The 72,089-nt window shown below is 33.3% G+C and overlaps 1 long non-coding RNA gene across 7 annotated transcripts; it reads right to left on the bottom strand.

Moving 5' to 3' along the window:
- Positions 1-15,213: 15,213 nt before the first annotated feature.
- LOC107014492 lies at positions 15,214-40,572 on the bottom strand. 7 transcript variants are annotated; one of them, XR_003576787.1, is made up of 6 exons: positions 40,314-40,572; positions 39,724-39,830; positions 33,778-33,886; positions 30,221-30,292; positions 18,493-19,599; positions 15,214-15,403 (listed from the first exon to the last, which is right to left on the bottom strand). It is a non-coding gene; the product is annotated as an uncharacterized LOC107014492 (long non-coding RNA). The 7 variants fall into 7 exon arrangements; XR_003576763.1 differs by lacking the exon at positions 33,778-33,886 and adding an exon at positions 19,736-19,919; XR_003576765.1 differs by lacking the exon at positions 33,778-33,886 and having other exon boundaries at positions 30,211-30,292.
- Positions 40,573-72,089: the final 31,517 nt, after the last annotated feature.

Here is a 72,089-nt window from a genome sequence, read left to right as displayed (position 1 = left end):
AAGATTTGTTAACTAGATTATTTAATGTGTAAATAAGTTTATAGGCCAGTCTGGTTGAGTTTGAAGTCAAACATCAAGGAAGGACAGAGATGTTCGAAGACTAGTCGTGTATGTGCTTGTGTGCCTTTTCTTGTATTATGAGTTATTTGGTGTCTAGATTGATAGGAGGGGACACTAAGACCTAGACGAGATTGTTTAGGGTTTTATAGTCCTGGTACAACTACACCATGTGCCTACGAAGGTCCCTAGAAGAGGACCCCACTCTTAGCCAAGATGCCACACATTGTCAAACGACGCCCACAAGGGATGGGCCGTCGTTCAATCAACGGCCACTCAACCTTGGGCGTCAATTGGACCTTCAGGCCCTGAAACCTGGTGAATATTTGACCCAAATTAAGGACCCCAATTATGGGGCTTCATTCCATCTACAACCACTGGATGATAGGGCATCGTTTAGGCTTGCATATTCTATTGCAACTCGGCCGAGTTAGAGGTGGTATGGTAAATTCACCCCAGTCCTTTAAAATGTATGAATGGTAGTTCTAGGTTTATTTAGGTAGTTTAAGAGTATTAAAGTGATCAAACCCTTTTTTAGACCCTAATACTTAAATCAGAACCGTTCCCTCCCAAAGTTATCTCCAAAAAAAACCCATGGAAGTTCAAGGTGAAGATGGAGCTAGAATTGTTGATTCAAATGGAGTGCTTATTAAAATATCTTTGGATATCTTCTAATAAGGTATGGTATTTCTTAATCTAAGTCTTTCTATAACTTTAGATCCAATTTCAAAGTGATTTCAAAGTTGATGAAAAAGTCCAATTTTACTCTAAGTCATGGGTTCTTACATGAAACGTTTTCAAATGATTAGAAATGATACAATTGATGTTCTACAACGAAAATCTCATTTTTACCTTGATCTTCTCAAATCTATAAATTTGGATTATGGGTGCATTAATTGCTTATGATCTAATGATGATAGAATTGAGTTTAGGTTATGTTGTAATGTTGATTTTTACGGTTTATTATTGTCACGACCCTAATTTTGGAATCCGAATCGCAACCGGAATCGTTGACCTCCAGAGGTCTAAGACAAGCCTCATGTTGCATTCATCACATTCATATATTTAATTTTAGTGGAAAATTTAAAATTTTTGAACGTATAATGTATATATAGACTTCATATAGTTATTTCATGAATTTATCATATACTAAGCTCAACATAAATAAAAAAAACAATCTAGCATAACAATCAATTTTAAATAGAATAATAATATATCAAAATATGTTTGCCAAGCACGACCTTATTACAAATCTTCAAAATGAAAGTACGAAAGGAACACAAGGATAGACTAAAACTGTAGCATCCTCGATATCAAGAGGACCTACAAAATGGTTTGGAGAAACGCTGATGTCCAAACCGTTACGAGAGTCGTCAATCTGTCCCTTAACCTACATCTATAAAATAGTAAATAGTAGGGGGTTAGTACACCACTTGTACTAAGTGTGGGTGTATTCACAGATACACATAAAGCTATGAATGATCAATGTAAGCTCTTCCTAACTAACATGCCATTTCTGGAAAGTCTAGTCATTAGACTTTCCTAGTTCATTAGTTGTGAATTGTGGTATGAATATGATGTATTTTAAATCATTCAAAGCACACAACTGATTTTTTATATTATTAGAAGACATTAGTATCATCAACATAATGATAGAACCTCTTGGGCGAATATTTAAATTTTTTATTCTCCAAACCCGAGTGCTACTCTTTGTACACTTAGATTATTTTTCAGTCTTTTGCTTTTTGTTTTTGTGTAGTTCAATAACTCCTTTGGTCCTATGTTTTACTTAAAAATGCAATGATTCATTGTAGTCTCATAGCCACAATGAATCAAGTAAGTAATTCAAGAGATTAAGGAAATGACTTAACTACAATCTGGGCATGAATATATTTATAAGTCAATACTTATTGACTATATCATTCTTAAGTTGATTGAATAATGTGCATAGATATTTGGGAATATTGTTAAAGCTTACGATCTTGCTTACTCTAGGCATTAATTCTTTATAAACCAATCTTTAGTGACTATTCCTATTATTGTATTATTGGCCTAATATAAAAAGTCATTATAAGTCAATCTTATTTGGCTATAATCTCTTACAAATTATGTAAACTCATTACAAGCATATTTATTTGGCTTTATCATTTTCATAACATGAGGATTCATTATTAGTTATTCCCTTTACTTATTGCAAACTTTATTAGACACGATTTGACTATCCTTACAACAAGTTATTCATTACATCAAGCATTCATTACATTTCCTAAGCCATTATCTGTTGATTATGTCATTGATTTCATTACTTTCATGAATTATATATTATAAATTTCACATACACGAGACCTTGAAATTGTTAATATAGAATTAAGCCAACTCAAGTGAGTTCCCAACATATGGGACCTCAACCCGAGGGCCTTCTTTAGCAAACGCAGATTCTGCTTCATTCTTTCATTCGTACTTCACATTATTCATTTATTTCATTCGTAGGCTGATGTAAACACCATCTATACCTAGGATAAAGTTTAAGACTCTCATCGGGATCATGAAGTGCAATGACCCAGAATGACCTAATGCCAATACTTGAACCTGATTTTACCTTCTGATTGTCTTGCACAAATACCTTCGGTATCGTTCAATTCAATTTCTTTCATACTTTGAGGAACTTCAACCTTACACGACATAGATCATGTGAGCATCATGAAATCCAATGTCTACCCCACACCGAAAAGAGGTGGAATAACCGACCAAAGTGACAAAACATGCTAGCATACATGGGAATTTAACCCCGCCAGATCCCTATATTCGAAGTATAGGTTCGAAGACTAGGAGATATAAGGAGACCCATACCTGGCATGCCAGACAGTCTCATCTCATGAGAGTTACTTAAACGTCCACCCTTCCTGAAAGAAGGCATCACTGCTCATAGCTAGCCTATTGGTTCTCAGTATAAAGTTCCATTTCATTCAACTCATACTTCATGGTAGTTGTCTTCTAGTATGAGGACATCATAGCTCAAAAATATGATTTCTCATCTCATCATTAGTATTAAGTATACATCAGTCTCAATACTTTAGTTAGAGTGTACATAGAGATTGGTCTCTTCATTAGGGTTACACTCTCATAGGTGAGTACGTTCTGGTTACATTTACTTAGACTCATTTGAGATTGCTCGTATCTTTCACATTAGCGTCTTATCATAGTGTCACCACATTCATTAGCATTAGCACATATGCTTTTCATAATTACTCATCCCTTTTACGTTAATGTTCATTTCATCATATGCCAATGCAGTTGGCCATTAGTGTGTTTCACACTCTTACTTAACCCTTCTAGGGTTTCATAATTTCATTACATACATCTTAGTTACTCATCCCTTTTTACGTAAATGTTCAATTTATCATCTTTTAGTGTTGACTCAAGCATTATGGAGGCTTGCTTCTAGATTGAGATTTATTTACTCTATTAATGACTGGTCATCCTTAATTTGCATTGATGAAAAAATGAATTTTTCTTTCATATCATCCTTAATTTACAATGAATAATGTGAATTGTCCTTACATATCATCCTTAGGTGTAAATGAGACTAGTTTCACACATTCTAACACCTTCATTCGTGAGTATTTTTTTAAGAAATTAGCTTTGGTGTAAGTAAGACTTGTCTGACTTCCTTTAACACCACATTCTGGTCACTTACTTAATTTAGACCCCTTTAATTATGTTATAACTCACGTTACTTACTTACTTTAATGTAGTACTTTATAGCACCATTTATGGACGATGAACACTTCAGTCAATGAGTTTTATGTGTTCATTGTTCATTCTTGTGGAGTATGTTGGGAGTTGTCCCAATGAATGTCATTCCCTTTGTTATGGATTCGTTGATATTACTTTTGAAGTGCTTAATATATATTTGATACTCTTACTACATAAGAATTGACATATGATTAGTATTGGCTAAATTGGGATGTTATACTAGAAAATTCATTTTTTTGGCATAAGACATTTTAGGTATGTTTATTTTTAAATTGCCATATGTATGAACACTTATCAAACCTTTTAATCAATTGGCCGAGGTTGAGCATCTTCCTTGGCCTGTTTGATTTGAACCTCGTCTTTCTCATTTTCGCCCAACTTATTTTGAAACTGAAGCCTTACTAACCAGTTTCTATAGTCTATTATAGAGTACACTTATGAAGCAAATACATGTTAAAGACATATTCTTGAGTTGGTATGCAGTCAACTTAGCCTTCGCCTCCACATCAATACTCATAGCAGGTTTTTATACATTACCATGCATTCAGATCCATGCGAACAACCACACTGACCATACGTTTTTCGTCCACGTTGGGCATTTCCATTGTGGCCCCTTCCTGGGAAGGCCAGATCTTAAGTCTGGCGCCTTAGACCACTTGGTCATGCTAATTCTTATGTGTATTGTTCTATGCGTTCACAAAAGAAGGAAGTTAGATACATATAATGACACAAAGTGTCAATCATCTTGATAGCACGATAAAGAGTAGAAGAAGGAAGAATTTCATATCATCCCGTGCTCTCTATTTCATGATTGTGGCGCGCTTAACAGTCCTAAGTTAGAAACTACGTAATGTGGTTGTGTTGAGCTTTAGATCCTAGGTAATTTAAACTCATCCTCTGATACCAACTTTTTTACGACCCAGATTTTGGAATTCGAATCACAACCTGCGTTGTTGACCTCTCAAAGGTCGCAGACAACCCTCATCTTGAATTCATCACATTCATATGTTTAATTTTAGCGAAAAATTTAAAAGTTTTAAACGTATGAACTATACATAGACTTCATATAGTTATTTCATGAATTCATCATATACTAAGCTCAACATAAATATAACAACCATCTATCATAAGAATCAACTTGAAATAGAATAAGAATATATAATAAATATGTTTGCCCAACACGACCTTATTACAAATGCTTCTAAATGAAAGTACGAAAGAAACGCTAGGGAAAACATCCACAAGGTTTTTCTAAAACTAAGGCTAGACTAAAACTGTAGCATCCTCAAAATAAAGAGGACCTACGAAAGGGTCTGGAGAAACGTTGATGTCCAAACCGTTGCGAGAGTCGTCAATCTATCCCTTAACCTGCATCTATAAAATTGTAAATATTAGGGGGTTACTACACCACTTGTACTAGGTATTGGTGTATGCAAACATACACATAAAGCTATGAATGATCAATGAAAGCTCTTCCTAAGCAACATGCCATTTCTGGAAAGTCTGGTCATTAGACTTTCCTAATTCGTTTGTTGTGAAATGTGGTATGAATATGATGTAATTTAATGCATTCAAATCACAAAACTCATGTTCTATATTATTACAAGATATTAATATCATCAACATAATTTTAGAACCTCTCGGGCGAGTATTTAAATTTTTGATCCTCCAAACCCGAGAGCTCCTCTTTGTACACTTAGATTATGTTTTTGTCTTTTTCTTCTTGTTGTTGTGTAGTTCAATAAATCCTTTGGTCCTATGTTTTACTTACAAGTGAAATGATTCATTGTAGTCCCATAGCCACAATGAATCAAGTAAGTGATTCAAGAGATTAAGGAAATGACTTAACTACAATCTGGGGCATGAATATATTTATAAGTCAATACTTATTTACTATACTAATTTCTAAGTTGATTGCATAATGTGCATAGATCTTGGGGAATATCATTAAATCTTATGATCTTGCTTACTTTGGACATGAATTATTTATAAACCAATCTTTAGTGACTATTCCTATAATTGTATTATTGGCCTAATATAAGAAGTCATTATAAGCCAATCTTATTTGGCTAATATCGTTTACCAATTATATAAACTCATTATAAGACAATTTATTTGGCTTTATCATTTTCATAACATGAGGATTCATTATTAGTTATGCCCTTTACTTATTGTAAACTTTATTAGACACGATTTGACTATCCTTACAACAAGTTATTCATTACATTAAGTATTCATTACACTTCATAAGATATTCTCTATTAATTATGTCATTGATTTCATTACTTTCATGTTTTATAGATTATACATTTCATATACACGAGACCTTAGAATAGTTAATATAGCATTAAGACATCTCAAGTGAGTGACAAACATATGGGACCTCAACCCAAGGGCCTACTTTAGCAAACACAGACTCTGCTTCATTCGTTCATTTGTACTTCACAATATTCATTTCATTCATTCGTTGGCTGATGATCAGCTATACCTAGGATGAATTTTAAGACTCTCATTGGGATCATGAAGTGCAATGACCAAAAATGACCTAATGCCAAAACTTGAATCTGATTTCACCTCCTGATTGTCTTGCACAAACACCTTCGGTATCTTTCATTTCATTATTTTTCATACTTTGAGGAACTCCAACATTAACCGACATACATCATTTGAGAATCATGAAATGCAGTGTCTATCCCACACCGAAAAGAGGTGGAATCACCGGCCAAAGTGACCCAAAACATGCTAGCGTACATGAGAATTGAACCCCGCCAAATCCATATATTAGCAGTATAGGTTCGAAGACTAGGGGATATAAGGAGACCCATACCCGGCATGCTGGACATTCTAATCTCATGAGAGTTACGTAAACCTCCGCCCTTCCTTAAAGAAGGCATCACCCTCATACCTAGCCTATCGATGCTCAATATAAAGTTCCATTTTATTCGACTCATACATCATGAAAGCAGGATTTTATTATGAGGACATCATAGCTCAAATAGATGATTTCTTATCTCATCATTAGTATAAAATATACATCAATCTCAATAAATTCATTAGAGTGTACATAGAGACATGTCTCTTCATTAGCTTTACACTCGCATAGGTGAGTACGTTTTGGTAACATTTACTTAGGCTCATTTGAGATTGCTCTCATCTTTCACATTAGACTCTTATCATATTGTCACCACATTCATTAGCATTAGCACATATGCTTTTCATATTTACTCATCCCTTTTACGTTAATGTTCATTTGATCATATGTCAATGCAGTTGGCCATTTAGTGTGTTTCATACTCTTACTTAACCCTTCTAGGGTTTCATAATTTCATTACATATATCTTAGTTACTCATCCCTTTTTACGTGAATATTCATTTCATCATCTTTTAGTGTTGACTCAAGCATTATGGAGGCTTGCTTCCAGATTGAGATTTATTTACTCTATTAATGACTGGTCATCCTTAATTTACATTGATGAAAAAATGAATTGTTCTTTCATATCATTCATAATTTACATTGACAAATGTGTATTATCCTTACATATCATCCTTGGGTGTTAATTAGACTAGTTTCACACATTCTAACACCTTAATTCGTGAGTATTTTTAAACAAATTAGCTTTGGTGTAAGTAAGACTTGTCTCACTTCCTTTAACACCTCATTCTGGTCACTTACTTAATTTAGACCCTTTTAATTATGTTATAACTAACATTACTTACTTTAATGTAGTAGCTTCATATCACCATTTATGGAGGATGAGCACTTCATTCAATGAGTTTTATGTGTTCATTGTTCATTCTTGTGGAGCATGTTGGGAGTTGTCCCAATGAATGTCATGCCCTTGGTTATGGATTCGTTGATATTACTTTTGAAGTGCTTAATATATATTGATACTCTTACTACACAAGAATTGGCATATGATCAGTATTGGCTCAATTGGGATGTTAGACTAGCAAATTAATTTTTTTAGCATAAAACAGTTTTTAGGTAGGTTTATATCTAAATTTCCATATGTATGAACACTTAGTCAATCTTTTAATCATTTACATAATTTCTTAGCCATTAACATATATTCATTTTGACCAAATAGATTTAGTCAACTTTATTTGAACCAGATAGCCAATTTATTCAAGATATGATTTCATAGATGTCTTTGAGCCAATTATTAGTTTATGGATTTTAGTGTAACGTTTTAAATACATATTGGAAAGCATTATATTAACATTCTATGGCTTTAACATATTCATAACATCACAACAATAGCAAGTCAACTTTCAGCCAAAGAAACATATTATCGATCCTTAATTATCATGATAAGATTAACTTTACGCAATGACAAGTTCATAAGTTCATTCGAGACTCATTATTCAACAACAATAAATGTTAAGAACATCCAGCACCACATACCAACAACATGATATCTAACCTATTCAACATTGAAATTGAAAAGGATACTAGGGAAGGGAAGTTCGACGAGAACGATGGGATCAACCCTAGTTTTCAAGATCTCATGAATTGTTCGAAAGAAAATATTATTGGAGGAAATATTCCAGGAGAGAAACCAATACATTATGTAGAACTTAATCTACGAAGACCACCTTAAACAAAACCTTGAAATCTCCCTAGACAAATAGATAAATTTTCTGCCTTTTTCTTGCGTTCGTTTCTTACTGTTTTTGCTTCTTTTTTGTCTATGAGTTTGAACGTGATTTTTAGATTTAAGAACTGATATTGAATCATTCAACTTAGGTTTTGATAATTTAATTAAATATATTAATTAACTAATTACTAAAAAGGCCCTCCTAGATTGAGTAGAACAAGAAAAACACAATACTTGGTCAAATCTGAAATTTTTCCTAAGAATTTCGTTTTGACCCTTTAAATTAATTAAGTAATGACTAATTTAATTAAATAAGGTACCTAGGGTTACTATTAAAGTGACCCTAAATCACTGGAACAAAAATTGTTTGGACAATCCTAGGTTAAGTACTAGGATGTTTCATGAGGTGTACTAGATTAGTGTAGGAATTTCGGTTTGATCCCTTTAATTTAATTAATTAAATGGATAATTTAATTATTTAAGTGACCTAGGGTAACTACTAAATTACCCTTAAGTCGTTAAACCATAACTATTCTTTTGAATAACCCTAGGTTAGGTACTAGGTTGTCTTCTTTTTGTTTTAACCGAAATCTGGATATTGCTTTGTGATTTCGGTTTTGCCCCTTTTAAATTAATTATTTAAGTTTCTAAATTAATTAATTAAGTATCATAGGATAATGACTAAAGTACCCTTTAGTCGTTAGGATCTTAACTAACTCTGTGGATCATCCTAGGTTACGTACTAGGTTGTCCCTTTCTTGTCTTAACCAAAATCTGAAAATTTCCTTTCTATTTTCAGTTTTAGACCCTTTAAATTAATTAATTAATTTTCTAAATAAATTAATTTTGTAACCTAGGGGAATTAATAAAGTAACCCTAAGTTGTTAGCACCATAACAAGTCTTTGGACCATCCTAGGTTAGGTTGTAGGTTGTCACTTTAACTAGTACTTGGTTAGTGTCAACCCAATTTTGGTCCTAGGTTGTTGGGTGCAATAATGGGTCAAATTCGGTTAGTCCTAGGTTATTTAGTTATTTAGGGCAGTATGTTAGAGTCTAGAATTGGTAGGGAGGTTAGGCCCCACATGGAGTGGTCCCTTGTGCACGTTTTTACCCCTAACTACCCTAACCAAATTCGGTTAGGGTGGTCCCCACCTTTGGCAGCTTCTTCACATGTCTTGCACATGGGTTAGTTGCATTTTCCTATCTAACTATTATTTATGGTTCATTTTGTAATGTTTACTTATTTTTCTAAAACCCTCACCATGTCCTTGGGAACTGCTTAATATACATGATCAATTTAAATGATCATGTGCTATGTGCTATGGTACTAGGCTTGACACTTGGACGACTTATACCTTATTCATAAAAGATCAACTGTGTTTTTAGCTTAGGGTCTTCATTGTAGGTAAACTTCTTTGTCAATGAATCTTAGATTGGGTATGGCAACCCAAAAAGTATATTTCTTATTCGTGTATAGAAAATTGGCTAAAATCCCTTAGCCAATTTTTCTATACTATGCCCAAAATTTCTCAATATTGGGCATTGGGGTGACTATGTACCCCTAATAGGCTATCCTAAGAGCATACTGAGCTTTTCATTAGACATATGATTTTACGGAATGTCACAATTATGTGTTCATATTTTGAATTGTTGGAGATGTTAAAGAATGGTGATCTTGGCTATTGTAAGAGGGTAAGTTGACCTAACTCGCTTAGTTAATGTAAAATTGATATAGAATTGCAATTGATTGGCATGGTTCACTTATGGTGGCGGTGCTTATGTGTTGTATAAGATGATGATCATGGCCTTGTCGGAATTATTCTGTAAATTGTAGTAGTATAATGTAAGGGTTATCGTGAAGGAAAAATGTGAAGTTTGTTATATGAAGTAATGAGACTATATGTAAGGTGTTATAGCTTAGATGAATGCATAAACTGACGGATGATGTGATGTATGTGTGATCTTGTGTAATGTGAATGTATAAAGTGAAGGAGCTCATGTGATGTATATATGATGTGGAATGACTACAATAATATTATGAATCTTCTTTAATTGATAATATTTGATAATGAAGGACTAAGAAGTGTCCTCATAGAATGATGTGGTATCTTGTCTTGGTAGACTTAGTTGTCATTACTTGGTACTTGAATGATATTGACTAAGTTATATAATGAATGTTGTGTCTTTATTGGTAGACTTAGGTCCCTCTACTTGATACATGAATGTTATGTGAAGGTGATCTCTTAACTTTGTAGGATTAGGCTCCCTTGTCATGTATTTAAATTTATGTATGAATGAAAGAAAGTCTATGATCAGTAGACCTAGAGTGGTGCCATTCTATGAAAGACTTATATGGAACATTGAGTATGAAAAGAAGATTAATAATGAGCTATCTTAATAGACCTTGAGTGGCAGCCCTAGTGGACCCATTCTTGGTAAGGGTAAGACTATGAAATGGTACCTTCTCAAATATATTCATGTGAATGAACTTATTCTATGAGAACAAATGCAAAGCACCAAGTGAATATTGGTATTATATCTACTTAAGTATTATATTAGAGTAGAAAGAAGCCCTTGATATCCCTTAACCAATGTCAACATGGGATGAGTCCTAGTTCTACCTTGCGCAAGTAGAACACCTTCTAGAGTGTGGGGTCTTTTGATACCGAATTCCTTACATAGCTTATATGGTCTATGTCGGTTAATGCATATTGTCATCATGTGGGATGTACACTCTATTATTGGATGGGTTCTATAACGTGTAGGTAGTGTAATAGGACATTATCTATACATGGCACGAGTAGGCCTTAAAGATGCTAGAATGAGTTCCCTCGGTCTTTCAAGACCATTTTGTGAAGTCCCCTAATTGTGTAATTGTCTCTTAAATGGATTCAATGAATAATGTTGATTTATTTAAAGCATGTTGAATAGAAAGGTTCTTATATTGGGTAGCTTTAAGGATGGCTTAGGTGTGCTTGAAGAGGGTGTATAGGCGTTCTCTTCGTGTTTTACTCAAGTGAATCTTAGAGTAACTTAGGTAGAGAATCTAAATTATGAAAAGTTTTACTTGATGAATATAGAATTAAGTTTTATGTTATGAAAAGGAATATCCTTACTTTGGGTGGTCTTGAGGATCACCTAGGTGTGTGTGAAGTGGTTGTATGGGCGGCCACTTAATATCTTACCTAGGTGGGTTTTAGGATAACCTTTGGTAGGTTGTGGATTATTTGAATATGTCTTATATGTGATTGTTTACTTGTATTATGTCTCTTAAACTCTTATTACGAAACTTTTTATGAAAATGTCATGAAAGCATGTTTCCATACTAAATATCCCTTTTTCATGGTTTTTACATGACTTTGATACTTAGTGCATTAAATGTGCTAACCCCTTATTTTCCCTTTATGCCTAAAGTGTAGGAATTGGAGTTCTTGATATGTCATGTATGATGGATAGGTTTCTAAGGGTTGAAGATAAGACTTTGGTGAGTCCTCATAGATTCGAGGATAATACCCATATGTTCCTTTTAAGTCTTTATTTCAAGTCTTGTATGGGCTTAGTCCCAAATTTTGTATTCTAAAGTATAGATAAATTAATGGGCTAAAGTTAGAATATTTTTAAAAAATCATCTGCTTTATTATTAATGAAAGCATTTTTTGTGTGTGAATAAAGTTTTAAATTCGTATTTATTTTGAGTATCGTATGCAATGATTGATACATGTTGCATGTAGAGACCTCCGAGAGGTTGATAACACCTTGTAACTTCTAGGGGTTCTCCCCCGTCATTTTGGTATCAGAGGCAGGCTATGGGAGTGTCATAGATTGTCTCAAAAACAACATCTAGTAGAGTCTTGTTCATAATGAGAAGTGTGTCACATTATGTATAGGATACTATTTGGTGGTAAGAAAGTTTCACTTCTTCATTCTTCTAATTGTTCCTAAGAGCTTTGGTTTATCATATCTTTCCCTTGTTCTTTCTATGATGGTCCTTAGGGTGTTTCCTTTGAGAAGCTTGGTTTTAGCGGTTGAGTGATAGTAAAAAAGATTATCTGTTACTTTTTAGATGGGATATGGGAGGTTGCGATGATGACCTTAATGTGAAGAGTAAGGAGATTTTGATGTTGGGTTGATCCGACCTTAGAGCCAGAGGAGGTAATATGTGAAAGAGTAGGTTTAGTTTCTCCTAGTAAGGGATGTTGCTACTAGATGATGAGACTTTTGAGATTCTTGAGTTTTTATGAGATAGGCTTGATGTTATTTCTTCAAGGGGAATTGTGAATTGAAGAGTAGGGTTAGAATGGCCTTATAGTATGTTCATGTTGTCCTTAGATGGGTTTCTCCCAAGTGGGGGAGTATCGAGAATAGTAAGGGTGTCGAGAGTGAGATATCCTTATCTTTTCCTTATGTGCCAACTCAAGCTTAAGACTAAGAGTTCCTAGTATCTTTGTTCATGTTGGAGGCTTTTGTGAAAATGAGTTTCCAAATATTCTCCTTATGATATGTATGTTTTTGTTGAATTTTTTTGAAATAAGAAAATGATTTTTCAAGCATTGTATGCCCTTGTGTTCATGTGCATTAAGTGTAGATTGTCTATTTGCTTCATGAGGTGAAATAGTAAGCAAGCCTAAATGTTACATGAGTTAACTTGTTGAGAATGCCTATTAGGTTATTTAGAGAGTTACATGTTAAAATTTTATAAAGAAATTGCTTTGGATGTGCCTTATTTAAATGTTGAATGATTATGCTTAGATGAGAAATTTCATGATGTGCTAAGTGATGTTTAAATGAGCATGATGTAAATTGGAGTAGGAAGTTCCTCCAATAGCATGAGAAATGGTAAAGAATGATGCATAAGGAGTTTGTAGATGTAGTTCTACTTTCTTGACTTGCATGAAGTTGTTTGAACCTTTTGGTTTTGGAGTGGTGTTCCTCCTAACTAATACCTCCTAACTATTTTTATGGTTTATGATGATGTATACATGAAAATATAAGTTGTTTCCTTTGGTTGTTATACCTTTAAGTGTGAAGTGTTATTCGATTGTTACAACCCTAAAAATGAATTAGATTGAACTAGAGCTTCACTTGTGTTTTAAAGGCTTTTAACTATCTATTTTAATGTGTAAATGCGTCTATAGGTCAGTTCGGTTAAGTTTGAAGTCAAACATCAAGGAAAGATCAATATGTTCGAAAACTAGTCGTGTATGTACTTGTGTGTGTGTAGTGTGCCTTCGAATGTTTCATGAGTTTTTTGGTGTCTATATTGATAGGAGGGGTACGTAAGACCTAGATGAGAATGTCTAGGGGTTTAGCATCCAGGAAATACTCCACCAAGGACCCACAAGGGGCCCTAGAGGAGGACCCTATCTCTTAGCCAAGATATTGTCTTGCAGTGTCAAACAACGACCACAAGAGACAACCAGTCAACCTTGGGCGTAGATTGGACCTTCAGGGCTTGAAATATGGTTAGTCTCTTACCAAAATAATGGACCCCAATGCCGGGGCGTCATTCCTTCTTCAGCCAGTAGATGATATGGTGTCATTTTTCCTGCAAATTCCTACTGCAACTCGGCCAAGTTAGTGGTGATATGGTAATTCAGCCCAAGTCTTTTAAAATGTAAGTACCGTTGTTTTTGGTAAATTTAGGTACTTATAGAGTATTAAAGTTATACCGTTGTTTTAGGTAAATTTAGGTACTTTTAGAGTATTAAAGTTATTAAACCCTCTTTTAGACCCTAACACGTAAATCAAAACCCTTTCCTCCAAAAGTTCTCTCCGAAAACCCCCCATCGAATCTCAAGGTCAAGATCAATCTAAGATGGTGGATTCTAAAAGAGTTCTTCTTCAAGGTATGGGAGTTCTTTATCTAAGGATTTCTATCACCTTATATCCAATTACTAAGTAATTTCAAAGACTTCAAAGTTGATGAAAAATTTCAATTTCTACTCTAAGTCATGGGTTCTTGCATGAAGCATTTTTTATTAATTAGATATGATACAATTGATGTTAAATTTATGTTTTCAATGAAAATCTCCATGAACCCTTGATCTTCTCAAATCTCTAAATTTGGCTTATGAATGGTTTAATTGTTTATGATATAATGATGATAGAATTGAGTTTAGATTATGTTGTTATGTTGATTTCTATGGTTAATTATCTAATCATATTGTGAATTGTTGGAGATGTTAAAGAATGGTGATCTTGGATTTTGGATGAAGGTAAATTGACCTAATTCTCTTAGTTAAAGTAAAACTGAAATAAAATTGCTATTGATTTGTATGGTCCATTTATGGTGCAGGTGCTTATGAGTTGTATATGATGATGATCATGGCCATGTCGGTGTTATTATGTTAATTTACTAGTATCGTGTTAGGGTTCATGTGAAGGTATAAAGAGAAGTTGATTATATGAAGTAATGTGACTATATGTAAGGTGTTATGGCTTATATGAATGCATAAAGTAAAGCATGATGTGACTATGTGTGATCTTGTATAATGTGAATGTATAAAGTGAAGGTGCTCATGTGATGTCTATATGATCTAGAATGAGTGATATAATATTACGTATCTTCTCTAATTGATGATATGTGATAATGAAGGACTAAGAAGTGTCCTTTCACGACCCAAAATACACCCATGAACTTTGGGCATCCTTCAAGTCAGAACATGGCGTACTTGGCCGCTCGGAGGTCTTGTACAAACCCTTGGAAATCATTTATTCCATATATACGAAAAGTAGCGCGGAATCAAAACTTTTCTTTCAAAACATAATGTGGAATCATTTCATAAAAAATTCTAACGTATGTCTCCAAAACAATCTATGACATAATGAGTACAATAGTGTTGGGTCAAAGCCCATAAAAATTCTAACATAGAAAAGAACATAAAAAACATCATAGTGGTGGTGTCCTCGGATGCTATGAGGACTCACAAATCTTCACTTCTTGAAAGCCTTGGAAACTTTACCCTTGAAAGCAACTCAATCTACTCAATACCTTACATTGGATTAGAATGTAGGAAAAATATGCGTTAGTAGGAAATGTACAAAGTATATAAACTATCATATTATAGCATAAAATATCTCAAAGGATTAGTTAATAATAGACATAATCGTAAGTGATAAAACATAAGCATAACATGAATAACATAAGAATAATAAAGCATCATAAATCAAATAAGAGTTCAGACTTAACTCATTGTCCTTCTTACACAAATGAACTACTTCACAAGTCACCTCCAAGTATACTTGTGCAAAACTAGGGTAGCATCCTACACAACTACCAAAGATTAGTACATCTATTTGGTCATTCTTGATCCTAATGCAATATCATTATTAAGACCTAGATTCATCATAACATATGAGCATTATTCCCCTAGTCAACCCCAAAGTACACTTGTGCAATGCATGTGAAGCATCCCATTCTACCTCATACACTAAGCATATCTTGAATTCACCCTATTCCCTTTCATTTTAGCTTAGGAGTCCCTACTTCATATTGACAAGGAACTATAGTCATATGTCAATTATGTCATGGATGAAACTATATTCACTATCCAAGCTATGCATACAGATCATAGGGGTCATGTCATAGGTAGCTTCAAGTCATACTTATGTAATGTATGTATAACATCTCATACTACCATCAACACTAAGTATTTATCTAGACTAACCTATCCAATCTAACTTATCTTGAAACCATGTCTATTAATCTCAAGTTACTATCATAATAGACCTACTACCATGGAAATCATCTCATCATACTAACCAAGATAACTAAGGAAGGATACAACCATCCTACCCACCATGCAACCAATCCTATAGATGCTCGCTATTCCATATGGGATCATGAACCCTCAACCCTAAGCTATCATGAGAAACTAATTCCAAGCTAATTAATTTTATGTGTTTTGCATGCAAGACAAGCTATCATTAAATGAACCTAGCATGCAAGTCAAGCTAACATTAAGAGAGTATAGGCCTTTCCCCTAAAGCTAACATTAAATTTTTTTGGCCAAACCAAGTCAAGCTATCATGATCAAGCATCCTAGCATCACAAGCCCAAGCTAAACATGTGAGAGTTTATCTTCACCATCCCAAGCAACGATGAAGTTCATCACCTAAAGGTATAATGAGTGATTCAACTCATGCTTCCATGAGATTCAACATCTCAAGCTACCATGAGTATTTAAACCCAAGCCTCCTTGAGATTGACTATCTGAAGCTATCCTTGAGATCTACCATCTCAAACTATCATTCCTTGGTCTTATTTAACCAATTCTATCGCCCAAGAAGTTAGCATACAATCCATCTTCAAGCTAATATAGCCCATTATGTCTTAATTAATTTTAGGTTATTAGGTCAACAAAGAGTCCATCTATGTGATAGAACTTGCTTCTCCTATTATGTGCATGTCTAAGTGTATAAGAAAACATCATCATAATCCCTTCATAATGACTTCACCCCCAAAGCCCTAGCATCAATTGTATACCTGCCCATAAACAATTGGTAACTTCAATTCATTATTATCTATATTTAATTACATGCTTACTTCAATCAATTAGATGATTAGAAGGTAAGTCTAGGCATACATGATCACATAGGTTCAATTAAAACTTTAAAAGTCAATATCAACCTAGATCAATTAGACCTAGTTCAATTCACATATAGGTGATTCAATTATGATCAAATAGCATACAATAACATTGAATTACGAAGATCAACTTAGAACATTCATCTAGCCTCTAATGGCCTAAAATTACCATGATCGCCTTCAACATCAATTACTACAATTCACCAATAAAACCTCATGAAAACATCAAATAATCATCATATGAACATAATTTAATGCTACCCACTAGATTAGGATCACAATTAAGCCTTGCCAACAACGCAATCACAACCCATGCTAGATTGGGGTATTTTGAATTCATAATTGTGGAAAACTAGGGGGAATCCATGAATGGAATAATACATGTATGAATAAGCTTCACATAACTTAGATTAGATTCTTGAACCCATCTTGAACCTTGGTGAATATGTCTTGAATCTACCTCCAATTTCTCTTCTTCTTCAATGGTGGTTTTGGCAGGAGTTTAGGAGAGAAAGGTTATAATTTGATAATAGTGTCTAAATGGATATTGTACTACTTTATACACTTCAAATGCCTAAAATAACCATCAATAATTAATCCCTAAAGTTCCATAAAGACCCCTGCACTTAATGGACAATTTAACCAATTCTAATTTGACTTATAAATGATGCGACCAAATCTTGGAGGTCACTACACGTCGCGCAGGCATTTTCAATTATTGTTTCTGGAAATTTTTGATACATAATGGTTCGGTATGTCCTTGCATCTCAGGGAAAAAATTCCCATCTCAGTGCAGGCTGCGCTACGTGCAGCTACCTCTAATTCTTTGCTGGCGCGGCAGCTTGCTTAGACCATGTTTGGGTCCTCCTTGGGGACCTTACATTTAGACCCTTTATATGTCAGTCTATGTATAGGAACAATCAATACTCAATTTCACCATCAAATTATACCCCAAAACTCCACTATTAAACACTAAGACACACTAGTTCCACCTCGACTAGTTTTCGGACGCCTTTGACGTTCTTGGATGTTTGACCTCAAACAAATCCAAACCTTAAAAATTGACTCTAAACAGTATTATTAGTCATTTTAAGACCTTATAAGATCATGAAAAACTCATGTTAGGCTCTATCTTGACCTAATTCAATTTTTGGGGTGTTACAATTTCCCATACTTGGGAAACATTTGTCCTCGAATGACACCTAATTACACATTTCATAAAAGACCAAATCTAGAATAGTATCCTATTATATATGAATTATATCTAAATGAACATATTCAAATAAAGGAAACAATTCAATTCTAAGATAATCATAACTACACATAATCATATAAAGACCTTATGAAAAGGGCTCCGTATCCCCCACTTGGGAATAAGTCACACATGTCTCCTTAACATCATATCATTTGTATTAAGAGAAGCAAAATCATAAAGCATGTCATAATCATAAAAAATTATAAAAAAATTTATAAATCATTAAAGAAACACATACTGGAGAGGGACAAAAGGATATCATTCTTGATCACCCTTAGATAGGAGAGCATATAACATATTCCTCTTTGGAGAACCATCTTCCACTTGATTAGTAACAACTTGCTTGCCTTATCTTACATTAGATTTTGCCTTAGGGCAACCTTTCATCATATGACCACTCTCACCACACCCATCGCAACCATATCTACCGGACAAGCACCTACCCTCGTGTTTCTTACCACACCTAGTGCAAGTAGGTCGGGAATACTCATTACTCTTCTCATACCTAGGATTAATAGAGGAGTCATGTCCGCAAGACTTTTGATAATTCTTAGAATGACCATGTCTATCGGGCCCTTAACATTATATCCTTACTCTCTTCATGTCCTTCTTAACCTTGGACTCTTCTATTTGTTGAGCAAACAACATTAGTCGGGAGATATCCATATCATCTACAAGCATTGCCATATGACACTCTTCCTCAACTAATCGTACACCCCCGTCCTGAACCAATTCATAAAGTCTCTAGGCTTTGCTACCAATCTTTGAGCATATTTAGAAAGCATTCTCCTTAACACTCAACTTTCCTTGTTTGAGGCTTATGAATTCCCCAACTTAGCCTCTCTCAATTCCCTAGGAAAGAACCTATCAAGAAAAGTCTACTTAAAATTCTCCCACTCTATAGGACCCGCCCTTACTGGCGTAGAATCCTTCCATTGGTCATACCAAAACTGAGCTACATCTTTCAATTGGTAAGCGGCTAACTCCCCTTTCTCCCTAGAAGTCAAACCCATAATAGCAAGAGTCGTATACACCTCATATATGAACCCATTTGGATCATCCTCCACCTTGGATCCACTAATTTCCGGAGGGGTCATCCTCAGGAACTGTCTAATTCTATAAGCACAGATTCCCCCTATAGGTTTAGCCACCACTTCCCTGTTGGCTTGGACCGTCAAGGCTTGAGCTAACAAATTTATAGAAATCTTTAATTCCTCTAGAGTAACATTCTCCACTAGAGAAGCATTAGGAACTTGGGGAGGAACTTGATTCCCTTGGGGAGGAACATCTTGATTCTCAATTCCATCTCTATCCCTTCTAGCATTAGCCCTAGTGGTAGCATAACCTGAAAAACAAATCATAGGTAATGTTAGAAGGAAGTCTTACTCAAGCCAAACACTATAGCATGACTTGAATAATGAAAAAGTGAATATTTCTTAAGAATCTTGTAGTCTCCCACTCATAGATGTTTCACGACTTACACCAATGAATAAGACTCTACTAGATGTGGTTTTGAGATATCCTAAGACCATTTCATAACCTTATGCTCTGATATTATGCTTGTCACGACCCAAAGTACACCCTAGAATTTAGGGCATCCTTCAAGTGGGAACACGATGTACTTGACCTCTCGGAGGTCTTGTACAAGACCTTAGAAATCATTCACTGCATAAATAAGAAAAGTAGGGCAGAATTAAAAGTTCTCTTTCAAAACATAATGCGGAATTATTTTATAAAACTTCTAACATATTTCTATAAAACCATATATGGCATCATGACTACAATAGTCTTGGGTCACAACCCATAAAAATTGAACATAAAAGACATCATCGTGATGGTGTCCTCGGATGCTATGAGGAATCACCACTCTTCACTTTTTGAAAGCCTTGGAAAATCTACCCTTGAAAGCAACTCATTCTCCTCAAGACCCTACATTGGATTAGAATGTAGGCAAAATATATGGAAACAGTCATATTATAGCATAAGATATCCAATATTAGACATAATCATAAGACATAAAGCATAAGCATAACATGAATAACATAAGCATAATGAAGCATCATAAATGGTATAAGATTTCATACTTAACTCATTGTCCTTCATACTAAAATGTACTACTTGACTACCCACCTCCAAGTATACTTTTGCAAATCTAAGGTAGCATCCCATACTACTACAAAATCATAGTACATGTCTTTTGCAATTCTTGATCATAATCCACTATCATAATTAGAACCTAGATTCTTCATAACATATGAGCACTATACCCCTACACCACCTCAAAACAAACTTGTGTGATACATGTTAAGCATACCATTGTACCTCACACACCAAGCATATATTGAAGTCACCCTATTCCCTTTAATTTTATCTTAGGAGTCTCTAGTAAACCTACTTCATATTGACAAGGAACTATCATCTTAAGTCAATCCTGTCATGAAATGCAACTATCGTCACTATCCAAGCTAAGCATACATACCATAGGGGTCATGTCATAGGTAGCTACAAGTATGTCATCATACTTACAAAGTTAACTAAAGAAGGATACAATCATTCTAATCACCATGCAACCAATCATATAGATACAAGCTATTCCATAGTGGAGCATGAATCCTCAACCCTAAACTATCATCAGAAGCTAATCCCGTTAATTCAGGTAATGCACCTTGCATGCAAGACAAGCTATCATGAAATGCGCCTAGCATGCAACTCAATCTAACATTAGGTGAGTATAGTCCTTTTCTCTAAAGATACTATTAAATTGTTTTAGCAAAACCAAGTAAAGGTATCATGATCAAGCATCCTAGCAGAATAAGACCAAGCTACACATGAGAGGGTTTACTTCGGGCCCGTTTGGATGTGCTTAATAAAAGCAGCTTTAAAAAAGTACTTTTGAAAGTGCTGAAACTTATTTTTAAAATAAGCAGTTATGCGTTTGGATAGAAGTGCTGAAGTTAAAACAAAANAATAAGTGCTGATAAACAGCTTTTTAAATCAAAATGTCTGAAATACCCTTAAAAGCTGTTAACATAATAAAAGTTAATTAATTTATATTTTACAGCCATAAATAATTATATTTTGCTATCATTCACATATTTCTTTCTCATCACAAATTATTTATAAGAGGAATATAAACTTATTATAGATTTTAAAGATATATAATTTGAATAGATTAATGAACGATTTAAGATTTTATTTTAGTTTCATCCATAGGTAATAATAATTGTCTATCATTCACATATTTCTTTATTATCACAAATTATTTATAAGAGGAATATAAATTTTTATTTATGTTATATGTGCAACTTATTTTACATTTTAATAATATATAATTTGAATAGATCACTTGAAAGATTTAAGATTTATTTTATTTTCATTCATTAGTAATAGTAATTGTCTATCATCCACACGTGAAAAGGGAAAAATAGAAGAAAGAGATGTTAGGGTTATGTGGGTAATTTGGAGATTGTATAAAAATATTAAGGGCAAAAAGGTAAAAATGTGGTCAACTTAAAACAGCTTATAAGCTGGGGAAAAAAAACACCCCTACCCTAGCTTTTAACTTTTGGCTTAAAATAAGTTTTTTTTAACTTAAAATAAGTTATTTTGAGTATTGCCAAACAGCTAAATAAGTCAAAAACCAGCTTTTAAGTCAGTTTGACCAGCTTTTAAGCTGAGCCAAACATGCTCTTCCTCTATCCCAATCTACCATGAAGATCATCACCTCAAGATACCACGAGATTCAACACTCAAGCTACCATGAGTATGTCAACCCAATCCTCCTTGAGATTTACTATCTCAAGCTACATTTGAGATCTACCATCTGTAGCTGTCATGCCTTGGTCTTGTTTAACCAAGTCTATCACCCAAGAAGTGATCATACAATCCATCCTTAATCTAATCTAGTCCGTCATGTCTTGATTAATTTTTGGTTATTAGGTCCACCTAGAGTACATCTATGTGAGAGAACTTGCTTCTGCTATCATGTTCATGTCTAAGTGTAGAAAAAACATCGTCATATTCCCTTCATAATGACTTCACCCCCAAAGCCCTAACATCAATGGCATACCAACCCATAAACGATTTCTAGCTTCAATTCATCATGATCTATGTTCAATTACATTCTTACTTCATTGAATTAAATGATTAGAAGGTAAGTCTAGCCAAACATGATTACATATGTTCAATTCAAAATTTACAAGTCAATACCGGCCTAGATCAATTAGGCCTAGTTCAATTCATATCAAGGTGATTCAATCATGATCAAGGAGTATACAATACAATTGAATTAACAAGATCAACTTAGAACCTTCATTTAACTTCTAATGACCTAAAATCACCATGACCACCTTCAACATCAATTACTACAATTCACCATGAAAACCTTATTAAAACATCACATAATCATAATTTAAATATTAATTAACGCTACCCAATAGATTGGGATCACAATCAAGCCTTACCCACAATGAAATCACAACCCATCCTAGATTGGGTATTTTGGATTTACTATTTTGGAAAACTAGGGGGGACTCCATGAATAGAAGAATACATTTATGAATAAACTTCACATACCTTATATTATATCCTTAAACCCATCTTGAAAACTTGGTAAATTCGTCCTAAAGCTGCCTCCAATTTCTCTTCTTCTTCAATGGTGGATTAGGGAGAATTTTGTGAGAGAAAGGTTTTGATTTGGAGTTTAATGTATAAATGGCTATTTTAATGATTTTATATACTTCAAATACAAAAAATAACCACAAATAATTAATCCCTAAAGTTCCCAAAAGACCCATGAACTTAATGGACATTTTAACCAATTCTAATTTGAATAAAAAAATGACGAGGCCAAATCTTTGAGGTCACTACGCGTCGCAGAGGCATTTTCAATTCTTGGTTCTTAAAAATTTTGAGACAGAATGATTCGTGATATACTCGCATCTCAGGTAAAATTTTCCCATATCAATGCAGGCTACGCGACGCGCAGCTACTGCCAATTCTTTGCTGGCGCGGCAGCTTGCTTGGACCATGTTTGGGTCCTCCTTGGGGACCCTTAGGCTGGTCCTAGGGGCGTCGTTCTCAGACGTTTCAATCCTTTACACGTCATACTAAATTTTACCCTCAAAACATACCCCAAAACTCACTACAAAATACTATGACACACTAGTTCAACCTCGACTAGTTTTCGAACGTCTTAGACGTTTGACCTCATAACACTCCCAAATATTACACACTTCATCTTAAGACTATTATTAGTCATTTTAAGACCTTATAAGATCATTACACACTCATGTTAGGCTCTATATTTCCCTAATTCAATTTTGGGTGTGTTACATGTCCTTATTGAATGATGTAGCATCTTGTGTTGGTAGAATTAGTTGTCCGTAATAGGTACTTGAAGGTTATTTACTATTTTATATGACAAATGTTGTGTCTATATTGATAGACTTATTTCCTTCTTATTGATACATGAAAATTCTGTGAAGGTGATCTCTTAACTTGGTAGACATTGGCACCCTTGTCATGTATGTGAATGTACGCATAATTCAATAAATGTCTAGAATCAGTAGACTTATAGTGGTTACCTTATATGAAAGACTTGTATAAAACCTTGAATATGAAAAGAAAATTAAAAATCAACATCCCTAATAGACCTTGAGTGGCAGTCCTAGTTTACTCATTCATGGTAGGGGTACTATGAGTTTGTAAGACTAAGAAATGGTACCTTCTCGAATACCTTCACGTGTATGAATTTACTCTATGAGATAAAAAGAAAAAAACCGAGTGGTATGCTTATGGTAGTAGCTCTACTAAAGTATGAAACTAGAGTATAATGAAACCCTTGATATCCCTTAACCATGTGCAAACATGGGATGAGTCTTAGTTCTACCTTTGTCAAGTAGAACACCTTCCACGGTGTGGGTTTTAGGCCACAATATTACATACCTAGATAGTATGGTCTATTAATTTTAATGCCTATTCTCATCATATATGATGTACACTCTAGTATTGGATGGGCTCTACAACATGTATGTAGTGGAATGACACTATCTATACATGGCAGGAGTAGCCCTTGAATATGCTAGAATAAATTCCCTAGGTCTTCCAAGACCATTATGTTAAGTCCCCTAATTGTTTTGTTGTATCTTAAATGGATTTGACCAATAATGTTGATTTAGTTAAAGCATGTTGAATAGAGAGGTTCTTTTCTATGGTAGCTTTGAGGATTTCTTAGGTGTGCTTGAAGAGGGTGTATGGGTGGCCTTGTCATGTCTTACTCAACTGACTCTTAGATTAACCTTTGATAGGGACTATAAATGATGAGAAGGCTTATTATATGAATATGTAGTTAAGTGTTATGTGATGAAAAGGAATATCCTTACTTTGGGTAGTCTTGAGGATCACCTAGGTGTTTATGAAGAGGATGTATGGGCGGCCACTTGATATCATATGTAGGTGGGTCTTAGGATAAACTTTGGTAGGTTGTGGGTTATTTGAATGTGTCTTATATTGGATTGTTTACTTGTATATTTATTTCGCTTAAACTCTTATTGTGAAGGTTTTATCTAAATGTCATGAAAGCACGTTTTCATACTAAAAATGTCCCTTTTTCATGGTTTTTGCATGGGTTCCATTCTTAGTGCATTAAATGTTTTAACTCCTTTTCCCTTTTTGACTAAACTTTAGGAATTGGAGTTCTTTATATGCCATGGATGATGAATAGGTTTCGAAGTGTTGAAAATAATGCTTTGGTGAGTCCACATAGATTCGGGGACAAGACCCAAATGTTCATTTTTAGTGCTTATTTCAAGTGTTGTATGGGCTTAGTCCAAATGTTGTATTATAACGTATAGATGGTTTATTGAGACATTGTAAAGATATAATATTTTTAAAAGTATTCCGCTTGTTTATTAATGAATGTATTCTTCATCGTGAACAAAGTTTTGAATTCATACTTATTTTGAGTATCGTATACAATGATTGATACGTGTGGCATGAATGAGACCTTCGACGGGTCGATTACACCTTGTAACTACTAGGAGGTGCCCCTCGATTGTTACAGATCGTAACATTGTTCAATTGGCGTTAATCTATGTATATCCTAAGGCAACCATATTTCTTTCTCACAAATAAGACCAGAGCGCCCCAACGTGATATACATGGTCGAAGAAATCCTTATCTAACAGATCTTTCAATTTTTCTTTTAACCCTTCAAACTCTGTTGCTTCCATCCTATATGGAAAGATAGATCCAGGACGAGTATCTAGACGAACTTCTATGTTGAAGTCTATCTCTCTCTCACGCGGGAATCCCAGAAGATTATCTGGAAAGATTTCTGGGAACTCTTTCACTACTGGAATTGACTGAATAGGAGGTATCTCAACACTAGAGTCATAGACTAAGGGATATACACACCCCTTACAAAATAATTTTCTCGCCTTAATGTACGACATAAATAGACTTTTCCGCACTACTAAATTGTTTTCCACACTAAGGCTGGCTCATTTGGAAACTTAAAAATGACTACTCGAGTTCTAGATTCAACTGAGTCATAGCATGCATCAAGCCACTCAATACCTAGAATGACAACAAAATCTACCATGTCTAACTCAACTAAATTAGTCATGGTACTTCTGTGATTGGCGAAAATGGGAAAATCACGATAGACTCTCTCTATTAGAATAGACTGACCAAGAGGTGTAAAAACACTGGATATTTCGCCAAGATGCTCAAGTATAACATCAAATCTCATAGCAACATATAGATTTACGAAAGATAAAATCATTCCTGGGTCTAGCAAAGAATGAACAGTAAAGTCAAAGACTTCACCAGTGACAACATCTAGTTAACCCTCTTGCTCTTGACGAGTGTTGATAGCCTATAAGCGATTTTTTCTTCCCCCGCTATTGGAAGTAGCCCCTCTAGGTGCAGCTCTTTTCGGTGGAGCAACTGGAGAAGATTGGACCTTTTCTCCTTGATTTCCATACCTTTCTAGTTCTCAAGACACTCCCTCAGAAAACGACTATTTTGACCACACTTAAAACAACTAGTAAAGCCCTCACAAGAAATACGAAGTGGTTTCTGCCATTCTTACCACATGCATGAGGTCTACTATCCCTTTGTGACATACAGACATTAGAAGAGGCTGGATTAGCTCTGAACTTCTGACTATTGTACTCACTTTTGTTCTTAGGTATAGGTGCACTCATAGATGATGGAGTAGGTCCCTTTTGCTTCTAAATAAAGGGAGGACCTGTTGGCATTATTCTTTTGTTGCATGAACTTGTTTCCTAGACTTGTTGTACATAGATCATAAACAAGTCTAGGTGCCTATCCCCAATTAGCATTGCTTTTTTTCCTTCCTTTATTGACTAACGAGACAACCCAGCCAAAAATAAACTCATTATGCTCCTCATGTCAACAACCATCTCCAGATCGTAGCAGGAAATTTGTGCAAACTTCAGACCGTACTCATGATCACTCATAAACGCAGGATTAAGGGTTAGAAACTCTCTTATCTTTTGCTCTCGCAACTCACAACGAATGAAACGTCCCATGAGAAAATTCTCAAACACAACCCAACTTACAATTGGTACATCCTCAGCCCTATACTTTTTCCATTGGGAAAATAAGACTCTTGCGATACCCTTTATTTGGTATGCATCTAGTTCCACCCTCTCAGCATCAACAACATGCAATATGTTAAAAGCTTTTTGAAGGACTTCAGCAAAGTTCTCGGGGTCCTCTGTGACACTTCAACCTGTGAATCTTGGTTAATTCATCTATAAAAACATACGGATCTCTGAAGTATTATCCACTTCCTTTCAATTACCTCTATGTCTAACTTGATGAGTCGCAGCTCGACTTAATATCTAGATAGTCTCACTGAATTTAGCATGGATAATTTTTCCTTGTTGTTGCACTTCAATTGCATTTTGCAACTCTTGTTTCTGAACATATCTCTTAGTTAGACGACCTTTGACTACTCTTCGTGGAGGCATAAGTCTCTGGAAACACGTACATACACGAATTAGAGAGAAAAGGAATACGAAAGAAGTGAGAAATTCATAAATGTTATAGCCTTTTAATCATAGATGCAACGCACTTTAAACCAATGAAAAAGACACTACAGAAACAACTTCATATACTCCGTAGGACTCTTGAACTTTCTGCTCTAATATTAAGTTTTTCACTCCCCAAGCCTACACCCTGGACATGATCAACACCTAATGACTATTGTTGATCTTGAGTGAACCTTTCGCTTGGCTTACTTACTAAGAGGAAGACTTAAACACAAGATATAACTCAAGAAATAACTTAAAAGTAATACTTAGCCAAAGTGGAAATTCAAGTATCAATCATTCACAAGTGAATTGAAAAGACTAAAGAAACTAACACTATCTGTCTATGAAGACTCTAAATTAAAGAGGGATGTTGAGATATGACCACCAATCATCCTAACAAGTGAAAACTTAAACAAATCACTTAAATGATAAATATGTCCTCCAAAATGAAGGGAGGCTCACAAAGTGACTCTGAGTCACTCACTGGATCAATGCTACGTCGAAGGTTGATCCTAGCTACTTATATCTGCATCATGATACGATGTAGGACAATTGGCATTTGTAAATGTATGATTATACGTGTTGGATTAATAACACAACATTGTCTTGAAAGATAATATGAAAGAAACACTTAACTTATGAATACTTAGCAGAACTCAATTAATTATAAAGCAGTTTAAAAACAAGTGCATAATAAAGATAAGTTGCTTAAAACCATGATGTATGCTCTTTATGTATACAAAGATACAAAATAACTATGATATGTATGTAAAAGTACAAATAAACTAACGTCAACTCATAATTATAATCAAAGACATATCATGCTTCCCCTCAAAGTCTGCTCGTGCAATTTATGAATGAAGTCTCATACCCCCATCCATACTAGGAAGGACCTCTTGAGGAACCATGCAACTATTGTTGTGGAAGTTTCTCTAATAGACAACCATCACTTAGTAGTTCTAGTCATGCTACAACGTTACTCAGCCCACGTTGCTCAGCTATCGTAACCTTGCCAGAGTATAGGACCTAAATGTCTAATGGATCCACTAGTCTAATTTGAAAAGGATTCATCTAAAAGTATGACCCTTTTTGTATTGAGGATGGTTACATAGTTTTCATGGAGACTTTAGTTAATATTAATATCCCATCCCCATATCAGTTTTCAATACTACTACCAAAAATATACTTATCTTATATGTTTAAACGCAACTTTTCCTGTGATTCGACATTTTTGCTCAAAAATTTAGCTAAAAGGATATCTTGAAAATCTCATTTTCTTGCTTGCTTCATTTTCTAAAGCTATAATTCTTTTCTGAAACTAACCTGGAGGCTCTTTGGAAAATATAGTTTTTAGTTTCCTTACTTCTTTAAATGTAAAAACATTTTAAATCTGTTTCCTTACTTTTTTAAATGTGAAAACATTTTAAATCTCTTTGGGAATACTTGGTCCCCATATACTTTTGAATAATGAACTGCAACTTTACTCTTTACTCTTTACTTAGCTTATAACTTGAGTATTGAATCATTTGTTAGGGAATACTTAGTTCCTTTATATTTCTTTCAAGGAAGAACATCAACTCTTTACTCTATACTCAACTTGAAACTTGATCCTTAAAACGAACCTACAACGTTTAATAAAGACACTCGAAACATTAAGAAACTTTGGTTTTTTGACTTACTTATTATCTTCTATACTTAACTCTTAACTTCTTTGATTTTGATCTTAAATTTCCTTGAATTGGATTATGGATTCAAGGTTCATGATCTCATTTTTATGGATTATTTTATGATTTTTAGACGTACCTTAAAATGGTGAATACATCACTTAGGAACTAGTACAAAAAATGGTGGGGAACGAATGGGGTGCACATGCGCCCTTGGCGCTATGAGAGGTGTGCGCATCGGTCCCCAAACTTTTGAGAACATTTTGGGGAACTCAAGATGGAGCAGCACCCCAAGGCCTTACGACTAGAGTTGTCCTGTGGAGGCGTGGAACCCCAAGGCCCTACAGACAGGCTTTCTCAACTTTTCTCCTCCATTTTTAATCTCTAACCCTCTAAACTTTCATGTTTCTTTACCTAAACACATAGTATCATTTACACTAATTAACCAATAGATTTAACTCAAAATAAACCCGGAAACATGAATCAGATCAACACAAGGCATCCAACAACTCAACCAACAAGAATTCAACAATGCTATTCAAGAACTTCAGTTTTTATCATTCAACCTTACTCAAACCGCTGAATTGAAATTAGTTGGTGTGTGGATGAACTGACCCAACACAAGATGATCTCACATTCCTTTTTAGAGATCACCCCCGATAAATTCTACAACCCGAACTTCGATGATTTGGAACGTTCTTGCTTCCTCTTCTCCTTTCTCCTCTTTTCTCCTCTTTCGTTCTCTACTCTCAAAAACCTAACTTATTTTTTAAAAGTGTAAAATGAATAAGATCAGTTTATACCCAAATTTATTACCAAAAAAAAAAACCTAATTAGGTTGGATAATAAAAGGACCAAAATACCCTCTAAAATCCCGGATTGGACATTTCATTGATCTGACTGCCCAACTGCTAAAGGACATATCTCACTTATATGATATAAAAATTGCGCAAAATCGGAGACATTGGAAAGATATTACCAAGGGCTTTCCAATCATAGTAAGAACTACCTCTAAATAATCCTGAACTAGGGTTTATGGCGGTTGAAGTTGACCAAAAATTAAATTTTTCTTAACTTAAGAAAATTTCCAAATTTTAATTCTTTACAAAACTGACCATTTAAACTTCTAAGCTTCTTCCTAGCTATTTCAATTTGTAAGATGTTGCATATTTAATATTAATGAAGCACTATTCAAGCTCATATAAGATAAACAGGAAAACAAACAACCTTAGTATACCTTGAATCAAGCCTTCGAAGTTTTATTGAACTTGAGCCATCCCTCTTTTATGAATGTTGGCTTGTTCCTAGCCTAAAACAATTTAACAAAACACAATATACCGCCAATGAATAATGACCTATAAATACTCAGATTATAATCAAATCCTAACTCAATTTGATTTCTATGATCCTCTTTACAAAAACATGTGTTTTCCACCATAAATTCAAGTCAAACTCTCTCTAAGTTCACCCAACAATATTAAGGCAAAAGAATCACAAAAATAAGCCAGGGAAATGAATTAGTAATATTTACCGAAGTATTTAGTAGAAAGTGAAGAAAATCACTCTAGGTTTCTCTTACTCTTCCAATAATGAGCTTCATCGAATAATGAGTTCTTTCGGAGAGTTTCAATATAAATTGTTATTTAACCGCGCTATAGCGGCCTAATTGATTATAGTGTCTCTGTCATTGAATAAACACCCACAATGGGAGGAGTTAATTCCAGTGCAATAGCGACGTGACACCCGTTATATCTTATTGCATCAAACAAAAACTTGAAATTCTCAAAAAGTGTTTGTGATGAGTCAAAGATTATACTGATATTATGTTTCTAGTTCACCAATTTATGTCCTCACTGATTTTCTAGGTCCATATCTCATTCTAATTTTTTTGAATTTGATCTATGAGAGTTTAAGTACAAAATGAGGACAAAAGAAAGCAAAAGAATTCCAATTCACATAATATCTGAAGTGCAAATTTAAAATATTTTTTAATATATCAAAACACATAATATGAATGTCGAAGCCATGATTGTAAAACATTCCATGACTTCATATTTCTTTCCTCTTTCTTAAAAAATTACAGTTCCCACATTTTAACAGTTGCCTATAGATCAAGACTTTGTTGTTCAATGAGAATACTATTTTATAAAAGTTGTATAGAAACTCGACATATATGTATTCCTTCCATAAGATGTGACTATATTAGATCCTTCTGGATTTTTCGTGTATAACTATAAAATATTAGTAATTTTTTATGTATATAAATCATAATTACACATAAATACTATATGTCTTATTTAGCTGATTCAATATTCATTGGTCGCTGCTAATACTAATGTATGTAAAGATGAGATAGTTTATTTGGTACATAATAGCAATGCAATAAGAATATGAAGCTAATGATTAAATAAGAAAAATAACAACACGTGATAGGAAGGGGAAATTTTCTTCTTCCGGGAAAAAGCATTTTATTACTATGAATTATTGCCATTCCATCGAGCATGAAAAACATCAAAAATACATCTTCGTGAATACAATTCCAACAAGGTGATGATCGATAGAGTTCCAACGTGTTGTTATAAAACTCATTCCTAAATTATGTCAAGAAAGATTGTTTGCACAATAATATATTGGATATTTTTATGGCTAATTGAAATTTTTGGATTGGACGTATTCGTAATTATGATTTGTGTGTCTTGATTCAACTAATTTGCAACTTATTTATATTACTACTACTCTTTTTTATTCATCTCGTTGAAATTACTGCATTACTTTTAATAGGTATAATATTGTTAAATCATTACGCTTAAATGATGCAACAAATTGAGATAAATAAGCTACAATCTAGTGTTGACATGTTTCTTTTTAAGACCTAACGTAGTCAATGCTTTGCCTAAACATGCAAACTAAACATGGTGCAGATGATGTTGGGTTCAACACTGTGTACTTCTTGACTTATAGTGAAGAGGGTTTTGCTTTGTATATATAGTTTATGAGGTACCCGGGTTCAAAAGAGTGTGCTAAGGCTGGAAATTTTGGTAATTGAACCACCTTAGTCTTAGTATCACCTTCTAACTTGCTTATGACAGTTCTGAAAAATGTTAACCCAAAACATAATCAAACTATAAAGTTATTAAGAAATGAACAACTTTTTGAACCTTCTTAAAACAGTTAGTTACACAAAGAATAAAAAGGTTACATCACTGAATATTGCAGCCCTAACACAATCGTTTGAACACATGTACCTCATTAACTCCTTACACAACGAAAAATCTTCTCACTCTAACGCAAGAAGCAAACAATGATGAACTCAACATCATTTATGCAGTGCTTAATTAGCATCTATTGTCTCTATCTGGCAGATTAATTGACTACGTTAGCCCTTAAAAGTGAAATATATCAGTACTTGAGTGTAGCTTATTTATTTTAAATTTATGATAACATTTAACTGTTAGAATTTAAGCTTATTAAAACCATAAAAATTAATACAATATGCAACTGAATGAAGGAAAATCAGTAACAATTAAATATATTAGTTTTAGATTAGTTGAACCAAGACCCAAAAAGCATAATTAAGAAGAAAACTAATCCTTAAACTTTAATTAGCCTTAGAAAGATTGAACATATGTTTTTGCAAAAAGCCTTTCTTGACATACTATCGGAATATTTGAATAACAAGATACCATCCCATAGAGCATCACCTAACAGGAATTATTGTATATCCCTAATATTTTGAAATAACTTGCAACGTTTTGAAACTTAAAAAGCAACTTATTTATTTAAATAATTTAAAATTTTAGAGTCACCATCTATTTTAGAAAAAATATGAAACATTTTAATTAATTATTAATTAAATGTTAATATGCAAAATCAATCAGATTTAATGTAAGAGTTCAAATGATCACGAAGAATAGGAATTACCACCCTTAAGAATCCACAATTGTGGGTCCCGAATGAACGTATTTTTTAATTGAGGAGGTGATGTAAATTATTTCACAATTATACTGACATTAAATGTGTATATATAAATAATATAGAAAAACTTAAACGTGACATATTGTAAAATATTTACGGATCGTCAATAATATAGATAATGATAGATAAAACGTTTAAAAAGTATTCAAACATTTCTTTCAAATAACTTCGGTGGAAAACTAGATACTTGTAATAAACACTTAAGCAAGGTATTACAACTGCAATTATATGAATCAAAATATATAATAACAATAATAATAAATAAGCTCATTTTTTGTATGTCTGAGTGAGGCCTTAAAATTGAAAAAAATTAATAAAAATCATCATCCGCCTTTGACAAAAAATTCATTATGTTTTATATTAAAAGAATCAAATGAATCATTATTATCTATAATAAGCTACAGATAATTCTTTTTAGTCATATTACAAACAAAGTGTAACAATTTAAAATAATGGTCAAGAATGATGATTGTCTAATGAGCGATGGATCAAAGTTTCACAAACATATAACAAGTTCCAACAACAAAAACTTCCTCAACAATGTGACTGGTAGTAAATACTTAATGTTGAAAACATCTAAAACAATGAAAAATAAGCAATATAAATTAGCAATTAAATAACAAACATTCACTATATAGAAAAATGATAGAAAATAAAAAAGTAACAGAATCAAATTATTGAAAAAGCAAAACTATAAAAAAAATAAAGAAAATGCAGATATACTATAAAAAATATATACCTTGGTAAATAAAAACACTTACCATACAAGACATGAAATACCAACAAAATATAAAAGGTGAAAGAATCATAGATACTAACAAAATTGCGCCGGAGAAAAAGTCTATAGGTAAAGTTGATTTTTCATGTAATCGCCGAATCTTTGGCTCTCTTTAAAAATCTCAATCGTGTACATCACCGGAATTTTTACCTAGAACAAAAAAAACTTTAGTTGGGAGATAGGGGTAGAGGATGTTATTGGGGTCTCTTGAGTTGTGGTGGTTTAATTATATCATTAGTGGTTTTGCCGAGAAAGTTCATCAGAACAATTTTCTTTGGCGTTTTAACATGACATTTGTATTAATCGATAGATCTTGAAGAGATTTACGTACCTATATTAGATCCTTATGAATTTTGTGGTGTATACCAATACAAAATGAATAATTTTTTATGTATATAAATTATAATTTCACATAAACACTCTTTGTCTCATTTTACTAATTAAAAATTAATCATCGATGCAAACTCTAATGTAAGTATACATAATAACAGTGCAATAAGAGTATAAGCTAATGACTAAACAAGAAATAACAACACGTGATAGGAAGGGGAATTATTCTTCTTCCTAGAAGAAAGCATTTTATTACTATGAATTTTTGCAATTCCATCGAGCATGAAAAGCTTCCAAAATACATCTTCTTGAATAGAATCCCAACAAGGTCATGATCGGTGGAATTGCATTGTGTTGTTATAAAACTCATTTCTAAATTTTGTCAAGCAAGGTTGTTAGCAAAATCATATATTGGATATTTTTATTGCTAATTGAAGTTTTAGGATTAGCCGTATTCTTAAATAATAACAAATCCACATATTCCTCAATATTATAGAAGATTCAGAGAAATGATAATTTCTCTAAGTAAAAAGACTAAGTGAATGAAGTAAATTATGTGGTCATTTCTCAAGCGAATCTTTTGAAAAATATGTGAACATGAAAAAATGAGTGTTAGATTTTCGTAATGATGAGTACATTTGTGCTAAATAAAACGATTTTGTGTTTCTACACTCAAATGGAGAAGAAGAATATTTATTGAAATTGGTGATTCATTAACTACTTAAGTTTTAAGAATAAAAAATCTTCTATTAAACTCACATATAAGAATATTAACATTATTTGACTTGATACATGAATATTAGAATTCGTGCAATTTGATTGTTGTGAAAAAAATTTTAATTTATAGAACTTTATAGATGTTGAATGTTATTCCTCTATTATAAAATATTTGGATGTGTAGGGATATGTTATTAATGTTGTGTTACATGATCCTAAAGAAAAGTATAAGAAAAATATGGTCTAAGGTTCTAATTGTATGTTAATAAATGTTGCATTTACATGTTGTGATAGTTAATTATTATTTGATTGGATGTCAATGTTAGAAGAGAAAAAAAATTGTTGAGGTTTTAAAAGAAGTGATCATATTATTCATGTTCTTATTGAAAATTATATTGCCTCTTGATGAATTATGTTGAAAAGTGTATTTGATAATACATGAGAGGTACTATAAGAAAATATTGAATAAGTGAATAGTTTGTTGTACAAAAGGGTACAATATATTATGAAAAAGGCAAAAGAAGTTGGTATGTATTGTGGGTGCCATAATAGAAAAACAATAAATTAGAATTAGTTATTGTGGAGTTGATTGGTGATGAGACTAAGTGGTTAAGACAACTCTTGGTGTGTATTCGAAGTGGAAAAAAATTATTTTTAATGTGACTAAATTGACTCATGTGTTTGAGATACAATTTGAAGAAGCAGCTGTGGTGAGATGAATTATTTACGAAAATAAATTATGTGTAGTCGGAGTTGAATCTGGTCAATTCACATACTAATAAAACATCAAGGGGAGTAAAGACCTTTATCATTTGATAATATCAACAATGAGGGTAACCCAACATATGAGATTGGATATTCCATGTATTACGTTTATATGGATAATGACAAGTCATTGGTTAATCAAGTAAAAACTTTAAAGTTTTGTCCCTCCTATAATGTGTGAATATAGTGTGATAATCTGCAAAGCAAAGTGAGACAGAGTTATGGCTCTTAATCCAAGTCATATCCCTTATAGGTGGTGTATTGCTCTGCAGAATACACTTGATGATTGGACCTATATGAGTGTAAACTGGTTTCGCTTCTATGAAATTGTCACAGATTTCTAGAGCACTCATGAATATCAGGACACATGCATGGTCTCTTAGCCCAAAACCGCGATAACAACATAGATTTTGCGAGTATGATGTGATAGAAAACACGCTAGACTTAAAAAATAATTATTTCTTTATAGAAGTTCTAGACTTCACCAAATTATTCTGTAAGTATACTTTTGTTTTATCAAAGTCTTGTTTATAGTCTACGAACAGCAGATCGATGTATTAGTCTCATATGTGGAAACCAGCAAAACTTATTTTTCATTCTATTCCATATTATATTCATGAGACATGTAGGGGACTGTTGGAAAACAATATTAATATCTCCACAATACAATATTCTTACGAACTTTCAACTCAACAAATAACTGATGCAAAATTGAATTGCCTTAAAGACAAATTTGACAGTTAGCCAAACATTTCATTATTGACAAACATTTTGTGCACTTTTAATAGCATTGTTAGACTATTAAAATTCTTTTTTCAAATCTAATGTTACACTTTGACAATTGACTGACTTTCTTCATTGTCATTAACTTCTAATTATACGCCATTTATTGTCTTGTCTTCTTTGACCTTTGGAGGAACAATAGAGTTGAAATATATATTCCTATTTGTGTTGTTGTTGAGAGGAGGGAAAGAAAAACATAGAGCGAATCAACAAATCTCATCTCTTTTTTTCTATATTCTTGTGATGGGTTTTATATTAAAGAAAATGTGTTAGTTTTTGACTCCTAGTTGTATATTAAAAGAGCTTGTTTAATCCTGGAAATACACCCATACCGGGTGAGATATCCTTAAGAACAGTGTATTTAGACACACATCAATCAATGAACATTTCCAACAAGAGTTCGTGGTGAAGTACAAGCCAAGGTGAGTTTGATACAAGTGTTTGTGATGAAGGTATTTTCATTAAGAATTTACAACAATATAACTTTTCATGATGAAGATATTTTCTTTATGAATTTACAACAATCGTTTGGATATTTTATCCGGTATGAATGTATCCCCCAGGATTCAACAAGTTCTTCTAATATAAAACTATGAGCAGAAACTAACAAAGATTCTTTAAAATATAACCTAGCACAAGAATATAGAAAGAAAAAGATGAAATTTGTTGATTTGCTCTCTGTTTTTTCCCTCCTCTCAACAACTACACAATAGGAATATATATACCATCTCTATTGGTCCTCCAAAGGTCAAAGAAGACAAGACAATAAATGGCTATAATTAGGAGTTAATGACAACGAAGAAAGTGAATCAATTTTCAAAGTGTAACGTTAGATTAAAAAAGGAATATTAATAGCCTATCAATGCTATTAAAAGTGGACAAAATATTTGGTCAAAATGAAACGTTTGGCAACTGTCCAATTTGTCTTAAATGCAATTCAATTTTGCATCAGTTATTTGTTGATTTTTGAGATACTAATATTTTGTTTCCAACGGATTTGTGGATCTTGATTCAAATAATTTTTAACTAATTTATATTACTATTACTCTTTTTAAGTCATGAAGCTGAAATCACCGTATTACTTCTAATAGTTGTAATATTTTTAAATAGTGACACTTAAATGATGCCACAAATTTAGATAAATAAGTTACACTCAACTACTGACATGTTTCTTTTTAAGACCTAAATTAGTCAATATTTTGCCTAGACATGCTAACTAAACATTATTCAAATGACGTTGATTTCAATATTGTTTACTTCTTTGCTTATAGTGAAGAGGTTTTTGCTCCGTATACATTATTTATGAGATACGAGGGATCAATGATTTTGCTAGGCTGGAAAATTCAGAAATGGAACCACATTATTCTTGGTGTCATCTTCTAACTTGCTTATAACGCTTCCGAAAAGTTTTTGTCCAAAACATTAAAATCACAGCATAATTCTATTATGGACAAACTACGTTTAGAACCTTGTTAAAGCAATTAGTTGCGCCAAGAACAAGAAGGTTCCATCACCAAATTTTGAAACCCTAGCACAATTTTTGAACATATTGACCTCATTAAGTCTTTATTATACACAGGAAAATCCACTCACTATAAGACAAGATGCAAATAATGATGAACTCAACATCATTTTTGTCGTGCTTAATTAGTTAGCATGCATTGTCTCTGGCAGCGCAATTGAACTACATTAGGTATTAAAAATGAAACATGTCAGCACTTGAGTGTAGCTTATTTATTTTAATTTTATCACAACATTTAAGTGTTAGAATTTAAGCTTAAGAAACCCATAAAAGGTAATGCAATACATGCAACTGAATAAAGGAAAAGCAATAAGAAATAAATATATTAGTTTTAGATCAGTTGAACAAAATCCAAAATGCTTAATTAAAAAGAAAACTAATCCCGAAACTTAAATTAGCCTTAGAAAGATTAAACATATGCTTGTTCAAAAATCATTCTTGACATACTATTGGAATTTTTGAATAACAAGATATCATCCCTTAGAGCATCACCTAGCAGGAATTATTTTTATAGCCCTAATATTTTAAAATAAGTAGCAATGTCGTGGAACTAAACAACACTAATTTATTTAAATAATTTAAAATTTTAGAGGCACCATCTATTTTAGGAACAATAGGAAACATGCTAAGTAATTAATTAATAAATAACTATCAATATATGAAATCAATTAGATTCTAGGTACGGGTTCATATGATCAGGAAGGAAAGGAGTTAGCAACCTTGAGAATCCACAATTATATTGTGTGTCCCGATTGAACTCAATTTTTTTATTTGAGCAGGAGATAAAAAATTAATTTCACGATTATACTAACATGTAAGATGTATACATAAATAACATAGTCAAATTTAAAAGTAAAATATAGTGAAGTATTTACCTATTGTCAATAATATAGATAAATATGGATAATTCATTCGAAGAATTCGTCGAAGTCGAAGGAGAAGAAGAAGAAGAAGAAGAAGTCTTAAAATATGGGGATAAAAAAACAATCGTCATCGTCCATTGGCAAATTATTCCTTCAATTTATGGTAAAAGAATCAAATGAATCATTATTAGCAGTAATAAGCTATCCAATATTCCTTTTTTTAATTGAGGAGGAGATAAAAATTGATTTAACAATTATACTAACATGAAAGATGTATACATAAATAACATAGTAAAATTTAAACGTAAAATATAGTGAAATATTTATCGATTGTCAATAATATAGATAATTATCGATAAATCATTAAAAATGTATTAAGAAGGAGAAGAAGAAGAAGAGGAAATAGAATAAGAAATAAAAGAAGAAATAAAACTCATTTTATATATATCTAAGTGAGGTCTTAAAATATGGGGGAAAGAAAGAAAATTGTCATCGTCCATTGGCAAAATATTCCTTCAATTTATGGTAAAAGAATCAAATGAATCATTATTACAAAAAATAAGTTATCTAATATTATTGTTGATCAAATGAGAAATACAGTGCCACAATTTCAAATAATTGTCAAAGAACGATAGTAATCTAATGAGTGACGGATCAAAGTTTCACAAATAAATAACAAGTTCCAGAAACAAAAAATTTCTCAACAATGTGTCTTGTAGTAGATGATTAATGTTGAAAACATATAACACTATGAAAAATAAGCAATATATAATAGCAATTAAGTAACAAACATTCACTACATAGAAAAATGATAGAAAATAACAAAGTAACATAATCAAATTAACACAAATTAGCAAAAAAATTGCAAAAGCAAAACCATAAAAATATAAAGAAAATATAGATATGCTGGAAAAAAATGTAACCATGGTAAATTAAATACACATCTAGCATATAAGACATAAAATACAAATAAAATACAAAGGGTGAAGCAAATCAGAAATACTAACAATATTGCGTTGGAGAAAAGTTTGTAGGTAAAGGTTATTTTCATGTAGTCGCTGAATCTTTGACTCTCCATCCAATTCTTTAGAGTGTACCTAACTGGGATTTTGACCTGTAACAAAAAAAATACTTTAGTTGGAGGATAGGGGAAGAAGATGTTAGTTGGGTCTCTAGAGTTGTGGTTGTTTGATCTCGTTAGTGGCTTTGCCGAGAAAGTTTATTAGAAAGTTTTTTTTTAGCGTTTTAACAAGAAATTTGTATCAACCGATAGATCTTGAAGAGATCTTACATACCTATGTATGTTGTGTGGGATAAATATGACTTAAACTTTTGAATTTTAAAAAGAAAGTGGCAGATCTATGGAGTTTGGTTAAGAGTAGATGGAAATTATTTGTGGGTTCATGCAGAGGATGGTGAAAGGAAGAGCAGTAAATTTTGGGGTCATTTTGAGGTAGACGGATGGATAACTGGTGGCAATGAGTGGGAATAGGTTCGCTATGAAACTTCTCATCAGAAATTCAGCATGAAATTTATATTAATAATCGATATTGAAGACACCTATATGCATATGTAAGTTGTATGATATGAAGATTACCTGAACCGTACGACTTTTAACAAAAATTCATTTCGGTGTTTGATTTTTCTCAGATCTATGAAGCTTGGCTAAGAATCAGATGAGTTGATAATTAGTTAATTCATCTAGAGTGTGAGAGGGTCAGTGGTGAAACTTTGGATCATTTATCAGATGATAGATGTAGTGTAGTGGTGGTGGGCAGCGGTCGTACCGCAACAGAAAGGATGGAGAAAATTATGAAAACCTGAAATTTATATACCTCTTTGATTTGGAGAGAAGAAGAGTGTTATAAAGGCAACAAAGTCACCCTACTTAAAAACCATGGTCTTCAAAAATTAATTTTAGATATGTCAACATGGGCTAGCCCACCCCATCCGGGCTAATCCATACAAACTTTGAAATTTTATGGGCCAAGCCAAGCTAGCCCATTTTTAAGTAGGCCAGAAAATGGTCGGCCAAGCCCACAGGTATGTGGGCTATGAATTTTGTCTGGTTTGACCTCTTTTTAAAAATATGTTTTTTTTTATAATTTTTTAAATTAAAATATTATCATATATAATTAAATATGGACAAGACAATATTACATGGTGTTAGTGTTACTACTTACTAATAAAATTCTCAAATGAAATTATCTTTATAATATTTGTAAAGTTTGATTTCAAGTAAAAGAATAAATAGCCAAATTCAAATAGTAAACTATTTTTTCCATCGATCTTAATAAAACACAAAAACTATGACAATATTTCATAGGCTACAACCAATGTTGTGATTCCATAAAAATTTTAGGAAAATTTTAATTTATGTAGTACATATTTTATAAACATAATTTGTTTTTAAATTTTAGTATTTCAAATACTAAACAAATATGTACTTTAGACTCAAGTTATTTTTAATACTAAATTTTATATTATTATTATTAATTTTATTTGGCCCATGGGCCCCTATTTGTATTTCTCAAGCCCCAGAAATCGACATACTTATTCAGGCCAGACTAAAAATTCCTTTTCTAAAATGGTCTTCAAAAATCGTGGCTTAGCATTATCAAATCATGGGTTAGGCCAGACCGGCACAACGGGCCTAGCCCATATTGGTGGGTCTAATTAATTTCACTTTCTTTGCATTACATTATGTGCATTTGAATGTGTTTAGTGACTTTGCTAAAATAATATAAATAAGTTATGTATAATGTTATTAATGTCAAGTAAATATGTGATTCAAATAAAAATAATAATTTAGTGAAACAAACATTTTATTTATATACAACACAGTGTAACAAGCATAGTGGTAACAAAATTAATCAAACCGAATAGATAAAATTCCTAATATTTTTAAAAATAAGGATATTTATCGTTAAATCGTAAAAAAAAATATAAAAATGATTTTTACTATTTGATGAATTCAAAACATAGAATTATTAACTTTGAAGATATCGGGTTGAAACTGGGTGTCGACAATTATCTGCAAGCAGTAGTAGTTTGGCATTTGGTGATGCTCGATGGAATTTAAATAAATCTTATAAATATAGGTTTTAGCTTCCAAGAATAAAACTTTTCTCCTCTTATAAAGTGTTTTTATTCTTCATATTTAATCATCCGCTTCATGTTCTTCCATCATTGATTTGTCCCAATATTTATTGATGATGGTGATTTTAAAGTTAGCACACCATATAATTAATGGTACAACTTTACGAACCAAAGTCCAATCAACTTCAATATGTCGATGAATTAAAATTACATCCTCTCAAGTTTCATAGGGTGAGACAAAAGGTATCACAAATGAACTATAATCATGTTACTAGAGAAGAATTGATGTTTCCTTTAATACTTGCGTCAGTAATGCTTGTATTAGTTGTACATAGATTATTTCTCATGCACCGTCTAGTTTGGTGAATTAAAACTAGCATGTATTGCATTCTAATATTTATTTACAAAAATATCCTCCATAATTATGGTGAAAATGTAAAATCTCTCAACTACAAACGACTAGGAAGGAGGTTAAAAATTTGGAATAACTATTTTAGAAAGAATAAGAAAAACCAGGAAAATTTTCTAAATTAGGAAAGTGAGTTTTGGTCATTTTCGAACGACCATAACTCCTAGCTCAATATGAGTTAGGGTTAGTTCAACATATGGTAGGAAATCCCTTAGAATAATTTTTCCAACGCCGTCGAGTTTTCACGATTTCGATATACTATATGTGAGTCATGCATCTCGGAATTTGGGTGTTGGATTAAGGAAAGTCCAATCCCTATTTGGGAAGGGAAAAGTTATCTTTTCCTTTCCTAATTTAATTAATTTAATTTTAGGGATTTATTGGGGTAAACACTAAAGTTAGTCAGTTTGAAAAAATAAAAATTACGCTTAGGTCTTGGAGAAGATAGAAAAAAAGATGAAGGTAGAAAGAAGTCAATAATTCGCCAAGAACGTCAAGTTTTGCTAGTGGAATTTGTCGAAGTGATCACCATAACGATATGTGAGATCTTTTAGTGTTGGTTCAGTTCACCCACATACCAAACTTGTTTAATTCAGCGGTTGGTGAGTTGTTTATATGTTAATAGGTGAAGTTCTTGAAGAACATTGTCGAATTCTTGTTGGTTGAGTTGTTGAATGCCTAGTGTTGATTTGATTAGTATTTACGAGTTGTTTTTCGAGTTTAATCTGATAGGTATTAAGGGTACCAATGATCATAAGTGTTTGTTGGAAAATCCATGCATGTTTAGAGGGTTTAGAGAGGAAAAACGAAAGAGAAAAGTCGAGAACACCTGGGTATAAAGGTTAGGGTGTCGCACCTCCCATAGCCCCCAAAGGACAACCTATGTCCATAGGGCCTTGTGGTGACACGCCAGACAGAGCGCTCCAACTTGGCCTCTAAATTTTGGGGCCTGGCATCCCATGCCTCTCAAAACGCCAAGGACACAGTTCACCCGATTCTTTTCCCACCTTTTCGTACTAGTTCCTAAGTGATGTATCTATGATTCTTAGTTGATTCCAATACTCTAAGGTACATCTAAGCATCATGAAATCATCCATAAACATAAGATCATGAACCTTGAATTCATAATCCAATTCAAGGAAAGTCGAGATCAAAGTCAAAGGAGTTAAGATTAAAGTAACAAGTCAAAGCAAAGTTCTTAAAACTTTTCAAGAGTCTTTAGCAATGTTTTAACATTGTTATAAGACATAAGTTTCAAGCTAAGTAAATACTACTGAGTTGAAGTTCTTCCTTCAAAGAAATATGTGGAGGCTTTGTACTCCCAAAGAAGTTTAAAAGAAATGTTTTTCACATTTGAACAAGAACGGAAACAGAGTTTTCCAAAGATCCTTCAGTCTAGTTTTCATAAAAGAGTTATAGATTTATGAAATGAAGCAAGCATGAAATTGAATTTCCAATATAGACTTTGAGCTATGTTTTTAGCACTAATCTCAAATCACAGAGGAAGTATATTTATAAAACAAAAGAGCAAATATTTTTTGAGAGTAGTATTGAGTACCGAAATGGGGACAAGCATGAGTTCAGATAACTCACATCTCCACAAAACCATCTAGCCACCATGGGTAGCAAATGTTCATATTTTTTTATATAAATCCTATTCACAGTAGATTAGTAGATCCATTAGGCAGTTCAGGTCTTATACCTTTTTTCAGGTATAGGATGCGCTGGCAACGTGCGGTAAATCGTTGTATCATCACTATAGCTCTTAACTGATGGATGTCGGTTAGAGAAACTCACACAGAAGATAATTTATACATATATATATATATGCACACACATCAGTTTATTTGTATTTTTACATACATCTCAGAGTTAATTGTATCATTGTATACATTTAGAATTTACATCATGTTTTCAAATAGTGTTTCTTTATATTGCACTTGCTTTTAAATTGCTTTCAATTGAAATGATATAGTTATATTGGGTTATGTTATTCATGAGTTAAGTAGAGCTGACGTAAGTGTTCCTTCTTAGTCTTTTAAAGCTTTAGTTTTTTTTAGTGTTCCCATTCGCATATTCATATATTCAATGTACTGATGTCAGTTGTCCTGCATCATTTTATATTGTAGACGCAGGTAACTATGAGCAGCATCCGGCGTACCATTGATCTAGTGAGCAGCTCAGAGTGTAACATCTCGTAACTCGAAATAGCTTGGAATAATCTAAGAAACCTAAACTTATCATTTTAGGAAAGAATACGAAAAATCTAGAAATTTTTCTAAGAGTAAAAAATGAGCATTTGGTCAAAAATGTCCATTAATTCAAACTAAGGGTGAGTTAGGGTCAGTCTTTATATCGTTGGAAAGTCCTTGGAAATATCTTTCCAACATCGTCAAGTTTGCATATATTAAATATCATATGACGGAGATATGCCTATCAGAAGTTGGGTAGTTGGACTGAGAAAGGTCCCAATCCGAATTTTAGGAAGGGTAAAGTAGTCTTTTCATCCTACTATTTCCTAATTCATTTTAAGGGTTTATTAGCGGTAAAACTAATCCTGAAATCAGTTTTAGAAAATTGAAATACGCTTAGGGCTTTGGAGAAAAGAGAAGAGAAGAAGTAGAAAGGAGAAAAGACTAAGTATTCATCAAGAATGCCAAGATCTTTGAAATGAATTCATTGGGGGTGATCCCTATAAGGTATGTGAGATCTTTTTATGTTGGGTTAGTTCACCCACAAACAAAATTGTTTAATTCAGCGAAGTTTGAATAGCATTGAATGATTACCATTGAAGTTTTTTAAGAACAATGGCTAAATTCTTGTTGGTTGAGTTGTAGCATGTATTAGTTGATTGGATTCGTGTTTGTAGGTTGTTTTCTGGTCTAATCTGTCGGGTATATATTTTATTAGTGACCTAAGTCATTACGGTGAGATCCATGAAATTTTAGAAGGTTTAGCGTTGAAAAACAGAGAAGAGAAGACGAAAATTCTGTCTGACAGGCTATGGGGTGCCGTACCAAATAGAGCCCCTCAGCACAGACTCTATCCTTCATGCTTTGGCGCACCGCGTCAGCCAGAGCGCCTAAGGCCAGTGTCTATCCATTAGGCTTTGGATTCCCGTGCCTCTCAAAGCGTCATGTTTTCTGGAGACCTCATTCTTTCCCTATCTTTTTGTACTAGTTCCCAAGTGATATACCCACACTTGTTAGTTGATTCCAACACTCTAAGGTACATCTAAACATCATGAAATCATCCATATACATGAGATCATGAATTTTGAATCCATAATTCAATTCAAGGAAAGTTAAGATCAAAGTTAAGGAAGTTAAGAACTCATGTCTAAAGCTAAGAAGTAAGTTAAAGTAAAGTTCATAAAGGTTTTCAAGAGTCTTATTTAGACATTTTAATTTTGTTTAAAACTCAAATTTCAAGCTATGTAAAGAGTAAAAATTGAGTTCATTTCTCCAAGGATCTAAGGGAACTAAGTATTCCCTAGAAAGGGTATAAGTTTTTTTACATTTAAGTTAAGAGAAAACTAAGATTTTCTAAAAGAATTTTGAATAAGAAAAGAGAACATTGATTCCAAAAGAGTTTTTAAAGCTAAGTGTTGAGCAAAATTATCTCAACCCAATGAAAGTCAGTTATTTTAAAAGAATGAGCTAAAGTATCTGCATCTAGCTCCTCGTTGATCCAGTTTGAGCATCCAGAGTCATTGGTGAGCCACCTTGCATTTGGAGGACTATTTTATTGCTTTCAGTCTTTTCGTTATAGAATGTTGTGAGGTTTGTCCAGACATTCATCTTAGTATTTCTAGAGGCTTCATAAACAAATAGAGTTAGTTATGGGTCTTTTCAGTTCATGTGTAAATGATGAGACTTAAATATCATTTGTAACATTCCAGAAAATCATATGTCTAATGAGGAGCCAAGTAAATCTGTAAGAATACGTAATAGGGGTACAAGGCACCCCAATGCCCAATATTGAGAAATATTGGGCATAGTATAGAAAAATTTGCTAAGGGATATTAACCAATTTTCTATATATGAACAAGAAAAATACATTTTTGGGTTTTCATACCCCAATCAAAGATTTATTGACCAAGAAATGTACCTGCAATAAAGACCCTAGGCTAAAATGCAATAGGTTCATTTCAAACACATAAAGTACTAGGCATCCAAGTGTCAAGCCTAGTACCATAGCACATGACCATTTGAAATGATCATGTAAATTAAGCAGTGCCCAAGGATATAGTGAGGATCCTTGGGAAAATAAGTAAGCATTCCCAAATGAACCATAAATAATAGTTATTAAGGAAAGTACAACCAACACATGTGCAAGCACATGTGCAAGACATGTTAAGAAGCTGCCAAAGGAGGGGACCACCCTAACCGAATTCGGTTAGGGTAGTTAGGGGGGGAAACGTGTACAAGGGACCTTTCCATGTGGGGCCTAAATTACTAGCTAATTATACGCTCTAACCTACTGCCCTAAATAATAAATAACATAGGACCAAATAAAATAACTAATTAGTGCACCCCACAACCTAGGACCAAAAACGGGGTGACACTAACATAGTACTAGTTTAAGAGACAACCTAGTACCTAACATAGGATGGTCCAAAAAGTTAGTTATGGTCCTAACAACTTAGGGGTACTTTATTAATTCTCCTAGGTTACCTAATTGCTTTATTTATCAAATTAATTAATTAATTTAAAAGGTCTAAAACAGAGACTAAAAAGGAAATTTTCAGATTTCGATTAAGACAAGAAAGGGACAACCTAGTACCTCACCTAGGATGGTCCAAAGAGTTAGTTAAGATCCTAATACTTAAGGGTAATTTAGTAATTACCGTAGTCTGCTTAATTTATTAATTTAGAAACTTAATTAATTAATTTAAAGGGGCAAAACCGAAATCACAAAGCAATTTCAAGATTTCGGTTAAAACAAGAAAAAGACAACCTAGTACCTAATCTAGGATGGTTCAAAGGATTGATTATGGTCCTAAAGACTAAAGGGTACTTTAGTAATTACCTTAGGTAAACTAATTAATTAAATTAGAAATTTAATTAATTATTTTAAATGATCAAAACGAGATTCTTACTCTGACCTAGTACAACTCAAGAAATATCCTAGTACTTAACCTAGGATGGTCCAAAAGGGCTAATTTTGGTTCCAATGACTTAGCGGTACTTTAGTACTAACCCTAGGTACATAAATTGATTAAATTAAGGATTTAATTAATTAATATAAAGTCAAAATGTTGACCGTAGTCAACACCAATTTCCAGATTTGACTAAGTGTTATGTTCTCCTATGTTTAATCAACTTAGGAGGGGATTTTTGGTAATTGGTTAATTAGTTTATTAAATTATCTTATTAAACCTAAGTTTTATAATTCAATATCAGTTGTTAAACCTAAAAATCACGTTCAAACTCATAGAAAAGGTGACGCCAAAACTGCAAGCAACAAACGAAAGAAAAATAGAAAAATTTATTGATTTCTCTAGGGCGATTTCAAGGTTTTGTTCAAGGTGGTCTTCGTAGATTAAGTTCTACATAAGGTATGGGTTTATCTCCTGGAATGTTTTCTCCAAGATAACTTTCTTTCGAATGATTCAAAGATCTTGAAAAATAGTTGTTTCCCATCGTTCTTGTCGAACTCCTTTTCCCTAGTATCTGTGTTACTATTTCAATGTTGAATAGGTTAGAAATCATATTGTTGGTATGTTGTGCTGGCTGATCTTAATTTGTATGGTTTTTGATTAAATAATAATTTAATGAACCAATTAATTGGACTCGTTTGATGCTTAGTGTTATTATGCGAATTAAAAGAATGATGTTATATTATAGATATATCCGAAAATGTTATGTATGAAGATGTTACAGTCTGTTGTGCATACTTGCTGTTAATATGACGTTATGAAGATGTTAAAGTAATCAAATGATAATATGATGCTGTCCATTACGACTTAAAACGTTACTCTAAGGTCATGAACTAAAATTGGCTTAACAAGGCCACTATGAAATCATATCTTGAATGAATTGGCTATCTGGTTCCAATAAAATTTTCTAACTCTATTCGTCAAAATGAATATATTCCAATGGCTAGAAACTTATGTAAATAATTAAAAAGATTGTATAAGGGTTCATACATATGGAAAATTAAATATGAACATACGTAAAATTGGCTTATGCCAATAAGAATGAATTTGCTAGTCTAACATCCCAAATCTTGAGCCAATACTAAATCTTGTGTAATTAGAGTATAAAATGATAATATAAGCACTTCTAAGTTAATATCAATGAATCCATAACCAAGGGGGTGACAATTATTGGGACAACTCCCAACATGCTCTAAAAGAATGACATATGAACTCATGAAACTCATTAAATGAAGTGCTCATCGTCCATAAACGATAATATGAATCTAATACACTAAATTAAGTACGTGAGTTATATCATAATTAAAGGGTTCTAGAGTAAGTAAGTGACCGTAATGGGGTGTTTAAGGAAGTGAGACAAATCTAACTTACACCTAAGCTGCTATGTTAAAAGAATACTCACGTATGAAGGTGTTAGAAGGTGTGAGCTAGTCTCATTAACACCAAAGGATGATATGTAAGGAAAATTCACATTTCATCAATGTAAAGTAAGGATGACCTGTCATAAATAGAGTAAGTAAATCTCAATCTAGAAGAAAGCCTCCATAATGCTTGAGACAACACTAGAAGATAAAAAGTAATAAACATTCACGTAAAGGGATGAGTAATTATGAAAAGCAGATGTGCTAATGTTAATGAATGTGGTGACAAGATGATAAGAGACTAATGTGAAAGATGAGAGCAATCTAAAATGAGCCTAAGTAAACGTTACCAAAACTTTCTCACCTATGAGAGTGTAAAGTTAAAGAAGAGACCAGTCTCTATGAACACTCTAACGAAAGTATTGAGATTATGTATACTTAACACTAATAATGAGATGAGAAATATTTATTGAGCTATGATGTCCTCATACAAGAAGTCAACTTCCATGACATATGAGTTGAATGTAATGGAACTTTATACTGAGCACTGATAGGCTAGCTATGAGCGGTGATGCCTTCTTTCGGGAAGGGCGGAGTTTCACGTAACTCTCATGAGATGAGACTGTCCAGCATGCGGGGTATGGGTCTCCTTATATATTTCAGCTTTAAACCGATACTGCCAATATAGGGATCTAGCAGTGTTTGACTCCCTATATAAGCTAGCATGTTCGCGTCACTTTGGCCGGTGATGTGTGGGGAAGACACTGGATTTCATGATTCTCTCATGATCTATGTCGTTTAAGGTTAAAGTTTCCAAAATAAAAATGAGGCCAGCCTCAGAGTATGAAAGATAATGAAATGAATGATACCGAAGGTGTTTGTGCAAGACAATCAGGAGGTGAAATCAGATTCAAGTAATGACATTAGGTCATTCTTGGTCATTGCACTTCATGATCCCGATGAGAGTCGTAAATTTCATCCTAGGTATAGCTGGTGTTTACATCAGCCTACGAATGAATGAAATGAATAATGTGAAGTACGAATGAACGAATGAAGCAGACTCTCTACCTCAGTTTGAGGTCTCATATGTTGGGCCCTCACTTCAGATGTCTTCATATTACATCAACGGTTCCAAGGTCTCGTGTATATGAAATGTATAATATATTACACATGAAAGTAATGAAATCAATGGCATGATCAATAGAGAATTGCTTATGAAAGGTAATGAATATATAGTGTAAAGAATGACTCACTATAAGGTAGGGAAATCATCCTCACTCGTTGGATTACTTACTTTATTCATTGTGGATATTGTCCTACAATGAATCATAACACTTGTAAGTAAAACATAGGATCAAAAGAATTATTGATGTACACGACAAAAGAAGAAAAAGACTGAAAAATAAACTAAGGCTTGTGCCAATATTGGAGTATGAATAGATTCCTGAAGGTATATAAACAGGGTTAATAATCAATTAATGGGCATAGACAATAAAGATTGGCTTATAACTACATTCATACCCAATTTAAGAATGAAATATTTATCTTGTAAGTAAGGTAGCCAATAATGAAGCATGGATTATAAATCAACTAAAGAATGGGCATAGCCAATAAATATTGTCATATATATATAATCATACCCAAAGGAAATAAGAATGAAGAATCTAAAGTAGAGTAGCCAAATCATCTGCTACGTCTTGTGAATTGCTTACTCGATTCATCGTAGGTATGGGACTACGATGAACCATTGCACTTGTAAGTGAAACATAAGACTAAAGGAGATCATTGAACTACATAACAAGAAGAAGAAACAGACTGAAAAATAACTAAGTGTCAAAAACTAGGGCTCTCGGGTTTGGACTATCAAGTTTCCAAATCTTCGCTCGAGTTGTTCTAAAATTATGTGGATGATACTAATATTTGGTAATCATACAGAAAATGAGTTGTGTTCTTTGAATGCATTAAAATACATCATATTCATACCACAATTCACATCTAATGATTTAGGAAAGTCTAGTCACTAGGCTTTCCAGAAATAGCATGTTGTTTAGGAAGAGCTTTTCTTTGATCATGCATAGCCTTATGTGTATGTGTGCATACACTCATACTTAGTACAGGTGGTGTACTAACCCCCTACTATTTACTATTTTTATAGGTGCAGGTCAGAGGACAGATTGACGACACTTGCAGTGGTTTGGACTTTAGTGTTTCTCCAAACCATTTGGTAGGTCCTCATGATTTCGAGGATGCTACAGATTTATTCTAGCCTTAGTTTTAGACATAGCTAGTGGATTTTGTCCCTAGAATTTCTTTTGCACCTTAATTTCGGAGCTTCTTAATAAGTCCATGTTTGGCAAACTATTTACGATATATTCATATTCAATTTCGAATTGATTCTTTATGTTAGATGATTGTTCACTTATGTTGAGCTTAGTATATGATGTATCTATTTAATAATTATAAGAATTCTATGTATAACTTCATACATATAAAAAGTTTTAAATTTCTGCAAATTTAACTAGATGAATGTGATGAATGCAAGATGAGGCTTGTCTGCGACCTTTGAGAGGTCAACGACGCCGGTTGCGATTCGGATTCCAGAATCCGGGTCGGGATATCATTTTTGCCTGACCATCACATTTTAAGTATTTCTCTTTATAATGTTCTTTACTTTTATAATTGCGTTAAGTTAAGTCTTACACTAAGTTAAGTTCGTCAGGCCAAGGGTGCCGGCTACTTTCATGGTGTAGGCTCGAGGCGTGACACAACGTCAGTTATGAGCCTCCATTCATTCTGGACGACCTCTTTATCGTTCAGTTATTGTTTTTAGTGTTTAGTTGTTAGGATGATTAGGGGTCCTGTCCCAACATCCCTTTTTTGTTTTGGAGGATTCGTAGATGATATTATTAGTTTCGTTAGACTTTTCCTTTCACTTGTAAAAGATTAAGACTTGTGTTGTCATTTTTGCTAATTCTTACTTTTAGTTATCACTTGATTTATTTGTCTTGCGTTGAATTCTTACGCTGAGTAAGTGAGTTAGACCTAGGGTGCGCTTGAGGCCAACAATGGTCTTCGAGTGTCGGTCACGACCCAGGTGTAGGCTCTGGGTATAACAGAAAAGATTTAAAAGGACTTCAAGGGGTAATTATATATGTAATCATGCTAATGCATGCATTAAATTCCTTTCAATTAATAATGCCTATAAATCGACGTTATTAGTAATACAATCATCAATATACAATAGAATGTATAATTAATGCAAACAGCAGTTACATAGTGGAGTTTTTGGCCAAAAACATCCTATAGATATACCTAAACTTAAACTATATCCTTAAAGTATCATTTCTAGAAGAAAACATCCCTTAACTATACCCCAAACTTAAACTACATTTTTAAAGTATCATTCTTACCATAAAACATCCTTCATGTCTTTTAAAGTGAGCAATTTTCATCCTTCTACTTGAATTTCTCATAAAACTACCTGATATATCCTACAAAAATTAAGTCGTCGCTTCATAATAATTATTCTTAGATATGTCAAGAATATTTTCGTGAACTTTTTCATATATGAGTTAAGAATTATGTAAAATTTTAATCTGACCGTTTTTTCATTCATTTTCAATTTTCATTAAAAAAATTATTAATTTAAATAAGTTTTTACTCAATTGAATATGCTAGAAGCGATATTTTTTGGAGACTTCCGCTTCTAATAATGTAGAAAGAAACTCAAATATGAGACATTATCAATATTTGGTCATATAAATATTAGATTGACCTCGAAATCTATTGATTTAATTAGTTAAGAAAAAGATAAAAATAATTAATCTTAGTCTTCAAACCGTTACGAAAAAGACAAATTATGTACGCTAACACCTTCCAATCATTTTTAGTTTCTATAAGCAACAATGTCTAAGATTTTTTCTATTTTTCAAGAACTTGTAGCAAGTAGTGAAATTATGCAGAATAACTTTTGTTGATAGTCATGTTAACTGCTCATGTTTTTTTAAGATCCATTAGTTTTTTGACAGTATCGAACAAAAGGATGAAAATTGCTCACTTTAAACTACTTGAAGGAAATTTTATGGTAAGAATTATACTTTAAGGATATAGTTTAAGTTTGGGGTATAGTGAAAGAGTGTTTTCGGCTAGAAATGATACTTTAAGGATGTAGTTTAAATTTGGGGTATAATAAAAGGATGTTTTTGGCCAAAAACTCTTACATGGTGCATTAAAAAGTGCACCAAACAAGGAGCTACTAATACACGATGTTAATGCATTTGCAAAAGACAAAATGATCTTTTCTGGTTGATGCTTGCATACCTAACAAATCTTGTACACCCAACTTATATTGCAGCATAGCCTGATTATCATTTACACCTAGCTAACTCATGATATTAATGTTTCTCAGTCACAAGATGGAATGCCTAGCATGTGTAGTATGCACCAAACCTCCATGTTTCAAGAATTTTGTATTGGTTTTCTCTTTCTATGTGTCATAGATTATCATTTTCTTGTTTACCTCACATTTAATCACAGTTTTTAATATTTCTAGTATTTGAATTTTGATTTTGCAACTCTTCGTTAAATGAAAAATCATGATAGAAAAACATTTAAAATCCTAAAATCCAATCTTCACTAAATAAGATATCAACTCCAAAATTTTCAATCAATGAAACTATTTATTGTACTTCAGGAAATTATATTTCTAGTAGCATCGCGGCTTCAGGATAAGGTGGATGTAGAACATTCTATTGTAATATAGGAGAGAAAATGGTCAAATGCCCCTAACCTATAGTTGAATTCTCAACTACACACTTATATTTTATGGATGTCCTATTAACCCCTCAGACTATTTAAAAGCGGAATTAATATAACCTTAAGTGTTGACATGGCACAGAGAGTGTACTCACACACTCAAAGGGTTTTGAAAGACAATGAACTCATAAAAAATATTTGAAAATATTTTAAAGTTTTTGTTAAATATCAATTTTCAACTGTCGCCTTTAATTATATTTTCTTTACTTTTTCATTTCTTTTTCCTTTATCATTTTCCCCTCTCTCTCTCTCTCTCATCAACATCAACCCTACCTATAAATCTGAATTACCAACCACTAATCCACTATCACTATAGCAGTCCCATCTGCTAATACTTTTTCATAATTTATCTCACTAAATAAATCACATATATTAACTATCAAAATCTTCAAATCACCATAGAACCTATTATTTATGTAGTAAAGAAACAAATTAAAGTCCTTGTTTTCTTATTCAGGGAACAAAATTCAACCTCCTGATCTTATTTTTAGTTTTTATTAACATCCGATAAAGGAATCTAACCTACACATAATAAAAATTTCACGAAGTTGAGCAACAACAATCATATTGATTCTACTCAATCCCAATGATTCAGTGATTTCCTTATGTAGAAGTGTAAATCCTCCACCGTTTAAGAAATATATAAAAGGGTATATTTATCCTCAATACTAAGATGATTAGTGAGAACTTCAAGCTTGAAATTGAAGTTACAATTGTGGAATTTGAATGGAAGAGGTGAAAATGGAGGTTTAAATAATTAAGCGAAAATGCACAAGTACCTCCTAGACTATGATCGAAATCGCAGAGACACATACTAACTATTGTAAGGTCCTATTACCCTCTTGAACTTATTTTTTTTTGTAATTTTGTGCACATTATGCTAACATGGCATCCAAATACTTGTGCATTTTCCCAATAATTAATAAAGTAGCTAACATGGCATCCAAATACTTGTGCATTTTCCCAATAATTAATAAAGTAGTTGTTGTGGTAGTACTGATGAATATTAATACTTATTTTGTGGGTTATAGAAAGTGAGAGTGGGGGTGGGGGGGGAGGAGTGATTAGAGAGGAATGGGCTGGGGGAGAGATAAAGGTTTTGGGGAGTTACAATGAAAAAATTTGAAGCATGACTTAGGACAAAGATAAGAGGAAGAAGATGATGAAGATAATATTTGTTTTTTCTTTAGTTTTTTTTATATATGTGATATTTGACCGTTGGTAACGCGTGGTACACACTTCATTGAAATAATGTGGTTGTCTAGTTTTAGGGTTGTTACTATTCCATTTTAAAATAGTTTAAGGGGGTAATAGGACCCCCATAAACTATAAGTGTGTAGTTGAGAATTCAATTATATATTAGAGGGTCATTTGGTTATTTTCTCTAATTAAGGATAATAAGAAAAAGCAATCAGTACGTTTCATTGAAATACTATACTCTTTCCTGGAGGTATATCAGTGAATTATATTGTTTCCCAAGGAAAATTTATGAATTATTAAATGAAGAAGGAAAACTAAAATCTAATTTAAATTTGTTCCCATCTTTTCTCAACAACAATACTTTTGACAACACTATAAATTATTACCTAGACAAATAGGCAAATCAAAGTTTCTAATGTTATCCCAATTCTTCTCTCTTTACAAAAGCAAAATTATTAGCAAATACATGAAGAACAATTGTATACCTTATTTGTCTTAGTTTCTATTTGGACATTCCAAGAATATTTTTTTACCGTGATATTTCCAAATACTTTCTATATATTTTAACTCTTAGTGATTTTGACTTATAGTACTTCTTTTTTTTATAGAATTTCCAAATATTTTGACTTATATTACATCAAGAAATATTTTAATTATTGAAAAATAAAAGAACAAATTCAAGGAATAGGTTGATACGACATGTTCTTATCAAATAGAGTCCATTGGGATTAGGAGAAGGTCAACCACACAATGCAAAATGATAAAAGCAATGGATGTAGCATATTTATGAAAAGAGTCCAACATGCATAATATTTATTTTCATAGACGATACATCCGTGGAAATAAATCTCAACGAAGAGCGACAAATAAAATCCTAAGAGGACAGAGAATCCTTCGAAGAAATAATATATAGATATTAATATTCAAGATGAATTTTTTATTCAAAGAACTTAAAGTAGTTATAGAATCATCAACACATAATTTTTTTTCTTCTTCTCCAATTTGGGAAACTAAGTTGTTAAGAAAACTCTTAGTGTATTCCCATTGGAATAAAACCAATTTTATTTGACGAAATTAGATATGTGTTTAACACACAATGTGATGAAAATATTGCAATGAGAAATTTTTTTTTAGATAAATAAATTATGTGTAGTCATAAGTGATTCTGATCAATTCACAGACTAATGAAACATCGAGGGGAGTAAGACCTTTAGGCATATGAGAAGATCAACAATGATGGTAACCGAACCTATGAAATTGGAGATCCCATGAACTAGGTTCATATGGGTAATAACGAGTCATTAGTTTATCAACTAAACAATATAAAGTTATGTCCCTCCTATGATATGTGAATATAGTGTAATAATCTGCAAACCAAAGTGAGGCCGAGTTAGAGTTCTTAATCCAAGTCATATACTTTATAGGTGGTGTACTGCTTTGCAGAATACACATAATGATTGGACCTATATGAGTGTAAAATGGTACTGCTTCTAAGAAATTGTTATAGAATTTTAGAGCACCTATGAATACCACGACACGTGCATGACCTCTTAGCGCAAAACCGTGATAACGACAAAGATTGTGCATCTATAATGTGATAGAATAAGAAACTGGACTTACAAAAGAATTATGTGTTCATAGAAGTTCTAAACTTCACCAAATAATTTTGTAAGGGTAATCTTGTTTTATCTAGGTCTTATTCATAGTCTACGAACACTAGATTCAATGCACTATACTCATATGTGAAAATCCAGTGAAACTTCTTATTTCATTCTATTCTTTAATAATCCTTTAGAGATATGCAGGGGGTTATTGGAAAAATATTATTTTATATATCTCAATAATAATTATTTTATATTCTATTATATTTGAAAGATAATATTATTTAATAAATATTTTATCTCTATAAATAATACTTTATTATTGCCAATTATATTGATATTGTTATTCAAAAATATGGTTTCTACAATGTTACCATTTGACCAAAATTAATAGCCTTCAATTGTCCATGAATTGTGTTCAATGTATTGATGACATTCATTCTCACATTTGTAATTGTTTTTATTAAAACTTTAGCGGTTTCGTTATTCTTGGATATATATTTCTCATGAGTTCTTGGGGAGAAATAGAGAGAAAAAAGAGAGTGATTCTTCTTCCTTTTAATATTTTATTTTGCTGGGCTTAATGATAAAAAAGTTTTTGTTAGCTTCTATCTCCTAGTTTTATACTAGAATAGTTTGTTGCATCATGGGGATACACCTATATCAGGTGAAATATCCTTAAGGACAGTTTCTTTCAAGACGCCTCAAGATATGATAATTTCCTAAAAGAGTTCGTGTTGAAGTACAAGCTTTGGTGAATTCAGTAAGTGTTCGTAATGAAGGTATTTTCCGTATAATTTACAACAAGAGTTTGAGCCAGAAAACTTTCCGAGTAGTGCCTTAAAAAATTTTTATTAGGACAAACTTAGTGGAATTGGGGGTAGGTGAGGTGTATGCCCACTCGGGGATTAATGGGATGCATTATGAGCTTTCATTGATTTATTCTTGTAGTTAAAATATTAACAAGTCCGTAGAACCTTTCAAAATGTGATTCGTCTAAGTTGAAATTGATCTTCAGTGAAAGGTTTGTGTCAAGATGTCAAAGGAAGAGTTTACTGTAATAATGCACTTTTCTGCAGTTTAGGTTTCTGAAGCTTCATCGAAGCTGCTATTGCGAAACCCATAAGGATTCCTGCTATTAGCATGTACAGTTTATTGCCGTAAGATTTATCTGTTCTACTTTTGTTGATAAGGATGATGAATTCACTCCTATAAGGCTCCTCTAGAAAGTAGGAGAATAAGATGTAAGTTTTGTATAATTAATTTTCTTTAAGTTACTATACATTTTCTTTAACTTTGATCAATATGTTGTTTGAGTTAATCAAATATGCATTTATAGACATTTTAATCAATGTGGCATAACTTGTTTATTGGTAAGTCAAGTGATATGCACTCAAGAGCTGCAACCTAAAATATCTATGATTGTATTATAGTACTTCTGTTGGAACATTAAGATTTGTCTTGAAATTCATAGATTGACAATATTTTGTATTAGATATGTTAGAAAAGTAAGATTTATCTAAAAAACTCCTGGGTTCTAGATATTTTTGTAGTAGATATGTTAGAAAATTATGTTGTCTAGAAACTCCAAGATAATAGATATTTTGTAGTAAGATATGTAGCCTTGATTTATAATAAATGGTGGTTAGTCAGTCAAATATGTACATAGGTTGGTGTGAGATATTTTTCTTACTATGTGGTTGTAATTTTTACACTTTGTCTATAAATAAATCATTTGTAATGAAACATCTAGTTAAAAAAATTGAACTCAAGAAAATTTAAGCCTTCTTCTTAACTTTCGGATTTTCTGTAGCAATTTACAACTGCGGTTTTCTACTTTGTAGACCTTGTAGACCTGAAGTTCTTCTTTCATTTCGTTGTAACATGGTATCAGAGCCTATTTCCTAAGAGAAATGAATCATTTTTTTTTATTTCGCTCATTTACTTTCTGTTCTTTCTTGAATATGCTTGTTGAAAAAAATCATGGATCCTAAATATCAACCGACAATAGGTCCTCCGACTTTTACTGAGAGAATTATCACATATATGGGCCATCAAAATGAAGACTTATAAAAAGGCTCTCAACTTATGGGAAATTATTGAGCTTACAGAACCTGTTGTCCATCCATTGAGAATTAATGCAGCTCTCAATGAAATTAAGTAGTATGATGAGTTGGTGACTAGATCTCCATGAGCTGTCACCTGCATATATTAATGTCTTCCAGACATGATGTTTACGAGGATTATGAATTTTGAAACAACCAAAGAGGAGTTAAAGGAGGAGTTTGAAGGCAATAGTAGAGTAAAGTTTGTTAGACTCTTAGCACTGAAAAGACAATTTAACATTTTTAAGATGAAAGATGAAAGATTGTGTGAAAGAATACTCTTCAAAGCTAATGGATACTGTTAACCAGATAAGAAAACTTGGTGCAACCTTTCCCAATCAGAAAGATAGAGAGAAGATCTTGGCCAGCTTTCCTAACAAGTTTGAATAAAAAATCATAACTATTGAAGTGTCTTGTGACTTGACTACTCTTACAATAGCCAAACTAATCTACAACTTACAAGTCCAAGAGCAACGGGTCAGTAAGAGAAGTGAAGGGATATTAGAAGATTCCTTTCAACAAGACATAAATTAAAACATAAAAATGAAAGCAGAATCGTTTGGTTGGATAAATATGGAGAGGTAAAATCTTGTGGAGACCGAGGTGATTATTCGATAAAATAAAGATTTCCACCTTGTGGCATTTGTAAGAAGGCAAACAACTTAGAGAAGAATTGTTGGAAGGATTCAAAGAGGTCTCCAATTCAATGTAGATTTTGTAAAAAGTATGGTCACATTGAGAAATAGTGTAGGCAAAAGAAAAATCAAAGTGGCCAGTCTTCCTATTGACAGAACTTCATAGATGATCACGAAGTTGGAAAATCAGAGGCGACCAATGTAAATATTATGTTGATAGCACGTGCACAAGGCACATGGAGATTGATGAAATCTGCTTGTTACCTTGGACAGATCTGATCGAACCAAAGTGAAGCTTGGAAATGGCGCATTGGTAAAAGGTCATGGTAGAGGGTCAGTAAAATTTCCTACTAGAGAATGTATTTAAATTATTAATGATGTTCTTTATGTGCCAAATTTGACTCAAAACTTTTTAGTGTTTCTCAATTGCTTCATAAAACACATTCTCCTAATTTTAAGGACAAACAATGTTTCATTTATGATCCTAAAAGATGTGAAATAGATAAAATTAGCATGATTGACAATTCTTTTACAGATTCATGCTATTATATTGATACTTTCTCTTTTAATGTTGAATTGAGTGATACTTGGCTTCAGCACAAAAGGTTCGGTCATTATAATCTTAGATCATTGGTTTATATGAATTAATGGGTAACATGCTTGAAGTACCTAAAAATGACATCTGTAGAGATGTTTGTAAGTCTTTTAAATTTGGTGAAATGCATAGATGATCCTTTCCTAAAGGAAGTCTTTGGAGAGCTAAGGAAAAGCTAGAGATAGTTCATACAGATTTATGTAGACCAATAAGGACGACTTATTTTAGTGGAAACAAGTATTTTATTCTCATTGTAGATGATTCGACACGAATGACACATGTCTACTTTCGTAGTAGCAAATATCAAGTGTTTTTTGTTATCAAAGTATTCAAAGATATTGTTATAAAGGGAGAGTGGAAGTAAATTGAAGTACATTAGATCGATAATGGAACTGAATTTATTTCGTAGCAGTTCAACAAGTATTGTAAAGATATCAGTATCCAACAACAATTCACTGTTAGCTACACTCCACAACAGAACGGGGTTTCTGAGAGGAATAGCCGAACTATTATGGAGATGGCAAGATGTATTTTGGCAGATAAGAAGATGCTAAATAATTCTGGGCTGAAGCAATCAATATTGTTGTCTATTTGCTAAATAGATTACAAACTAGATTAGTCCAATACATGACACAATTTGAAGCATTAAAAGGTATCAAGTCGTTTGCAAGACAATTGAAGGTATTTGTCTCGGTATGCTATGCACATGTTCCTGATGCTAAAAGAGGCAAATTAGATAGCAAGGCAGAACTGTGTGTTCTGTTGGGATAAAGTACAATTGCAAAAGGATACAAAATGTACAATTTTAATAGTAAGAAGGTCTTTGTTAGTAGAGATCTAGTAGTGGATGAGTCTAGCCACTATAATTCACATCGAGATAAATTTGTGAAGAACCAATGTAAGAGTTTTTCAGTTGCAACTCCGAATCAGCAAAAGGGTGATACGTCTCTAGTCCTATTGCTGGAAAAAAAAATTTAGATCTTGAATTGACTACAAACTCTGTTTGAAGATAAAATCACTAGAAGAAGTTTATGAACAATGGGGTTTTGCTCTTGTTGGACCATCCTCATTTGATGAAGCAGCAAATCACAATGTGGATTTCAGCAATGAGGAGCAACTTGCTATGATTCATAAAAATTATACTTGGGAGTTTTTTCTTATCGGTGTCAAATGTGTGTATCGAAAAAAGTTAAATCCATATGTCTCCATCTTCAAGCATAAAGCTAGACTTGTAATTAAAGGCTATTCTCATCAGCCTGGAGTGGACTTTGGAGAAGTATTTTTTCATGTAGCGTGGCATGAGACAGTAAGGTTTCTAGTTACTCTCGCAGCACAATACAAGTGGAAACTCTTCCATTTGGATGTCAAATCTGCATATCTCAATGAATCACTTGAGGAAGACATTTTTGTTGAACAAACTGAAGCTTTTAGAGTTGCAGGTGAAGAGGAAAAGATGTACAAGATTAAAAGGGCTCTCTATGGTCTTAAACAAGCCCCAATATCTTGGTATAGTAGGCTGGATTCTCATTTGTTGTTTCAAAGCTTCAGTAGAAGCCTAAATTAGCCTACCTTGTACTTCGAAAGTCAAGCGGATGGGATGTTGAGTGTGATATCGTTTATGTCGATGATTTGATGAATACATGTGAAAATCCTTTTGCAGTTAAAAAATTCAAAAATAAAATGATAAAAGCTTTTAGATGTCCGATCTAGGAGAAATGAATATTTTCCTAGGAATGGAGATATCTCAATATGGTGAAGGAATTTTCTTGTCCCAAATGAGGTATGCCTTGAATCTGTTAAAAGTTCCAAGCTTGACAAGTGCAAAGTTGTTGCCTCTCCACTTGTTGTGAATTCAAAATTAATGAAGGATGATCGCGACGAAAGGGAAGATACAAAAGTTTAGATGTCAATTGTATCTAATATCTTCTAGGCAAGACATAGTTCGCTGTCAGGTTGCTATCAATATATGCAATGTTCCATTACTAAGAATTTTGGACACACCTTGGGTCCTCCTCAAGGAACCTTTGCTTGGTCCTTAGGGAGTCGTTCCAGGACGTTTTGACCCTAGATATGTAACCCTAGGATCTAGGTTCATCCCCACTTATTTGAGACTCAAAAAAACACCTACAAGAATGCAGAACAAATAAGGACACACTAGCATATACACAAAGCTAGTTTTCAAACGTCTTGGTCATCTATTGACGTTTGACGTTCAAATTGACTTCCAAGGCTATTATTAATCATTTCAACAACTTATTTACTAACAAAAATCATGATAGGTTCTAGCTTGTCCTATTTCATTTTGAAGGTTGTAACAATCTCCCCCACTAGGAAACGTTCGTCCTAGAATGACACTAAAATACTTCCAAGGACTAAAAGACTCTACTAGAAGCTCATCACACACATTATCATGGATAAAATATTCACAGTCAATGCACCAAACTTATAAGGAACACCAACTTCATATCATTTTGCACTCTAAGCAATACAAGCAATTTGGAACTATTTCCACAATTCAAAGCGCATACATACTTCACCATTTTCATTAATTTTATAGAGGAACTACCTTCTCCAATATTAGAAATGCTCATAATATAATTATAAATCTCAACATGTAACAATTTTCAAATAAAACATTTCAATATTAAACATAACAACTTTGGATGCAATAAGCAAATATCATTAGATGCACATTGACACGAGAAATATAGATTAACTACCAATCGTCTCATGTAACTATAATATCATCTAGATCATGCAAAATATTTTATTATAAAAGTAACTCATAACATAAAGAGAAGATGCAACTCATACTCATATGAAAGATTTCCAAAACATAACCAAACAACCAAGAATTTTGGTCTCAAGATTGAGTAAGAACAGAAAAAAAAGATAAGGATATCAACCACCTTACTACTCAACTCATTCTCCCGTACTTAAGGTAAACCCATCTAAGAAAAAATCAAAACAACCATAAGAAACAATGACTTACCGGGGCATTTATTCTAGATTAGCTCCTTAGCCCATTCTCATCAATTCTTGTTAAGAGGCTTACCAACCATCTTCAGGGTCTCATACTTCATAACCCACTATACCTCTAATAAGGTGGGAACTCATCCAAACCTAACTTATGAACATCAAGACTACCAATCCACCATACTAGACAAGCATAACACCCTCCTCTTAGGATTTAAGAATAGACAAACTTTCTTAAACATCACCTCATTTAACTCGTAGGCACCACATAACTCAAACACATGGAATAAAATATCCTCTTTCTCTTTTTCACTCTTAAGGTAGATTCATTTGCAAACCAATCATCTAGATATATGGATTCTACCATTTGCTAGCATAACCTCGCAACTACCTTTCTAGGTAAGCACAATATCTCCCCTTCTTAGGAATAAGCCTACACAAGAACTTCAATTGAACATAAGGACAACTATGAAAAATTACTCATACTAAAGGTAAACTTCAAAATTTTACGATTTTCCACATTCTTCTAACACTCCTCCAGTCTACACTATAACCTTGTACTATCATTGCACATAACTATAAGGTAACTCATTGTCCCCAAAAAGGACTTCCTTCAACCATTATAACTCTTATCATGCTAGAACTTATTCACAACAAAACTTCCAACATAAGACCTCCAAACTCATAGGTCACATATATACCCACAAATGGCATCACAGCAACATATTCCAAGTTCACCGTCACATATACTTGTCTAGTCACAATAAAAAAATAAGATCAAAACTTACATTTTCTCCCTCAAACATTGATATATCATCCCTTACAAGAAATAACATCCAGAATACAACCATACAAGGTAAATAAGAGAGAGAGATCCTATGGAGTAAAGCTCTATGGAACGACACAGCAGTAATGAAGAAAGTGAAACTTCTATCGTCCTATAACCTCTCGCTCATAGATGTGTCTCGACTCAAACCGATGAACAAGGCTCTACTAGACGTGGCTTGTGAGACTTTAGACCCTAAGACTATCTTTGTAACCTTATGCTTTGATACCAAGTTTGTAACGACCGAGAAGCACCCCCTAGAAGTTACACGGCGTACTTGACCTGTCGAAGGTCTTGTACAAGCCTCTTAGCTTCCATCCATTACATAGGTATGAAAAATGGTGCCAAATCAAAACTTTTCACAACATAACAAAGAAGAAACAATTACATAAAATGAAAGGAAAAAATCTCATCATCACAAGCTAACTTAGAAATGTCATAACATCATAGGGTCACAACCTTTTCGTTGAAAGAAACATACGAAGTCTTATACATCTTAAAATAAAGAAATTAAAAGAAACATAGTTCATGTCCTCAAATATATGAGGAAATACTAATCTTGAGATAAATCAACTTCCCAAGCTTCACTGCGTAAAACCTTCACTTCCCTTCAACTTATACTTACAGAAATATAGAAGAATATGGAGTTAGTACAAACATTGTACTATGTATGGAAACTGCAAACATACTTAAAGAGGACATTTTAGTTGAAACATATTTTTCATGCTCTTTTAGTAAAACCTTCATGAATCAAATTTACAAAGCACCATACAAATCATTAAGCACAAGTAATACCTCCATAATTCTAAATATTTTGTCACATTCATCAAGTAATCAATTAATCATTTAGACCTTCCTATCCAAAGTTATCCTAAGACTGACCTACGTAATACATGAAGAGACCGCCCATACAACCTCTTCAATAAACACCTAAGTGACCCTTTAGACTACCAAAGATAACCATACTTCATTCTAACTCAACAAGTCAACATTTCATTAATAATGATACTAGAGGAACCATACATGCATTTAGGAATTTCACATAAAGACCATCCTCCAAGACAACCCCCACTTTACACTAGTGCAATGTGAAAGTAGCATCCCATACTACTACTCCCACCTTAGTGCTCCTTAGGAATCACCCTAGACTAGGAACATCACATTCAATTTAATTACATAACATTCATCAACATCTTACGTAAGATCAACATGCTTCATTAACATTAGACTTAGAGTAACCTTACTTCATTAGCATCATATAGTAACCCATTCATAAATTTTCATACAAGCACACCTAGACTCCCTCCAAATGTCTACTTGTACAATGGATAGATTTAACTGACATAGACCATGAGGGATAGAAATGGAATCCTGGTACTAACCCCTACTGGATGAGGGTTCCCTACATGCCTAAGGTAGGGTCATTCTCTTTTAGCCTTTACATGGATCTCCAAAAGCTAAACCTTTGCGGGTGCGTAGTTAAAGGATAAGGAGAGTGCTTCTAAGTGACTCATCTCAACTAACAAAGAGCACTCATTTGAAGAGGTACATTGGATACAACATCTCTACTCACGAAGAGTATCCAACCCTTCTTCAAATTATCTCGGTGCTAAGCATAACTCCTTTACGAAGTCATATACATTCATTTCATTCATTAGCTATAGGTTAAGAGATTGCTACTAAATACTACATTTCAACTTACAAAGTGTACCAATCTCTAAAGGTTACTTTTGAATACTACATCTCAACTAGCAAAGAGTATCCAACTCCAACCTATCATTCATTCATTGGAAAACTCGTGGGAATAGTGAGGTTGCTACTAAATACTTCATCTTAACTCACGAAGAAAGGCCACCCAAAAATCCCTTAATTTCATTCATCAGAGCTCTTAGGAATATTAAGCTTGGTACTAGACATTGTATCTCTACTCAAGAATAGTGTATACCCCCAAAATCCCATTATTCTTTGATTTCATTCATTCATTGTGTGTATGTATATATGATAACACCTTTCATATAACTATCATCATTCATAACATTGACTTCTAAACATGATCAATCTACATTCATCATAATCCACACACTATCATGTTTCACATCACATTATACTTCATTTAGACATAGTATCTTCAAGACACACATTCTCAACTTCATAAGGCATCACATGCATATACATAATAACATCACTTTACTTCACAATCGATGCCTTCAAGGCCATAATCACACTTCACATATATACTCATATACTTCAAGTAAACATCACTACCATAAGTGGATCATACCACTGAATATCCATTCAATAAGAACTATACAATATGGATAAACTTACCCTCATCCAAGCCTTGACCACCTTTTCTCAATCTTCCTATAATTCATTATAATAAAGCATAAATAGCAGTAGACAATCACAATACTATATAACGAAAACACAATTCTAACATTGTCTAATCATATTCATCAAAGTCAATTCATAAGTAAAAAGTTGAGAATTTGCATGATCAAAGGTCCATTGAATTTTTATCTTAAAACCATCACTTTAGATTGAATACATTGTAATTCAACTATTAATACCTTTTCATGCAAGAACCCATGCTTAGAATTCGAAATAAAAGAATTTAGGATTTGAAACCCTTTTTGAAAAACCTTTGGATTGGCTCCTTGAATGAGATAAGAATCAAGTATGAATGATCATGCCTTATTTGATAGAAAGCCCACGAAATTAGGGTTGAAACTTGATGAATTTTGTCTTACTTCCTTGTAGCTTCAAAGCTTCATCAATGGAGGTTTTAGGAGAAAGAGTTTTTATTAGCCTTTGTTTTGAACTAGAGGCTTTTGTTTTGATGGTGAATTTGGGTTTAAAGTGACTCAATAACCGTCTATAAATAATCCCCAAAGTACCCAAAAGACCCCTACATTAATGGAACCTTTTAACCAAGTCTAATTGGACTTTAAAAAATGCGACCAAACAGGGACATGATTGCGCATTGTGGGGAAACCTCCACATCTTGGTTCTGGAATCAATTTTGAGACAGAATGGTTCATGACAAGCCTTTGTTGCAAGGCGAAATTTTTCATTTTAAGTTCTAGCTGTACGACACGCAGGTAGTGCCACAAACCGACTGTTTTGGCATCCTTCTTGCCACACTTGGTTCCTCCTAAGGACCCTTTGGTTGGTCAATGGGGATCTGTTCCTAGACGTTTGACCCTACGTATGTCCCTCTTGGTTCTAGGTTCATATCCACTGATTTTAGACTAAAAAAACACCTAAAATAATGCACAACACACAAGGACACACTAGCACACACACAAGGCTAGTTTTCGAACGTCTTCATCGTCCTTTGACGTTTGAATTTCAAAATCTTCAAACTCACTGCCAAGGCTATTATTAATCATTTTAACATCTTATTAATTCATAAAACTCATGATAGGATCTAGTTTGTCCTAAATTAGTTTTAGGGTTGTAACAAAGGTAAATGTGGGTGCCACCCACAAAGGTGTGGGTCATTACACATTCTTGATGGGAAATGGAAGATGATAGCTATGGACATCGTCATACTCTTAACATATACTTCTCCAGATTTTTTATTCAATTTGGATAATAATAGATTTATTGACCAAGTCTGCGCTCTTTTTGTTGGTTTATACTTTATACTTTCTAGAGTTCGAACAGTCTAGCTCATATGTACATTTGAAGATCACCCATATGCATCGGTGCTAATGTCTATAATTTAAGATCACGGTACATAGTTCACTTACTATTTCTAAAGGTCTATTGAGATATAGTTGGGAACCCGAGCTGAGATGAATTTGTGAAGTGGCTTATGATTTTGCCTTACCTTCGGCTCTTTTAGGTATTCACCATATTTTTCATGTCTTTAAGCACCTGATGAGTCTCACACATACTTCAGTAGAATTATTTCAACTTGTTGAGTCCTTGGCTTTTTAGGAGGAGCAACTGACTATTCTTGACATGTTGGTCAAGAAGTAGAGGTCTAAGGAAATCCCACTGATATATGTTTAGTAGAGGCATCATCTTGTCTAGGAGGCTACTTGGGAGTCAAAGCTAGAAATGAGACCGGATATCCTAACCTTTTCAAACCTTGTACTTTTTTTTTATTTCCGATGATGGAAATCCTTTTAGTAGTGGATGTTGCAAAGACCTTTGCTGTCATTTTATTGCATTTGCTTTGGTTTTATGTTTTATCTTTTTTCATTTCTTCCGTTTAGAATTTGTGTTGTTCTAGGATTAGTGTCCCGTTTTCTGTAACAACCCTAAAAAAATGGATATACTAAGTGATACTAAATGTGTCAAGAATGCCTATGATTAGACTAGGGTTCATACAAATTGATGCGCGTAGAACCAGACTTCAAAACCCTTGCTACATCCAAGACAAATAACTTGGGGAGTTAGTTGATCTAGGAAAGGTTTGTTCCAACCATGTAGGGCTCTCAAATGCGAAGATTTACTCGAAGGAGTCTTTACCGGACTTAAAAAGAGGAAATCTTAGGTTGGAGGGTCTAGGTGTAAAATGGTCTTTTTCCAGGCTAAGGGTAATATCGTAATTACCCATAATATATAATTAATTATTTAATTAATAAGGTTGAGGGGCATTTTAGGGAGAGAGAGCTGAAATTGAGCTCTTGAAGTGAGGTCTTGCTTCACCTGGGTTCAAACCTAGGTGGAAGCAATGAGTTAATGTGATTTTCATTTAAGCTATTGAATTAATATAATTAACTAATAATTATTATTCATTAACTGATTTAAAATAAAATAAAAATTAGATTTTTTTAATAATTAAGTACACCTTATTTGACTAAGTCCTAAACTAGAATCCTAAGCCTAATATAATTCCTACTCTCTCACGTCTATCTCTCAACTCTCACGCTCAATATCTCTTGTTAGTTCACACAAAATTCTCTCCCAAAATAATCTCCAAAAAAAAGAAAATAAACACATTAGAAATCAATCAAAAGGTCTCTACACTCAAAGAACTTACAAAAAAAAATATACAAGCACGCAAGCTAACTTAAGAAACAAAAACTTTGAATCATCTTCTCGACGGGTTTGTGTTGAAGGTTTAGGGGAGGTTTTGGGAAGCACTTGGAAAGTGTGAAAAGCTACAACAAAGTATGGGTTTTCTCTCTTGGAATCCTTTCTCCAAGAGAAATTTCTTTCTAATTGTCCCCTTGAATGTTAAACTCTGTGTCCCTAGTGTCCTTCCGATTTCAATCTAAATTAGGTTAGAAATCATGTTGTTGGTATCGTTGCTGGTACCTAAGTGTGAAATGTGATATTCTTTGTGATTTTGTGTTTGGAAATAGCAAGCATGTTCAATGATGTCAACCGAAAATGATGTGGTGCAATATATAAATGTTTTGTGTTGTTATCCGTTTCGAAGTCTTAAAATGGTTAGTTTGATGGCTAAAATTAACGTGCATAAAATGTGTAATTCATGATGTTCATATGAGGTGTGTGTTACTGATTTTAAGTTGAAAGTTGCTGCTAAAACAACAATGAATCTACACCTAAGAATGTATTAAACGAATCCATGAAATCTACCCCAAAAAGGTTTTAAAGGATTCATGACTTTTCCTAAGTTTTCAAGTGGAAATATTGGTTCAGAAAATGACTAATTTTCAAGCAAAAACAACAAGTTTCGTCTAGGCTAAAGTATAGAGGAGTAATCTGGAAATTTGTTTGGTTTTAAAAGGGATGAGGCCACCAGGATTTGAACCTGTGACATCATCCATGTGAGGCCTTAAATTCGCAAGAAAAGATATGGGGTCAAGGGGATCGAAATGGGGGATACTGGCTGAAAGTGTAGAGCACAAAAATAAATAAAATAAAATGGGAGGCGTGGGAGTCGAACCCACGACCTCTAGGCAGCGAATGAAAGGAAAGAAAGATAAAAGAAAGGAAGTGTGAGGCGTGGGAATCGAACCCACGAACTCAAGGTTGTAAAGGAGAAAGGGATAAATAAAAAGAAAAAAAGTGCGGTTGTGGGTGCTCGATCCCACAACCTCACTGGCAATGCATAGCTAAGTCAAACTTTAAATAAAAATTAAAAAAGGAGGTTGTGAAGGTTCGAACCCACAACCTCATAGTCCCTAGCGAATAAAAGAATAATTAAAGAGAGCCTGTAGGGGTTTGATCCCACAACCTCATGGTCTATGCGAAATTGGACAAGAGGAATTAAATTTTAAATGAAAAATTAAAGGGGTTGTGGGGGTTCGATCCCACAATCCTCCGGCAAATAAGAGGAGAATCAAAGGAGAAAAATAAAGATAGAATGTTGATGTTGGGGCTTGATCTAGGTTTCCAATGTCATGAAATCAAAAAATAAAGTCAAGGAATAATGTAAGTAGGGTTTGAACTTGGGTTCCCTTGCCCAAATTTCTGTATTGATACATAAATCGCACGTGAATCAAATGTTCAAGAATAATGCCACCTACTTAGATCGAAATCGAGATATTGACCTACATACAGGATACATAAGTCTTGTACTACATAATCTTAGGAAGATATGAGTCACTTAACAAACTATGAATGAATCCTCATGGCTTGTATGTATAGACCCATAAGTCTAGAATACGATTAAAAAACAAGTGAACCTAAGATGTATGTAATGAAATGAAGAAACCCTAGAAGGGTTAAGTACGAGTGAAAGATACACTAAATGGCCAAGTGCATTGGCTTATTACGAAATGAACAATGAAATTATGAAATGAACAATGAAACAATGAAACCCCAAAAGGGTTAAGTAAGAGTGTGAAACACACAAATGGCCAAGTGCATTGTCATATGATGAAATGAACATTCACGTAAAAAAGGGTGAGTAATTATGAAGAGCAAATGTGCTAATGTTAATTAATGTGGTGACAACATGATATGAGGCTAATGTAAAAGATGAGAGAAATCTCAAATGATACTAAGTAAATGTTACCAAAATGTACTCACCTATGAGAGTGTAAAGTTATTGAAGAGACCAGTCTCTATGAACACTCTAAAGAAAGTATTGAGATTAACACACTTAATACTAATGATTAGATGAGAAATCATCTATTGAGCTATGATGTCCTCATACTAGAAGCAAGCTTCCATGACGTATGAGTTGAATGTAATGGAACTTTATAGTGAGGTAGATAGACTAGCTATGAGCAGTGATGCCTTCTTTCGAAAAGGGCGGAGGTTCACATAACTCTCATGAGACGAGACTATCCGACATGCCGGGTATGGTTCTCCTTATATCTCCTAGTCTTCGAACCTATACTGCCAATATAGCGATCTGGCAGGGTTCAATTCCTATGTACGCTAGCATGTTTTGGGTCACTTTGGATGGTGATTCCACCTCTTTTCGGTGTGGGGTTTCATGACACTGGATTTCATGATGCTCACATGATCTATGTCAGTTAAAGTTAAAGTTCCCAATGGATAAATGAGACCAACCTTAAATGATGCACATAATTAAATGAACGATACTAAAGGTGTTAGGATAGCATGATCAAGAGGTGATCTAGACTCAAGTAATGACGCTAGGTTATTCTTGATCAATGCATAGCAAACCCGATGAAAGTCTTAAACTACTTCCTAGGTATAACTGGTGTTTACACTGGCCCATGAATGAAATGAAATGGAGTACGTATGAATGAATGAAGCAGACTCTGTGTTTTCTAAAGAAAGATCCCTAGTTGAGGTCTCATATGTTGAGCCCTCATTTTGGGAAGTCCTAACGTCAAGTTTATGATCCCAAGGTCTCATGGCTTATGAATGAATGATATGAACTATGTGATATGATACGTGAAATATGTTATGTGTTGTTTGCAAAATGATAAGTTTGATGATGCATGTTACACTCATGGCATGATATTCCAAATCCAAATTTGGCAAGACCAATGACATGACATTCCATAAATCACGTTGTTAGGAAAGAGCTATTCCTTATCATGCATGTCCTTGGTGTGTGCATTCATATACCCATACTTAGTACAAGTGTGTACTAATTCCATACAAATATCCACTTTTAGGTGCAGGCACAGGTGGACGTTAGATTTTACAGTACGACGTTGCAGCTATCCGGACGTGGAGTTTTCATCCAAACTTGGTAGGCCCTCATGTTTTTGAGGCTTTCTACTGCTATATATAGCTTAGATGTAGGCTTTAGCTAGTGGAGCATGTTCCACTAGTGTTTCTTTCCACTTTCATTTCATACTTTGAATTGGTGTAATTTTGACAAAAATACTTTTAATGCATTTATGAATTGTTTCCTTGATTATCTCTATATTAAATGGTTGATTTGTGAACACCTATGATGTTAAGTTCAAAATGTTTATCATGAAATAAGAAAATAAAAAATTCAAATTTTCTGCTAAAATTAACCTAAATGAAGTATGAATGACGTATGTAGGCTTGTCTGCGACATCTAAGAGGCCAACGATGCCGGTTTCGTCTGGGGTCTAGATTCCGATCGTGACAAAGTTTTTATCAGAGCACTAGGTTAAATTCCGAGGATAATAAGTTCACATCAACCACATTGAGTAGTTTCTAAGTCATGGTAGTGAAGTGCACCACTATCCTGGATTAGACACTACAT

Source organism: Solanum pennellii, chromosome 1, assembly GCF_001406875.1.
Source record: "Solanum pennellii chromosome 1, SPENNV200".
Taxonomy (NCBI): domain Eukaryota; kingdom Viridiplantae; phylum Streptophyta; class Magnoliopsida; order Solanales; family Solanaceae; genus Solanum; species Solanum pennellii.
The sequence above is the reverse complement of the archived record's forward strand: the minus strand, read 5'-3'. Positions and strand labels throughout refer to the sequence as shown.